General features: G+C 42.9%; 4 protein-coding genes and 3 pseudogenes across 4 annotated transcripts; all 7 read right to left on the minus strand.

Moving 5' to 3' along the window:
• Nucleotides 1-6,540: 6,540 nt before the first annotated feature.
• LOC136489430 (probable calcium-binding protein CML46) lies at nucleotides 6,541-6,912 on the minus strand. The gene has a single exon (XM_066486071.1). It carries the CDS (start codon nucleotides 6,910-6,912, stop codon nucleotides 6,541-6,543), a length of 372 nt encoding a protein of 123 aa, XP_066342168.1.
• An 11,075-nt stretch (nucleotides 6,913-17,987) lies between these two features.
• LOC136489431 (kafirin PSKR2-like) lies at nucleotides 17,988-18,800 on the minus strand (annotated as a pseudogene).
• Nucleotides 18,801-38,536: 19,736 nt separating this feature from the next.
• LOC136485501 (22 kDa alpha-zein 8-like) lies at nucleotides 38,537-39,277 on the minus strand (annotated as a pseudogene).
• Nucleotides 39,278-49,020: 9,743 nt separating this feature from the next.
• On the minus strand, nucleotides 49,021-49,830 carry LOC136485502 (22 kDa alpha-zein 8-like). Its single transcript, XM_066482367.1, has one exon. The coding sequence runs from the start codon at nucleotides 49,828-49,830 to the stop codon at nucleotides 49,021-49,023; it is 810 nt and encodes a 269-aa protein (XP_066338464.1).
• A 12,990-nt stretch (nucleotides 49,831-62,820) lies between these two features.
• LOC136485503 (22 kDa alpha-zein 8-like) lies at nucleotides 62,821-63,630 on the minus strand. The gene has a single exon (XM_066482368.1). The coding sequence runs from the start codon at nucleotides 63,628-63,630 to the stop codon at nucleotides 62,821-62,823; it is 810 nt and encodes a 269-aa protein (XP_066338465.1).
• Nucleotides 63,631-66,353: 2,723 nt separating this feature from the next.
• LOC136485504 (22 kDa alpha-zein 8-like) lies at nucleotides 66,354-67,163 on the minus strand. Its single transcript, XM_066482369.1, has one exon. It carries the CDS (start codon nucleotides 67,161-67,163, stop codon nucleotides 66,354-66,356), a length of 810 nt encoding a protein of 269 aa, XP_066338466.1.
• Nucleotides 67,164-69,883: 2,720 nt separating this feature from the next.
• LOC136485507 (22 kDa alpha-zein 8-like) lies at nucleotides 69,884-70,693 on the minus strand (annotated as a pseudogene).
• Between the last annotated feature and the right edge of the window lie 1,396 nt (nucleotides 70,694-72,089).

Genomic DNA, 72,089 nt, shown 5'->3' on the forward strand with positions numbered 1-72,089 from the left:
ATTCTACGCATCGCTACGAACACACAGTCGCGAGAGGCACGCTAATCGAAGCTACGGTTTAAAAGAAACAGTTACCGAAAAATCTGCTCACAAGAGAAAATATAAAACTATAAGCTTCACGTGTTTTAACTATATAAAAGCTTATATAAATTGAATTAAGTCAAATTTAGATTTGAATTATAAAACTAAAGTAAAACAAATCATATTTTATTTATAAAATCCAGTTGCATTCAAATTAGAGTTTAAACCATGAAATTCTAGAAATAGTAACAAGATAAACATTGTTACTAATGCGTAGATCTCGTTGTAATGAATCTAGCACAACTTGAACGATCAATTCGAAGCTAAAACGTAGAAGATATGAAATAAACAAGATTTCCTTTATTAAAATAATAGATTAAATCTAACCTTGAATTTTAAAAGTTGAAAACATATCTAACAGTAGTATGAATACGTAGACAACATAAATATGAATCTAACACAAGTTGAATAGATCAAATCGGAGTTAAAATAGAGAAAATATGGCCTACTGAAAGTAGTGGAAAATTTGTAAGTAGATGGAACTTAATTTTCAAATTAAAATAAATAAAATCTGAGTTTTAAATCTGGCAAGGACCTCGGGCAGGATAAGGAAGAAAGACAGGGGCTACTTTGGAAGAAACTAAGGACGGCGGGTTCAAAAATCTAAAACCGCAGGGACTCTTTAGCAAAATAGCTGGCGAAGGGGTAAGGGATGATCTGGACCACTGGATTGGAGATGGACGGCTTAGATTAAAAGAGAGGGAGAAAGAGAGAGGAGAGCTGCCGGAATAGGAGCTCGGTGGGGAAGTTGTCGCCGGCACAGATTGATTGCTCGCCGGAGCTATTGGGCAAAGCGCCTAGGGGCTCTAATTCAACTCTGTTTTGGCACAGGGAGATGGATAGGAACATGGCGAACTCGATTATGCGTCTTGCAGCGGCTATTGCTGAGCAGAGACTTCAGGCAGCGGGCTATGGCATCGGTGAAACTTCGGCGCACCGGTACAAGGCGACACAGAGCAAGATAGAGGGCGTGAAGGGGTTCTGTGGGTTCAAGAAGTTCATGCGAAGCTCTGCGAGGTACTTACCGTGACGATGGAGAAAGTAATCAATGTGGAGACGATGGCTTCTCACGGCGGAAACTGGACGGCGACGCTAGGATTCCTGGCGGTGCGACCGGTGGTCCTAGGCCTCAGTGGGGGACGGTAGGGCCATAGGGAGGCTGCTATTTAAGATCCGGGTACTACTAAGGGAGAGGGGCAGCGTGGACGGGGCAGACACGGCATCGTGCGAGTCTAGGTAGGATACGCCGAAGGTAGGAGAAGCACCTGATAGTGGGGTCCCACTAGTCGATGTCGAGAGAAAGAGAGGCCGGACGGTCAGTGAGGGAGAGAGGGCGCGGCGTAGGCTGCTGCCTTTGGCTGAGCGGAACTGGGCCGAGGCCGAGAGAGTGAGAGAGGGCGGAAAGAAAGGGAGGAGAGAGTGATGGGCCGACAGAGAGAAAGGCCGGGCTGGCACCAAGGATAAAAGGGGAAGAGAGGTCTGGACTGAGAGCATTAGGCCCAAGCGGGGGAATGAATCGAGGGAGAGAGCCAAGCAAGGGCAGGCCAGGCCAGCTACTAGGCCAAAAGGCCAATAGAAGAAGAGAGGGGAGAGGATTCGAAATTGGGTTTTCTTTTCTTTTTCTAATTTGACTTTCTAAATTGATTTTCCAATCTATTTCAAATATGATTTAAGCAAATTTAAATATGGTTTGAAATACACTTTGCAATTCATACAAAAATGAGAAATTTTAGAAAGTTTTCCAAAAATAATTTTTACAATTTTTTTAAATTCTTTTATTTTCAAATTCTCTTTTCTTTCTTTTCTTTTACTTCAAAGCCATTTTTAATTTCATTTGCAAAAGAAATTTAAACCATTTTGAATTTTCAATCAAAACCACTCAACCAAATAAATCAAATACAATGGCATGTATGCTCAAACATTGTGGCAGAACCGCTCGAAATAGCATACTTACGGAGGTACTCGTCTTCCACTAGACACTAAGCACCCCGAAAGCAAGCTACAACGGGCGGTATCCGTCGGGCACACCCCAAGGGAGAACCCGAAAGATCCACATTTTTCCCAAGGATCTAATAATGAGAACGGGTTACAATACAAGTCCATTTCATACATCAGGGATTCTTAAAAAATACATTATTACATTACCAAATGTCAGAGTGCGGAATGATAAACAACGGAATTTAAATAAACATCTAGCGATAGGAGCGAGAATTCCGTCTGAGCCCACCAGAAGAATCCTCCATACAAAGGTACTTCTCATGCATCACCTACAATAGGGGTAAATAAACCCTGAGTACACAATGTACTCGCAAGACTTATCCGACTAGTGGGAATAATTTCCCGACTCCAAGGACTATGATAAGCTTTATGGCTTGCTGGTTTCTTTTGGCAGAAAGCAATACTAATAGTGAGTCCTTATTTATTTATTATTATCAGCCGTATTAAGTTATCATCTAGCCAGTCTATATAAGCACCTGTTCTACTTTCAAGCAAGAGTTGAGCAATTAGTTCCATTTCTTCTCCTTTCAACTTTTAGTTCTTACTACGGTGCTAAATCGCAGACAAGCCGTACCGGATTTCCCGACGATTCGCGAATCAATGTGCCTAGCTGGGTGCCCCAAAAACACACGCCCCGCTTGTACCCTAGGCACAAGTAGGACTAACCCATCACTCTCCTATCCTGGGTGTCCAGGTCCCCGTCCAAACTTGGACTCCAAGCCCCCACTCCTGAGTCCCGGACTCAGTGTGGTGAAAGGACCTCCACCATCTCTGCCTCCCATTAGTCGGTCCAGAAAGAGCCGGATCCACGACAAGAGAGCAACAAGTCTTCCCTGCGCCCATACCCAAGTTTGCGCTCGGGACAATAAATCTATGACTTGCCTAGAGTCATATGCAATGATCGGTCCTTAATCAACACAGACAGGGAACAAGTGTCACCGAGCTATGCCCTGTTGGCCGCAGGACACAACCCTTTACACCCACCAATATCCAAACCATATCCCTACCCGGTCACCATTTATCTTTTCACCATTTTATAATGAGTGATCATATTTTATCACCTATTTGCGAGTAACGGCAGGTTACTCACGCTACCGATATCCTGAGCATAGTAGCTACTCGACCTGTACTAGTAGGACTCATGGGCAGATATATTTATGCATGTAGTTTCCATACAATGCCTGTAAATTAAATGCACATCACATATATATATTCAGTGATCATTAAAATAGAGGTTATGCACCGGGGCTTGCCTTGGGCAGGCGATGGCTCAGTAAGGTCAGCACCAACAGGCTTCGGGGCTCCCTCCTGCACGAGGATCTCCGCCTCGTACTCCTCAATCACCTCATCGTACACATGCTCATCGACGGGCACGAAATCTACCAGCTCATGATCTACATGCATGAAATGATGATGTAATGATTAGTAATATAACAACAACAGCTCTTAAAATAAAGGTACATCTGTTTAACCACTAAGATAGTGCTACTGACCATAATATTAAACTATCTATCGTTGCTGATAACAAATTTGACGTATGGTACACAACATTATAACAACTACATGTATTTTTACTTCTAACGCTGATCTACGCTACATACGATAAAGCAGGGGTAATAGCTACTCTACTTATCCATCTTCCCTAGGGCTACAAAATTTACAGCAAGTACCTACCAACCTAGTGAGCCTACTGTAACATTTTTATATTTACAGCTATCACCAATTTTCCACAAATATTCCTACAAATATTAATCTACATAATATTAGCTCTCTAGTTTTGAATTTATGACCCAATCCTTGTCACAGCCAACTGCAATCTAATGGTACTAACAAGTAGATGGTAATTTTGTGAACCTAACAAACTTGGTTTCACTATTTTTGGACATCTACAAAATTTACTACGATTTATCAAAATTCGGCTCATAACTAAATTAAATAAGCATTTCTCCTTTACTGGAAATTGAAGAAACCAATTCCTAACTCGCGGCCCAACTCGTGCAGCTCGGCCCAAAACTGCGCGACGCGCGCGCGTGCAGCGTGGCCCATGCGCGGGCGCGGCCCAGCCAGACGACGGCCCACGGCAGGAAGGATCTGCGCGCGTCGGTAAAATTGCCGAAATGCCCCCGGACTACTCTATATTCCTCGCGAGCTCTAAGGCACTATTCTGCTAGTTTACGGTTTTATAGTTACGCTCTTGGAATATTCTATCTTCACAACAACTACATCCCCGACACCTGCGCGCGCTCTGGCGCGGCGGTGCTGGCACCGGCGGCACACACCGGCCACAGCAGGTCTTCCCCTCCCCAACAACCAAGCCGACCCTTACCTAGGAGCAAACGCGACATGCCGGGCGAAGAAAGCACGAGCAGAGATGTAGTAGCGTGGTCTGACCACGGCGGCGGAGGTCCTGCAATCACGGCGGTGCCATTCCGGAGAATGTCAGCAAGGCCAGGGCAAAATAGGTAGCTAGTGAGCTCCAGTGACTCACCATGGAACCCTTTGAGGCGGTGATTCATTTGGAGATGGCCCGAGCCAAGCTGGCCACGTGCGCGCGGGGTGGTGCGGCGGCGCACGGCGATGGCACAGCCATGTCAGGGAAAGCGGGGTTACGACCGAGGTGCGCAGGGTACTTAGGAGGGGGAGACGAGGCCGGTGGTGCAAGGAATCGTCATGGGGTGCTTTGAATAGGTGGCTTGCCGTCGGCTCGCACCCGTCCGGTCTTAAGGACCCGGCGGAGCGGCGATTCCAAATTGAGGCACTGTGCAGCGGTACAAGCAGCGCGGTGGGGTCGGTTGGGTAGCCAGCTACCTAGCGGAGCTGAGGACACGACCAATTTGAATCACGGTACTGTCACCACGGCGAATCGAAGGAACGGTCCCACCGGCCATGGCGACAGCAGAGACACGGGATTTTTGGCACGGCTTGGCTCGGTCCAGTCGTGGTCGTCAATGCAAAGTACATGTGCCCACAACGATGTGAAACAGCAAGGCGTGCTCTAGGTGGTCGTCCGCACGGCCGAACCCGCAAGCCGACGAAGCTTGGTACAGCGTCACAGCGGACGGCGCCGGACAAGGGAAGTAACAGCTCAACGTGACGCCGAAGTGATGGTGGAGCAGGCGGCCGTCCCACGCGTGTGTAGCCGCGGCGAGTCAACATGAGCAATGCCGGGTGTGGTGATGGATGGCGTGTAGCGCGGCCGGGGTACCGTGCGACGCGATGGCGAGGTAGAGCCGCCAGAGCTCGGGCGCAGTGCGCTTGCGTGCCTGCCTGCGAGTGCTGGGTAGATACGTCCGCCCGCAGCAGCAGCGCGGGACCCGACGCACATCCGGCCAGAGCAGGGTAGGGCACGGGTGGCGTCCTGGACGCAACGCGTCAGCCGCGGTGATGTGAACCGCGCGCCAGCGCATGGCAGCAGCGCCAAGACCATGCGCGCGATGTGCTTGCACAGGGCGGCAGTGAGGATGCGGCCGGCGCTGCGGCGTGCGCTGGGCGAGGGAGCAGTGGCGCCAAGCCGAGCAGCGGCGGTGACCACGGCCAGCGCGGGCTCTGTTTGAAATAGGTGACATGCATGGTTTTTAAAGCTGTCGCAAAACCCTACCCGAAAGTCCAAACGCCAAACCGCTTCTTCTAAACTCCAGTGGGTACGTATAGCTATCAACCTATGCCACGACATCACGCTACTTCTTAAGCCAATCTCTCTACAAAAATTGCCAAACATGGCTTCGTCGACCCATTTTCAAACTTACGCGAAATGACTTAAACTTCGAACGGTTTCGCGTCGAATTCTAGTTCCGACCTACTTGATATACTAGCTAGCGAACCACGTCCTCGACCGCACCTATTTCACCGTCGCCTACGAAGTACGTACTACAACTTTATTAAAGTTCGCATAACGTTCTACATCATTTTTATTCGATAAAAATTCGCTTCGAATACTAAATAATGTAAAGCGACATGAAATGTAACGTTTGTTTCATGTTTCCGACGAATGTTTCAAGTTATGTACATTACTATATTACACACATCCACAGACAAGTATGATGCTCATGCAGTGTTTTAGCAAAAATAGTACAATGTAACACCGAGGGTGTTACAAACATGTTGCTACCTTATGATGAATTTTAATATACAAAAAGTTTTATTTCCTACATTTTCATGAGCACAAAAATTCATAATTAAATTATTTTAGCTCTATTTTCAAAAGAGGCAAATTTTAGGGTGTTACACAATCAAATTGGTCAACTAACATGGAAATTAATAAGGCCTAAATTGCTGCATAGTTCATCCTTCCAGCGAGCCCAAGCTGCCCAACTCATGGGAGGAGGAGTGCACATTAGCAAGAACGAACACCACCACCTCCGAATGCACAATTCTCATCTTCTGCCATGATCAGGTGGAGCCCTTCACCACGAGTGTGCAACCTGCAGAAGTTTCTTTTTAATAAAAGAAAATGGTTTGAGATCAGTTCCTGCGAGGCAGTGGCTCAACAGACAGGCCGTTACAGAGGAACGTGATGAGTTGGGTTAGGTTCATCCTGCCGTCCCAGTTCCCGCGGCCGGCCGCGACGATCATGGCACGGCACACTGTGGCGTCCTGTGGGATGCCGAGCCTCGCCAGCACAACCTGAAGGTCCGCCGCGTCGATGAACCCGTCGCGGTTGACGTCGAACACAGCGAAGGCGCGCCGCGCGTCATCGAGGGTTGGTTCCTCGGTGTTGAACAGACCGGACAGGGACAGCTCAGGCATGCCTGCCGCGATCGCAACATCGAAGACGTGCCGCACCTCCTCGATGGTTGGTTGCTCGGTGTTGAACAGATAGGACAGCTCAGGCATGCGTGCCGCCCATCTGCCTTATAAAATGGATTGGGGGAAGATGGCTTCCACCCATCTACCTTATAAATAGAGCTCATGGGACAAAGGTTAGGGGTTTCCTTCATCACACTCCAAACCCTTGTCTCTTGCATATCCATCTCTCCTGATTGGGCTTAGATCCGACATAGAGTATAATACGTAAATTTATCTTAAATGGACAAAGATTATAGAGTATCTAAATGGGCATTGTCTTAAGAAATGAACAGACAGAGAGTAAAGATAACCAATTTTGATTAGTTGTACCTACTCAGTTACACACAAAAAACTTTAGTCTTATGTAACGTAAGATTGTAGGCCATGCAAGGGTTGATAGGCTAGTTAATACTGCCTCCTTCCTAGAATATAAGGTACTAAAGGTTCAAATTTTGTCCTAAATTATAATGGCAGATATGCTTTCAATTTTGATTAAGAGGGCAAAAGAGGATGGCCAAATTAGAGGAATCATACCTCACCTGGTGGATGATGGATTGTCCATCTTGCAATATGCTGATGATACAATTCTTTTTATAGGGCATGATTTGGAGCAAACTAAGAATATGAAATTGTTGCACGGTGTTTTTGAACAACTATCGGGTCTGAAAATTGATTTCCACAAAAGTGAAATTTTCTATTATGGTGAGGTAAAGCATTAAGAGCAGGATTATGCTCATTTTTGTTTGTTGTGAATTGGGATCATATCTGTTCCAGTACTTAGTCATACCGATGCACCGCCACAAACTCTGCAATGCAGACTAGGGTGTATTGAGGAAAGATTTAGATGTAAACTAAGTATTTGGAAGGTAAAACATGTGTCCTATAGGGGCTACTTGTTTTACTAAATTCAGTCCTTAGTAACCTACCTATGTTCATGATGTCCTTTGAAATACCAAAAGATGTTCCAAATAAATTTGATTTCTATCGATCAAGGTTCTTTTGACAAAGTAACTAGAGAAACCCTTCAGTTGCTCCTAGTCTCCCGTCGCCATGGCTACCCTAGTCCTCCATCGACTCGGGCGCCACCGGGAGAAGGCCTTCAAGATCAGCTTCTGCCATCACCTAGGCGCGGCTATGTCTGCTCGTCCTGGGTGTTAGAGGATGCTTCGTGAAGATAGGGAGGAATGCCTCCATGGTATGGTCCCGCTACTAATTGCAGTCCGCGGTTAGAGCATGCGGAATCAATACCATGGAGGTCCTAGCCAGAGGGCCTAGCCAGAGCCGTCGAAGACCTCATCGGTCTTTGTCGGCGAGTTAGGCAGTCGAAGGGCTTCAGCACAAAATCTTACCATCGACTCTGGCCCCGTGTATCCATTCGGTGACTTGGTCGTCCGTTGGCATGTGTGTTCCTCTCTCCTGTGGTCTATGGAGTAATCGACTGAGGGAATAGATGGCCTCGTGGTTCTGCTTCTCCTCATCCTCCCACTGCTCCCATGGGGATGTTAGAGGAAGTTTCACGAGGCTGTTCCCCATCTCGATTCTCCTATGTCGTCGGGTATGGGTTACCCCCATATGTGTAAGGTCTTTGTTATTGTACATCTTGTAGTATTGTTGAATTTATCAATAAAGAGTTCCTTTAACGACTTTATTGTTGAATGTTTGACTCAGTTCTAGTTTATTTTGTACTTAATCTAATATTTGCCAGTTACAATCGGGTAGAACGGGTGACGGTTTACTTGTGCGCAATTAGATCAGATCACACTGGTTTCAGCAGTATCGAACGGTGATCGGTCTAGGTAAACAACTGTATTAAATGGTGAACATATGTGCAATTAGATCAAAATTAAAATGGCACTGGTTATCGCAGTTAGCTGTGATGTTGGCAATATCGTTTTAAAGTGTCGAACGTGTTTCGTTGTAAGTCGGTATCCCCGGCAAAAACTCTTGTTATGCTTTCAATACAAAGCTAGGAGCAAAGCCTTTGGTCTAAAAAAACAATTGTGCCAGGGAATCGAATTTGCCAGGGAATCAAATGTGCCAGGGAATAAACAAGAGAGGTAGACGCAGGTCTTATGGGGAGCTGTGCGAGCCTAGCGCTAGTGAGTTTGTTTCATGCAATCTCTCTCCTATAAATAATATAAACAATCCTCGCTAGCTATTTAAAACCCCGTTGGGGACGCCCTAACTAACGGTGACTTATTTCAAACATTGGGCGTATCATACGTTTACCTGTGCGAGGGTATTCGCGTAATGGAATCTTCACCAAGCACTTCAACTTCCCATGTACTCATGCGCGTCTCCTTTGGTCTGCCAGATATTGCGCGTCCTGCTATAGATGAGGATGAAATGTGCCAGGGAATCAAATGTGCTAGGGAATAAAATGGATGCCCTGCCTCATCTTCCCCAGTGCGTCGCCCGTGACCCGCATAGGTGATGACCACTCAAGTCACGGAGTTCACTGTTTCCTTCCCTGCTCGCGAGACGTGTGGCTTTTTAAGGCAAGCTAAGGGCAGCCTCTCAAGCTCACTCCAAACCTTCTTCCTCCATTAGCATCAGACAAACTAGAGAAAACCTTGAGTTGCACATATGGTATCACGTCGCCATGGTTGGCTCATCCTCGTTCGACTCTAGCGCCGCTGGGAGAAGGCCTTCAAGACCAGCTTGTGCCAACACCTAGGCGCGGCTATGTCCACTTGTCCTCGGTGTTAGTGGAAGTTTCGCGAAGATAGGGAGGAATGCTTCCATGGTCTGTCACCACTGCTGACCACAGTCTGCGGTCAGAGCTTGCGGGGTCAAAACCATGGAGTGCACCAGCATTGGACCTCAGCGAGTGGGGTATTCTGTAATGGTGTTGCTGTGACAAGTGGTTGTCACGGAACCAAAATGTGCCCTGCTCAGCTTAGCGTATCAATTCGAAGGCTTGGACGTCATTTTGCGTCAGTTGTTCCTCTCTTCTACTTGGTTTTTGGTGCGGGTTGGTCTCCTAATGGCCCCTTCTGCTCCTAGTGGGATGTTAGTGGAAGCTTCACGAGGATGCTCCCCACTGTAGGGCTGAGTTGCGGTCGGGTATGGGGAAATCCCTAACTCGATAGGTCTTTGTTATTGTACATCTCATAATATTCGAATGTGATGCAATTTATTGATATTATTGTGTGATGTTCGGCTCAGTTCGAGTCTATTTCGTACTGAATTGGCTGATCGATTTGGGCTTAGTAATGCACTAAATTGGCTGACTCAAGTTGAGGAATAACCAAGGTGAATGACGAACGCACTAGCCAGCAGCTAAGGCAGTAGCGCATGTCAATACGCGTATCCTTGTACTAATGGTGACTAACTCCCCTCGGCGGTGGAAAATAAAAAACAAAGAGACAGCAAAATGAAATGCAAGATTACATCTAAGCATGACAGTACATAATTCAGCAGTAAACATATATTACAAGTCCTGTGGAATTACTAATTTAGTTGTAGAAATATAAGCAATGTAAACAACATAAGTACGAATAAATATGTGGTGGAAACCACCTACTAGGTGGAAACATGGAAACTTATTTTTGAAAAATTCATACAAATATCAACGTGGTCGCTATGAGCACGTGCATGTAGTATGGCAGGGTGCCTACAGTACTCCATGCCTCCTCTCTAGTTCCTGCCAGCACGTGTTCCTAGAGAAATACAAAGGCTTTCTCTACAGTATGATATGGTGATGAAGTGCTAACTCATCGCAGTATTATTCGGTATGAGCTTCACTCAATTCCCACTGGAGGCCTTGTTTGAATGAACAAATATCAATGTGGAGAATAAGGAGTTCACTCCAAGTTGAATTATACATGCAAGTTGAATTGGTCGTGTCTTGCTGCTCATTACATGACGAACAACAACCATTGTACATTCACATTAATGGACGAATAAAAATCATTGTACACCATGGAATATGTTTTGATCCAAAGATGGTGCAATAAGTTGAATTTGCCAAGATTGTATGCAAAACATCCTCAGAACATTCATCATTGTACTCCCTGTTGTATTCACCATTTCACTTTCCCAGTGTGTATCATCCGGTGATCGTGTCGTCCTGCTTCAGATTGCTTTGACAAAGTGATCCGGTGCTGCTATACAGTGAGAGACATATAATGCAGTTTGTAAACGCACTATACCACTCTGTGTGTGGTACGTTCAATTCAATCTCGATGGTGGAGCCCAAATGGACGCCGCTTGGGTTTCGCAGGCTACACTAGTCGAGGAGGCGGCGGTTGCAGTCCCCGAGGTGCAACGCTTCCCTTCAATGTTCGCCTAATTATTTAATCGTCCACACCACTCTTCCACCACACACCACTGTGAAAACCCCAAACTATCGGTCCACAGGATCCATATATCCTTCAACACACTGTTTGGCTGTGAGATCTCTTACATCAATCCTTCAACGCAACACATTGAACATCAACAAACAGTATGTCCTGAGATTACATCAATCCTTGAGCACAACACAATGAACATCAACAGACAACATGCCTTGATATTACATCAATCATTGAGCACAACAAATTGAACATCAACAAACAGGGTTGAGTTAATTAGCCTAGACCTAGAAATAGTACATTAATTATGAATAAACATGGTTCAGCTAATAAGTTCTACTCCTCTATAACCAGAGATGAAGATCATAGCAAGTACAGATACAACACTATTTGAAAAGATACATTACTGCAACCGCAATAGCAGCACCAACCACTAGTGTGAAAAGCCTAACAATTGTAAGCAAAGATTGCACTACGTTTACCTCAGCAGGCACCAATCTCTGTGTTGTTGAAACTAAAGAAAAAAGGGATGACTGATGTTGGTTTCATGGATCCGAATCGCACATTCAAGGACACGGTTACTCCATATGATAGATGGCGACCTCAAGTGGAGAAGAATCTGTTGAGGTTCTTAGATAACCAACATGACAAGACGATGATACTCTTCCCTTACAACTTCAAGTGAGTGTTAATGTCTTGTCCACATTTTATTTTGCTTATTCCATATTGACTTTAGTTAATGAGTTATGCCTGCGTATAAACATGCAGCTTTCACTAGATATTGCTGGTCATCGATATGCCCAATAGTTGTGTAAAAATCTTTGACTCAATGAGAAAACCCCGAGAAGATTACCAAGATATGATAGATATTCTCCAGTGGTAATTTTGGTCTCGCACACTGTATACTCTCTTATGCCATTTTATTGACATCATGGGGAATAACTCCATTTATTTATTTTCTTGGGCAGTACTTGGGCTACGTTCGCTAAGAAACACCATAATGGTAATTGGATCGTGCCTCTGGATATAGTCCAATACCTAGTAAGTACTAGCTAGGTCATCGCATCTTTATTTAGTTCAATTCATTATTACCATGCTTCATTAGTTGATGATGAATCTTTTTCTCGTAAAGTGGTGTCTGAGGAAGGAAAAGGGGAACAACTTATGTGGATACTACGTATGTGAGTTCCTCATGTAGTACACGATGAAAACAAGTGAAGAGGTCCTCGAAGTACATAAAAAATATACATAATTTATTTATTACCATTGTGTTGATATATATAATCATATATATTCATACTTTTCCTTTCATTCGAATTGAAGATTGAATGGATGCAGCAAAGGGTCTTGCGAACTAACCAGATCAAAGCAATTCAAGTGGCATTGTCAGGATTTCTTATAGATGAGGTCATAGATCCCAAATGCGAGTACTACTATGACAAAAAAGAAATATTACCTAGTAGCCATACGACTGAAGATTTGGGTTGAATGAAATCCCAAGGACATGAGTACAAGCTCTTGAAATATTCCATGAATGTACAACCTCTTGAAATGATATATATAGTTTCATATATTTCACATACGACCAGGATTAGTATCAGTCTTCGACTGAAGCTCAATCACCCTCTCCATGCCGCACTCGTCACAAATAATTAGAGGGAGGCCCATCTCTTCCCCAACATCGTCTTCTTCTGCATACGGTGGCCTCCGAGGATGTATGCTCTGTGACGACAAGCAATCCATCCGATGAGACATGGTGGTGCTAGAAGCAGGGGAATGAAGAGGAGAGGAGTAGGGGGATGAGAGCAGTGGTTGGCATCAGGGGCGACAAACCCTAGCACAAAGGGGGAAGAAAGCCGCGACTATTATAGAATTATGGGCAACGACTGATTTTACCATTATATTGTACCATTGCAAACTGGAAGGACATTTTTGTCTATGCTCATGCCCCAAAGTCAAAACAGATCTAACACCACGTCTATGCCATGGTGTACGCTCTTCCATGTCTACCATATTTGCCGTATCATAGGGTTCTTGATGCAATTATATGTCCACGTTCGGTGGCCATGGAAATGAAGCAACACCGCCGGGCAGTCACAAAATGACGGTGATGATAAAGTATCTATGCCGGCTCCTCTAACGCACCGGTGGTGATATTCAGTAGCTATAAAATAGCGCTAGGAGGGGGAGGAAAATGACTCCCCCAAAATTTCCCTTCCCCGCCCTCCCCTCAGGCGAAATGCTCTCCTCAAGTTCAAGATGCTCCAGTCCCCACTTGCCATCGAGCTGCCCCTGAGGCCATGGGGCATTGACCTCGGCTCTCGCTACGGGTCCTCCCATCTACCGGCGCAAGGGCCTCTGGTGAACGGTGCTGTGAGCACGAGGGATGCTGGAGAGCGGGCAGGGTGGACGGGTAGCTCGACGATGAGTGGTGGATTGGAGCATCTGGAACCTGACAGCGCGGGGTGTTGACCTCTTCTCTCTCTGGGGTCATCCCATCCGTCGGAGGAAGGGCCTCCGGCGAATGATGCTGCAAGCACGAGGGATGGCAGAGAGCGAGCGGGGTGGAGGGGCACCTCGATGGTGAGGGGTGGACAGGAGCATCTGGAACCTAAGGCGATAGGGTGTCGACATCACCTCTCGCTGGAGGTCCTCCCATCCGTCGGCGCGACCTCATGGTGGTCGCATCCAGCTACCCGCCTGCCGTCCCTCACAGTACATCTGAGGTATTCAAAATTAAATATCTTCAGAATTGTAGATTTTATTTTAATTTCCTTTTCAAATGCTGTGGATGTTCTCAAATTGTTGTTAATTTTGGGTTAAAAACTTCAGTACATGTAGGTGGTGTATTCTAAAACTGTATATATGCCATGCCAATGATTTGGCAAGTCAAAGTTAGGTAAAAGGTTGCCATGGATTTGGCAAGCCAAATGTGAGAGGTTGGCAAGTTTTGGTAGCCAACCAAATAATAGCCAAAATCATGGCTTACCATATATTTGGTTTGGAAAATTTTGGAAGCCAACCAATCAGGCTCTTAGCTTGTTCGTCGACAGAGAGAGTTCATACACGGAATACGTTGACCCCGTGCACATTGTTTTTTGTTAGGACTTTTTCTACCAAATTAGGGGATGATGTACACTGCGAATGAAGTAGCAGCGGCTGATACTTTTGCTAGAATCATCACACTCAACCTAGAGTCAAACGACAAGGATGGTAATCCGTGTGCATATTCATAGCAGCTGTTTCTAGGAATAATCTTGTAGCCTGAGTATTGTGTAGGCACCCATGGCTAGTGAACACAATGTTAGACAACCCATGGAGGCAATTGATGTCATGGATCGGGTAGAAGTTGTATCAATTTTACAAAAAAGTTCGCCCTTGGCAGGCATATCAGGTGGTGGATCGACCATTTTAGTTTCGTTAGTATATATAAATGCATTTATGTGAACACCAAGGTGAATGTGTCTAACTACACATTTGATTGTAGTTTTTGATGAATTGACAAAGGGCTTGTTGTTTAACAAGTCAGATATCCTCCATACTTGTAGTCATGCCATGTAAGTTTATTGCAAATGACTCATTTTGTAGTACACATTACATGTTGAGTGGTTCAGCCCAGCTACTTTCCATGGGGACATTGTGAATGCAGGAACCATTATACATGTCCATTTTGACATCATCTTATAGGAATGCACTTTCACTATTTTTGGCAGACCAATTTGGAGATATCTGGGTTGCAAGCTCTTGGCGGTTTCATTATGGAGTGATTTCATGTGTGGGATGAATCTAATGCGCATGTAGCCTCATCTATGATCTCTCCTCCGACTCAGAGGTTGGCCCCTGAAGCCCTTCAATCAATTGACAACCTAGCGACCTACTTAGACTGTGCAACAAAGCTTGTCTTAACTGTGTTTCACCTTTTTTCTTGTGTTGCAAACAGTAGTGTCATCTTTAGTGGAGCTGACTATTTTGGAGATATCTAGGCTGCAAGAAGATCTTGGTGGTTTCATTATGGAGACTATCACCTTATCTAATCAAGGTGCTACAGTTCCTGACCTTGGAATGCTGGTTTCATTTTGGACGTCTATATATTTGCTCTGGTTGGATTTGGATGTTATGTCGCTGTGGTTTAAAACTATGTATGTTGTTGTCGTTTTGTATGGATATTTGTCTCGGTTGTGTTCTGAAAAATATATATATTGCTGGCGATGCGTAAGCCACGAAATTTCTGTATTGTTGGTGCTATAATATATTGTGAACAATAATGATGCACATTGGTAACATCGGTGGTAGTGGACAAAATATTACTGCCGGAACAGACACAATGGCGGCGGTGACGCTGCCCCTCATTACAGCTGGAGGGAGCACCGACCACGTGCTGGCACCTACATCACCGTCGGATGGTACCCCGGACCAGCGTTGATATTCTTCTCATAATAGCCGGATGGTATGACGGACCGACATTGATGTTCTCGTCATCACAGCCGGATGGTACGCCCGTCCAGCATTGATGTTCTTGTCATCACCGCTGGATGGTAGGACGACCTAGAGTTGACAAGTTCATCACCACCACCGATTGGTACACTACCCTAGTGATGATATGTACATTGTCACCGCCGGATGGTACGCCGGGCCAACGTCGATGGTTACATTATCACCGCCGGATCGTATGTCGAACCGACGTCGATGGTTACACCATCACCGCCAGATGGTACACCGAACCAGCGTTAATGGATACAGCATCACCACTGGATCGTATGCCGACCCAGCATCGATGGTTACACCCTCACCGCCGGATCATACCAGGCCGGCAGTGGAAAGACACCGTCACCGCCGCATAGTACGCCAGACCGACGGTGGTAAAATACCGTCTCTAACCACGTCCACATCGGAGAGCAGCACGGGCAACGGCCAATGGACACGGAGGCATGGAGACGTGGAGGCGTCTCCATTCCTTCCACTTCCACCACTCACCACCACCTATAAATATTGCATGGCAGGTGTCCCAATGTTGCCACTGCAGTAGAGAGCAGGAGAGGTCAGCCCACAGCTAGAGCCGAAGCCAGTGCACATGCGTCTTCAACCTACACTACACGGCGTTGGCAGCCGAAGAGACAGGGAGGGTCTATCCTCCATTGAGGGCCACCGAGCGTGGTGAGGGCAAGCAGCTAGCAAAGGATATACATGAACTCCCAAGTCCCATCTGATCCAGCAACTATAAGAGCAGAGCAGCAGCAGGTGAGAGGATGTCGTACCTGCTTCTGGCCAAGCCGGTGTGGTGCGGCCTCCGCCGAACCACCACTGTTAAGTCATCTCGTCTATTAGTAGCATTCTATGTACATGACCTAATGATGACCATGACTGACCAGGGGAATAAACAACGGATGTGCAGAGCTGGGGCGGCTGGGGAAGGAGGTGGGCAAGTGCGAGTACAGCGACGTGCACGTCATGTGGGAGATGCTCAGCAATCCCAGCGGCAGCGGCGTCAGGGATGGACACCACGTCAGCGGCAGCGACAGCGGAGATAAAGGTCATCGATCTCCGCTGACAAACACCAACAGGGCCAAAACCGTTGGTAATGGGGGTTCTGGAGCTGGCGATGATTAGCTTTCTATAGTAGTGACCTGGTATGATTCTGATTGCTCTCAATGTTATGGGTGATGGATTAACTACTGATTTTATTTATATATGTGAGAGCACATGTATATCTGTTTAGATTTTAGCTTTTTGACAAACAACAGATAAGCTGTAGATGACATGGCACCTAGTCTATTGCGACATTTAGTTATCAATTTCGTTGGATTATATCATTTGTGTAGGAAAGACAATTTCCACTACGTACAAGGAAATGTGTCTTTTTCCATTGGAATATTTTTATACATGAGGAATGACATGCATGATCACTTCACCTTTACACATGTTACAACCTTAGTCACATCATAAATGTTTCACTTTATAAACAAGACGAGTATGTAAAGTTATGACTTGCTCATGTGTATCAAAGCCTTTATCAACGAACTTTGTTGTAGTGTTGTACTCATGGTTAAAGCTTGCATAGTGGTTAGGTGAGAATTTATTCAGCAATGAATGAACAAATGCTACAAGATCGACACTAATTGAAATCCCCGTATGTACAGATGCATGCACACACATAGAATGTACAAAATTAGAATGCATATAGCGAAACATGGCAATTGCCACACAGTCCCCATGTTCTTGATTACAATTTACTTTAGTATTGTCTAAACCCAATATTGTATCACTTTGACAAAATTTTAAATCAACATTGACGACAAAATAACACTGTCAAGATATCTATCATAAATAATTCACTGAAACAAACTTGATGTTCAAAATTTTGGATAGATTTTTTAGGAAGTTTGTCAAAGTTAGGGAAATGTCAAAGTTAACTTGTTTCCATATAGAATGGAGAATGACAAATTTTATGCAACTTTTGTTCCTTGCTCTAGCTACAGTATGAGTCTAACCTTTAATATATAGATGAAGAGGAGCATGGCCAACCTCCTAGCTATCTAAAACATAAGTTTGGTCTCAAAGGCATATATCTGTTCACAAAGAAAGACAACATGATTACTAATGTAAACCTTACTCAGCAATGCTGCAAAAACTCAAGAAAAAAGAGACAAAGTTGGGGCTTAGCATTGATTTTTCTATCAAAAAAGTACAACTCATTTGTAAAAAATTGTATATACAAAGAACACAGTTAAGAAATAGACTCAGATAAATCTCAAACAATATATTGATTATTTCTGGGAAGTTGCACACGCCGGTATGAGAGCTTTGTTATAAGTACAACTCATATGTAATCTAGAAGATGGCACCTCCAACTATGGGTTGCTGCCACGACAAGGCATGGTTCATCAAAGATATCTGGTTAAATGGTGACAATTGTTGCTGCTGCAGGAAAGCGGTAGCCAATGGGTTAGCAATTGCCAGTGGGTTAACTGGAAGGAGCTGTTGTTGTTGCAGGTATGCGGCGGTGTTCGTCGCAGCCAGCTGGTTGAATGGAAGAAGCTGTTGCTGTTGCAAGTAGGCGGCAGGGTTCACCACGATTAGTTGACTGAGCGCTGGTAGGATTTGTTGTAGCTACCGTTGTTGCAGGTATGCAGCAGCGTTGGCTGCAGCCAGTGGGCTAGATGCAAGCAGTTGTTGTTGTTGTAGGTAGGCGATAGGGTTTGCCATGTCTAGTTGACTGACCACTGATAGGACATGTTACAGTTGTTGTTGTTGCTGGTATGCAGCAACGTTCGCCAGAGCTAGTGGGTTGGATGCAAGCAGCTGTTGTTGCCAGTAGGTGGTAGGGTTTGCCATGGCTAGTTGACTGAGTGCTAGCAGGAACTGTTGCTGTTGTTGCTACGCTGCGATGGTCGGTACGGTTAGATGGGCTGTGGATTGCTGTTGCAATTGCGCAATTGGTTGTTGTAAGATGCTCGCCAAAAGCACCTGTTGTAGCCTATAGGCCTGCGTAGCTGGGTTTTCAAACCCCCTAGGAGTAATTGGTGAGAGGAACTATGGAATAATAGCATTAGGAGCAAGTGAGCACTACGGAATAATGACCGCAGTTGTAGCGCTCACTCAGAGAGCAAGGAGTGCAAGGAGGGCAAATATCTTGGTAGCCATTGTTGCGAGGACGTTGCTAGTTTGTTTCACTTGGTATGTTTCTGATTTCTCTCAATGTTATGGGTGATGGATTGACTACTGATTTGGGGCCTATTTATACAAGTGAGAGCTCATGTATATCTGTTTAGATTTTGGCTTTTCGCAAACAACAGATAAGCTATAGATGACATGGCACCTAGTTGATTTTGACATTTAGTTATCAATTTGATTGGATTATATGGTCTATGTAGGAAAGACAATTTCCACTACGTACAAGGAAAATGTGTCTTTTTCTATTGGAATATTTTTTATACATGAGGAATGACATGCATGATCACTTCACCTTTACACATGTTACAACCTTAGCCACATCATAAATGTTTTACTTTATAAACAAGACGAGTATGTAAAGTTATGACTTGCTCATGTGTATCAAAGCCTTTATCAACAAACTTTATTGTAGTGTTGTACTCATGGTTAAAGCTTGCATAGTGGTTAGGTGAGAATTTATTCAGCAATGAATGAACAAATGCTACAAGATCGACACTAATTGAAATCCCCGTATGTACAGATGCATGCACACACATAGAATGTACAAAATTAGAATGCGTATAGCTAAACATGGCAATTTCCACGATGTCCCTTTGTTATTGATTACAATTTACTTTAGTGTAACACCCTAAAATTTGCTCTTTTTGAAATAGAGTTAAAGTGATTTAATTTTGTATTTATGTGTTCATGAAAATATAGGAAAACAAATCTTTTCATTAAATTAAAATTGATTATAAGGTTTAGCAATTTGTTTGTGCATACATGTTGGTGCATTGGATTTATTCGATTGTGTGACTTTGTCGAAAATTTAAAATGATTTGAATTGCTTTTGAAAATGACTTTGGAAAATGCTTGGGAAAAACAGACAAAAGAGGAAGCTTTTCCTTTCTCAGCTTCAAGCCCAAGCGGCCCAGCCCTTTTTCCCCACGCAGCGTGCTTCCTCTCTCCTCCGCAGCCTAGTGCACCTGCCGGCCTTTTCCTTTTCCCCGTAGCCCACCCCAAGCCGAGGCCCACGCGGTGTTCCCCTCTCTCCCCCACGGCCGCTTCAGCTCTCCTCTTCGCACAGCCCATCTACTTCCTCATGCTCTGGTCATGGGCCGGCCCAGCACCGCGTCGCTTTCGCTCTCCTCTCTTCCACTTGGTGTCGCTGACAGACGGGCCCATGTGTCAGCGCGACGTCGTCTTCCACCTTTAGTCGTTTCCTTCCCGGACTCTCTCCGCCATGTCGGAATCCGCGTCCGTCCCGCCTCTGCATTGTGCCATGCGCCCCACATCTCCCTGGCCTTAAATACTGAGCCCGCACCACGCCGCTTTCCCCTCATAACCCTCAGCGCCGCCGTAGCCCCGTCAGAGCTCGCAGCATCGCCAAGGAACCCTAGCCGCTGTGCTTGTGGACCGCCTATCAGGCATTGCGGCTCTTTTGTGCCTCGAACACCGATGATAACCCCCTAGGTGAGCTCACCTTCACTTCCTCTTTCTTTCGGTGCCCTTGCTTCGCGCTGTCATGGCCCATAGGCTCTTCTCCAAGAACGTCGATGAGCTCTACGGTCGCTGGCCATGGCTCCATCGCGCTAGCCCTACTATTCTAGCGGTTGTTTCCTTACTCATCTCCTCCCATCTAATCTCTACCACCCATCCTTGATCCAACGACCGATATTGGTCAGTACCCCTTTGACTGGTAACTTTGCTAAAGAGCCCCTGAAATTTTCTATGTTTAAACCTGTGATCCAAAGCGTATTCCACAGAATACGTTTTCTGTTTTTAAAATGTAGTTTCCTTCGGATTAGTTACAAAATACATTTTCTCTTTCAGAAAGCATAGAATTTCTCTGTTAGATCCAAAATACGTTTTCATCTATTTATAGTTTTGCCACTATTTTCTTTAGGCCATAACTTCTCCGTTTTAACTCTGATTTGACCTGTTCAAGTTGCGTTAGATTCATAATTGGGTAATCTACATGTTCATCCTACTATTGAACATGTTTCAAATTTTGAAATTTGAGATTAGATTTAATCTATTATTTTATTAAAGGAAATCTTGTTTAATTCATAACTTCTTCGTTATAGCTCCAATTATAGTGCTTTTCGCTTCTGTGTGTTCGTAGTGACATGTAGAACATCTTTAAAACCTTTTTACTTGTTGTTTCATATGTTTGGTGTACTGTTCTAATTTAGTTCTATTGTTTGCTTCGTGTATGATTGCATGGATGCTTGTGTGGTGCTTTATGATCATGTCCAGTCGATGAACTTTACGTGTTGATCAAGAAGGAGTTCCATTGAAGGTTTGGACTAGAAGAAGGATATAAGTTTAAGGCAAGTATAGCATGGGATCATCTTTGTTTCCTATCAACTTTAATACATTTAATTCATATTGCAAGTGTCAGCTTGATAGGGATTCCCTAGAATTGAACTTATACCTTGTCTCCTATGGGATATGCATTGGGTAGCTTTGCTAGTGCTCAACTAAACAATGATCTTGTAACTTGACTAATGGTATATGCAATAAATATTAAAACATTACTTTTTTGCAACATGGAACAAGGGAGCTAGAGCATTGGGCTGTTTTCATGGTGCTCCAGATTCCTCTCCTGTTTACACCAGAATTTGGAAGAAGGATCTTAGAAGCTTGAGCGCTCCCAAGATCATGTCAGCAAGGGATCAATTGCATGCAGATCGAAACCAGCTGATTCAGATGCAGCACTAGGATCAGCTTTCTTCAGATAGCGCCAACAGATAACGACAGAGGCTATGATTGACGCTGGGACGAGACAAGCTGGGCTCTACAAAAAGGGAAAGATTAGAGTCCAAGTTATCTTAAATTAGGAATGTTTTCATTATGCCAAAGATTGTATTGAGTCGTACTCGAGTAAGGTTCATTTTAGACTCCGGGTATAAATACCAAACCCCGGCTATTGTAAAAGATAATCAATCAATCAAATATAAGTCAATTTACTTTTTTGGCTTAGGCCACCCCTTAGGAGTAGGAGTAGAGTATATCTCGGCGAGTTCTTCAGCGAGTATGGCTGCATCGATCCGGTCGACCTCCACTGCTTGTCTATAAGTACCGTCATGGTTTATACCTCTGTTCGTATGGCTGCATCGATCCGGTCGACCCCCACTATGACTCTGGTATAGGCTAGTTATCGACTCTTGTCTAATTCAAGTATGGCAGGTGTGATTCTGCCTCACACCCCACTGCTTGAATTAGATCAAGGTCAAGTTATCGGCTCTACCTTAGGTCTTTGGTAGATTCATTAAGTTACCGATATTGCTTATTGCTTTCATTGTTTATCTAATTAAAACAATATCACTCTGCCCGATTGAGATTGATCTGGATCGGCCTTAGATCATATTTAACCCATCGTTTGCTAATCTAAAACTGATTTAATCTACACCTTAAACAATGAGTTATGTTTTATCGGCTATTTTATATCAATCTTAATCGTGCATAGCGTGCTGTTAAGGCATGTTCGATCTTGAGTAGATCTATTGGTTAGCGAGAACCGTTTCATGGCCCGTTATCATGGCCTGTGGGATTCTGCCTCTCACCCCACTATTAGCACCATGGAGCGGGGATTATTGGTTGATAGATCTATTCCTGAGAAGGCATGACCTTAATTGTGCGCTATGCCTGAATCGGCTGTTTAGCCGATATCGAGTGCTTTCACGAACAGTTCACATTACGAGCCCGTTGAAGTAGAGATAAGTTGAAAGATATGTTAGCCCCATGATCTTGTTATTGTAGTACGGCCTGCATGATTCTGCCTCATGCCCCACTGATATTAGTAATGAGTTAGGGTCGTCGAGTCTATTGTTGTTTCTATGGTCTACATGATTCTACCTCATGCCCCACTGGTCATGGCGATAGATAAGATCTAACATGTTCATTAGATTTATCTTTATCAAATGGTTAAGTGATGTTGAATTGTTTCTTTATATAAAGAGGGGTTCGGTTGCTTGTAATCATTGGCTCAGTTTAAACCGATCATCATTGATATCTTATTGCCATTGATTAATTTTTGCTCGAATTATATTTATCCTAGATGATAACCAATTCTTCTAACACAACCCCATGAGCTTTAACCGATTTATTCTTATGTATATGCTGGAATCGACTATTTAGTTGATCTCCTCTCATATCGGCTCTTAGAGCCACACATTCGGGACTGTCTGGCAACACCGGCCCGTTTCACCCTTAATTACTGATAAGCTTTCTCTCTTTGTCAATTGCAGGATCAAATTAACTGACACGTCTCAGGAGGATTGCGTAGGATCGACCACCCTTGCGCTGAAGCTAGGCGAATCTGCTCCATCGAGCGGACCCTTCCGGCTTGCTGCGTGTGTCCTTGGCACGGAGACGAAAATTCTGTGTCGACACACGTTTCTGTCATGCTCGGTGGGACCCCACAATCATCATGGCGGTTCACAACAACGACAACATCCTTATGGTACATTATGAGGACCTACCTGATGAAGATAAGGATACCATCAACAAAGCTACAGAAGAATTTCAGAAGAAGTATTTGTTGTCCTATACCAAAACACGTGACAACACAATTATTCAGAAATTTCCACTACCAAGAGTTCTACTACACGGACAGACAGATACAGTTGAAGCTGAAGACATGTGTTTCTTTGCAGAAGCCATAGACAAATCTGTTCGTGATGCCCTATCAAGCCGCAATGAATCTTTCATTGACGCATTTCACAACGCCATAAAGAGAGGCGATTCATGGAATTATAGTTAGTCAGGTTGGATCGACTTGTTACAACATTCCAGATCCATTGACCTAAGGGACTAATCAAGTCGGCACCAGCCATCAAGAAGCAGCACTAGCTGGTAATGGTGACATCCATGCACTTCAAGGTTCATTTGAACAAACTCTAGGTACTACTATGAATCAGATACGGTACAATCCTAGACCGTCAATACAGCATGTGCAACAGCCGGCGGGGCAGAGTTAGAACCAAATGATCAATTTCGGCACATCAGGCCACATACCGTCGTCGGCTCAAAAAATAGCACCATTGATTCAGAGGATCCGTAGAGATATAGATCCTTATGTCTACAATCAGAGACTTCAAGCAGCAAGCCAGCAGAAGAACTAGCAGATTGAGATTCCACAAGGGTATCACTATGGCACAGATTATAACACTCTCCACATGATGCCAAATCCAGGATATCAGGGCACGTGGGATTTCAATCCACAGATGGGTCAGCAAGTACCAAGAAATCCAAATCCGCAAGCTGACGAGTTGCTGCTGAAGGTGACCGAGATGATGAAGAATTAGTTTGGCCTGAAGCCAAATGGGCTGACCTTTTTGTACAAACACCCATATCTAGAGTCGTATGATTTGGTCGCTCTTCCTACAAATTACAGGCTCCCAGAGTTTGCCAAGTTCACTAGTCAAGGTAGTACAAGCACTATAGAGCATGTCAGTCGGTATCTTACACAATTGGGTGAAGCATCACTTGAGGATGTCCATCGAGTTCGTTTCTTCTCCTTATCCCTATCAGGGCCAGCCTTCACTTGGTTTTCGTCACTACCAATCAACTCCATTGCCAATTGGGCTGACCTAGAGAAGAAGTTTCATACATATTTCTACACTAGGATTGGGGAAAAGAAGATAACCAATTTGACAACCATGAGACAGAGGACTAACGAATCCGGTACTGAGTTTATTTAGAGATTTCGAGAGACTAGGAACTTGTGCTTCTCATTGAGCTTGGCCGATGATCAGCTAGCTACTTTAGCTGTCCAGGGAATGCTGCCAATGTGGAAAGAAAAGCTGCTAGGACAAGAATTTGACAACTTGGGTCAATTGGTTCAGCGAGTAGCAGCGCTCAATAGCCAATTCTAGAGTATACGCAGAGATACCCGATTCCAGAAGAGTACCACCGTAGCCGAAGCTTATGATCCATACTCAGTCGATGACAGCTATGAGGATGAAGAAGAAGAGGTTGTTGCAGCTGAATGGAATTGGGGCAAGAAGACAGTGATTATGCCAAATCCTTGGGGAAGAGGAATCGAGGAGAGCTATGACTTTGATGTCACAAAATCGGATAAGCTCTTTGACTTTTTACTTGAGAAGGGCCAGATCAAATTGCCGGACTATCATGTTATGTTGCCCCCTGAACAATTGAAGAATAAGAAGTTCTACAAGTTTCATAATGCTACTTCTCATTCCACCAATGAATGCAGAATTTTCCGACAGCATATACAGAGAGCTATTCAGCAAGGGAGGCTCAAGATCGATACGCCTCGAAAGATGAAAGTTGATGATAATCCTTTCCTAGGAGATCAAAATATGGTTGATGTTGGGCTATTCAAAGGAAAAACTAAGGTTCTAACATCAGCCAAATCAAGAGAAGCTGGAACAGTTGATCCCAAGATGCAAATATCGACTGATGAATATAGAGAGATTAGAAAACGTCGTGATCAGCAAAAGAGCTGATATAAATAGGGGAAGCGTCAAAGGATGGGATGACAAAGCCATGAGTTACATCTCAGATCCTGTTGAATAAGTGGCAGCGGTAGAAGGAAAAGGATTATCAGTGATGGTTAGAGGATCAAGAATACCAGCGTCAACTAGAAGAAGAGAGGTATGAAAGGAGGCAAGCCGAATCGCACTGGAATTGTCCTTTCTTCAGATACTGCTGGAATGAAGATTTGAAGTTGCCTATCAGACATGACTGTCTAGAATGCAACAATCAATATTGGGGATTTAGGCAATCTCAAATCAATCACCGGTCTATCCATGTCTAGGACTCATGTCATCATAATAATATGGATCGACGCTTAAAAAATAAAAGTATTCATGATCATGAAGAAGGAAGCAACCAGAGAGAACACGTTTGGCAGGAAGGCCAATGGTGCCCCGAAGGTTTAACAAGGAGCCAGAAGAGAAGAGTGCAATGCTTAAGGAATAAGGAAATAGAACAAGCTTAGCCATCCGGTAAAACTCAAGTACGGCGTGCAAGGCAAACAGCCGATAGAGGGCAACCATCGGCTAATATCCAAATGGCTTTTCTGTTGCCATCGAAATTTAGAGCTCCAACAGATCAAGAGATTTATTCAGATTCTGATGAATTGGAGTATGAGGAAATAGTTGCCAAGTTGACGGTTGTACAACAAGCAATATTTGATAAGCCAGTCAAACATCGGCACTTGAAGGCTTTATACAAGAAAGGTTTTGTTGATGGGAAGCCGATGAACAGGATGTTGGTGGACGGAGGTGCTTCTGTCAACCTTATGCCATACACCACTTTTCGTGAGCTTAGCAAGGGACCAGGAGATTTTCTTGAAACCGACATGATGCTTAGAGACTTCGAAGGAAATACATCTAAGACCCGGGGGGCAATAAACATTGAGCTAACAATCGGGAGTAAAACTCTGCTCACCATATTCTTTGTCATTGATGGAAAAGGGTCATATAGTTTGCTCCTTGGTCATGATTGGATCCATGCAAACTACTGCATACCATCGACCATGCATCAGTGTTTGATTCAATGGCATGGAGATGATGTCGAATTGGTTCGCGCTGATGAATCCGTAAGCATCGCAACAGCCGATCCAGTCTTTTGGGAACTAGGAGATTTCGAGTGTTTTTCTGGCAAGACATGGGAAGGAGGCTTCATTAAAATCAGCAATGAAAGCCAACAGCCGATGCAAGCGATCGGCTCTGAGAGTTTGTTTTAGTAGAAAAGTCACAACTGTTACGTCGGCCATTGGATCAAAGGAAAATGAGTATTAAGTCTTGGAGATGGGTTTAGGCCGACGTATGTGAAGGCTAAGTTAAAGTTTAAGTGTGACTCAGAGTTAATGGATTTCTTAAGAGAAGTTTTGTTTCGCTTAGTAGGACGCTTTACCTGGGTTGATTACTTGTCTGAACTTTTATATGGAAAGTTCTACGGGACGTTATCCTAGCGTCTGATCAACACTTGGTAGCCGATTCATTCTCGGCTCTAATAGCCGGTACCAGGAGGGTATCGCCTCTAGTTCATAAAGTAAACATCTTCAAAGATAGTAAGAGCCGATACGATATGTATCGTCTATAGAGCGAAAAACAAAAGAGCAAGAAACATTCACAATCATACACAAGAGCATTGCACTAAGGCACATTCATGAAAGAACAGGAGTCTTTGTTCATCAGATTACCCTAAGTACAGACTAATCGAAGATCTTGTTCACCACATCCTGAGTGGATGTGATATCTACTACGGTCTCCGTTGCAATAGTGAATTCTTCAAGCAGGTCCTTGTGCTCCTTAGGGCCGTCGCCCATCAGGAAACCTATTTCCATGGCGTGAGGCTCGTACCCCGTTTGGACTTGTGCCGCGGTTAGCGGCACCGTCGCACCATGATGAACGCCATGGAGGGTGATCTCCCAAACATGGACCGGGATGTCTTGGAGACGAGCATCGATGGAGGAACCCCGGGCATTGATAGCGTCTACGGCCACGTTCGCCGCTAGTTGGAGAGATTCCAACTATGCTGTCAAGGCTGACAATCACGAGAACAAGAAGACGGTCAAGATGAACATAATGGAAGTCAGAGCAAAAGCCTTCATGGGATTCATCTTACCTGCCACCATGGCATCGGATTCGGCCAGCCGCGCTCGGACGGCGCTAGCCTCCTCCTCAGCCACGTGAAGGGCGTCCAAGGAAACCCCGAGGCAAATCTCCAGTTGGCTGTTCTCCCAAGTCACCTCGGAGTAACGGTTTTGAGCCATCCTCCACTCATGAAGATAGCGTCAGGCGTCTTCGCCGTTGTAGGAATCAGAAGAATCCAACGATGAGGCTGGCACAGAAGAAGCAGCGTCAGAAGGCCCGCTGGCCCTAGGAAGGGGACGGAGACTGTCATTCACAACAAACCTATAGGTGAATCAGAACTGTTCATCATCATAAACAAGAAATGTCGATCTCACCTCATGCGCCGAAGACGCTGATTCATCGACATATTCTCTTCTAGGATTTCCTCCACCGCGTGCTTGCCTCGGTTATCTTTGCCGGCCATGAAGAATGATTGGATCTATGAAAGGCAGAAGGAAAGACCACTATAGGGTTTCGACAGGCGAAGAAGAGCAAAGAAATAGTTTCGGATGGAGATGTGTTCGAGGCGAAAGACATCGGCTGGTATTTGAAGACATGAAGTGAAGGGACGGACGCCTCGGGACGCACAAAAGGCAACCACAATTAATAGGCGGTGAAGCGCCACTTCACCAATGTCGAAGAGAATACAACACCAAATGACTGAGGATAGAAGATCGAGGGGCTCTCTTAATAAAAGCCATGTTTCTAGACTTAATTAAATTAAGATTAGGAGTCTGGGATCGGCTGTATCGAATTAGCTCTTTGGCCGAAACAAAAATGCAATTGAACAATAGGGAATACGATCGATTCTACACAAGCTAATGATCTCAAGGCTAATTCAGATTGCTCAACATGTTCTGACCTTAACCAGCAATTCCCGCTTCTCTTGTTGGATGACATCAGGTGTCTTAGCCAAACTAGACTTGTGACAATCAATGGCAGTAGGATTCTGGAAAAGGCCTGGCATGGACTACTTTCGGGAGCCAAGAATAGAGGAGCCGAACGATCTACCAAGCGAAGACTACGAGAATTTTGTAATGAACAACTTAGAAGATTTGAGTTGCTTTCGGTTGCGTGCTCTTGAAAACTTTGAAGCCGATAGACTAAGGATTGAGGGTCAAAGTTAAGCAATTTTCTGAGGGAAACTTAGTCTAGAAAATGAAATCGCTGATCGAGTCAGGGGGCAGCAAATTCGGTGAAAAGTCACCCAACTGGGAAGGACCTTACCGGATCAGATGTTATGCACCTGATAATACTTGTATTCTGAAGACACTGAGAAGGGAAAGGAAATTTGGCAGAGCAATCAAATGGGAAATATTTGAAGGAATATTACACTAGCATTTGGATTGACACTTAACAACCGATTTGCTCGGCCGTCAGTTTTAATAGCTGATACGAGAAGGGTATCGTTGCTAGTGAGAGGGTAAACTCGAAGGGGTGAAAGCCGGTATGATGTGTATCGATTATGCCAACAGAATGATGCGTACAAAATGAAACATGAAACAGAGGGAAATCACTCAAGGCAAGAAAGTTGTTTGCTAAACGCCACCTATTACAAGCTACGGGCTAGAAAATACTTTGCCTACTATATCATCGGCCAGGGTATTGAAAGCTACAGAGTTGGCGGTGCTCATAAAATCCTCAACCAAGCGGTCGTGCTCCCCAGGGTACGTTGCGTCTGGAAAACCATGGGGAAGAAGCTGAAGAGTATGACCCAAACGGGCTTGTGCAGCAGCCAACGCCATGGCGGCTCCATGGAGAACTCCTTGAAGGGCGACCTCCCTAACACAATTTGGGATGTCGTGCAAGAGAACCACTAGAACGGCGCCCCTGGCATTGATGAATCCCACTGCATGATCCGTGGCTGATCGAAGACTCTCCAACTGAGCAGTTAAATCTAAAATATTCAAGGAAAGAGTGATCAGAAGTCTTGAGGACAAAATCAAGGAAAAATAACGGCAGACATCTCACCCATGATTCTAGCTTCAGCCCTGGCCAACCTTTCTCTCATAAGGCTGATCTCGGGGGGTGATCGGTCTTCAATCATGGCCAGAGCCGATTCTGGTAGGGAAAGGTAGTTGGCTAGATGCTGGTCGGTCTGATCAATGGAGGCTAGCAGATCGTTGTTACTGATCTGTCGCCTCGAATGATGGGGAAATTGGTGGCAGATTGATGCCAAAGAAGACCGCGAGGGTTGGGCAGCGCTCGCCCTTCGATCCGGAGCAATGGGAGCGCCGCAAGATGCGTCCTCTTGACGACGAGGGCATTGACGTGATGATGTAGATCTGTTGAGGGCTTCTTCAATAGACCTCTTGTTGTTCTCCATAACCTCAAACCCACGGAAAGGCAGGAAATATGCTAAAGACGAAGAAGGTTTGAGACGAAGAGGGTTGTTTTTCGACTCACAGCCATAGCCCGAATATATAGCCCGGGAGAGCGAAAAGATAGGTTTCAATGGAGATGTGAAATTGGAAGCAGAAACAGAAATAGATCAGCACTCCGGGAATTTAGGGGATAGATAACGAAGAGATAACGGACTTGAATTTATTACTTCTCCAGATTACAAAATATCATGGGGTGAATACATTGACCAGAGATTAACTCACTAGAACTTCTTTGGATTGAAGGGAGTCCAAATTTCCACAAGGCCGAAACTCATTGTGAACCAAGTCGCATCGGCCCATCAATAAAGTTATATCTGAGAGAAAGAATCTTGTCCCCCGCCTAACATATGCTCAACGGATTTCTCAATAAATTGAGGAATTATGGGAAATAAGCCTGAGGCTTTCTCGGTGGGTGTTTGGAGGAGTAACAAGGGGAAGGTGATTACACATTCTAGCCCTCGCAAACACTAAGAACAGCTTTGTGAGCATGAAGAGAAGACTCAGGTGGTATCACAAGAATTCTTCTAACCACAATGACTGGTCTTCTTGCTCAACGAGGCGCTAGTATAAGTAACACAATCACCCTATGCACAAGAATTCTTCTAGCCGCTCAAAGATCTTCATAACAAAAAGGCAGACCATGGAGGGTCTGGCGGAGCTAGAGGCACTCGAGAAAGTAGAGGGAAACAAGGCATGGCTAAATTGTTGAGTTGCTCTCGCCAGAGTCGGATGGGCATTTTATAGCCAGCCCGGGAAGATGAATCCAAGTGCCCATGAAACATTGATGCTCTTGTAAGAAGTTTTGAGGCATGGGCTCGTGAATGGACGCAAGCGGTGATAAACAGTGGGCCCTAGGTCAAGGTTCTCTACCCGTGACTGTGGACCAACCAGGGATGCAGACATGATAATTTCGGAATAAAATTACTTTTATCCCTAAATTGGGCGGCATGTGTTTACACTAGAATTTGAAAGAAGGATCTCAGAAGCTCGAGCGCTCCCAAGATCATGTTAGCACGGGATCAATTGCGTGCAGATTGAAACCTGCTGATTCGGATGCAGCACTAGGATCGGCTTTCTTTAGATAGCGCCAGCAGATAACGACAGAGGCTATGATCGGTGCTAGGACGAGACATGTTGGGCTCTACAAAAACAGAAAGATTAGAGTCCAAGTTATCTTAAATTAGGAATGTTTTTATTATGCCAAAGATTGTATTGAGTCATACTCGAGTAAGGTTCGTTTTAGACTCTGGGTATAAATACCAAACCCCGGCTATTGTAAAAGATAATCAATCAATCAAATACAAGTCAATTTACTTTTTTGGCTCAGGCCACCCCTTAGGAGTAGGAGTAGAGTAGATCTCAGCAAGTTCTTCAGCGAGTACGGCTGCATCGATCCGGTCGACCTCCACTGCTTGTCTGTAAGTACCGTCATGGTTTATACCTCTGTTCGTATGGCTGCATCGATCCGGTCGACCCCCATTGCGACTCTGGTATAGGCTAGTTATCGACTCTTGTCTAATTCAAGTATGGCCTATGTGATTCTACCTCACACCCCACTGCTTGAATTAGATCAAGGTCAAGTTATTGGCTCTACCTTAGAATGGCAGTCTTTGGTAGATTCATTAAGTTACCAATATTATTTATTGCTTTCATTGTTTATCTAATTACAGCAATATCACTCTGCCCGATTGAGATTGATCTGGATCAGCCTTATATCTTATTTAACCCATCATTTGCTAATCTAAAACTGATTTAATCTACACCTTGAACGATGAGTTATGTTTTATCGGTTGTTTTATATCAATCTTAATCATGCATAGCGTGCGGTTAAGGCATGTTCTATCTTGAGTAGATCTATTGGTTAGCGAGAACCGTTTCATGGCCCGTTATCATGGCCTGTGGGATTCTGCCTCTCACCCCTCTGTTAGCACCGTGGAGCGGGGATCATTGGTTGATAGATCTATTCCTGAGAAGGCATGACCTTAACTGTGCGCTATGCCTGAATCAGTTGTTTAGCCGATATCGAGTGCTTTCACGAACAGTTCACATTACGAGACCGTTGAAATAGAGATAAGTTGAAAGATATGTTAGCCCCATAATCTTGTTATTGTATTACAACTTGCATGATTCTGCCTCATGCCCCACTGATATTAGTAATGAGTTAGGGTCGTCAAGTCTATTGTTGTTTCTACGGCCTGCATGATTCTGCCTCATGCCCCACTGGTCATGGCGATAGATAAGATTTAACATGTTCACTAGATTTATCTTTATCAAATGGTTAAGTGATGTTGAATTGTTTCTTTATATAAAGAGGGGTTCGGTTGCTTGTAATCATTGGCTCAGTTTAAACCGATCATCATTGATATCTTATTGCCATTGATTAATTTTTGCTCGAATTATATTTATCCTAGATGATAACCGATTCTTCTTACACAACCCCACGAGCTTTAACCAATTTATTCTTATGTATATGCTGGAATCGACTATTTAGTTGATCTCCTCTCATATCGGCTCTCAGAGCCGCACATTCGGGACTGTCTGGCAACACCGGCACATTCTGCCCTTAATTACTGATAAGTTTTTCTCTCCTTGTCAATTGCAGGGTCAAATTGACTGGCACGTCTTGGGAGGATTGCGCAGGATCGACCACCATTGTGCTGAAGCTAGGCGGATCTGCTCCATCGGGCGAACCCTTCTGGCTTGCTGCGTGTGTCCTCGGCACGGAGACAAAAATTTTGGGTCGACATCTCCCTAAGGACTTATCTGTAAGCAAACATCTAGGACTTACAGTACAGCTGTGAGGGCTGCATGGCTCTGGTTTTAGCTCAGTATGATGACCTTTTTTAGATTGTTAGTGGTTACCTTTATTGGCACAAGAATGGCTTGACAAATCGGGTATAGTGTGGCCTCTATCCCCTTGTGTATAGGCTGCACATCATTGTGCCATCGAGAAGGGGGGCTCTATATATGTGCATATGTTTTTAACTAGAACCCAAATTGTGCATGCCACCACAATACTGTAGACATATAAGGTATCTTTGCAGCCCATGAACTTAACAACACCAAGGTCATTAAATCAGCTGGACCCTATCAGTAACAATTTTGATGTTGGTAGCAACAAAGTACAAAACTTCTTGGCCAAAAATAATTTATGACGAATATGAAGTTTAAATTATTATCCCATGAATAAATTAATGAAAATTTTGCGGAGGGACACCAAACTTGTGTGGAATTTGCAGCTCAACACACTAGCTCACTTTTCAGCTAGGTAGCATTACCAAAGATGGGATGCTTGCTAATGGGCACCACACCCGCTAAAATAATATTTTGATTTGGGCTATCTAAATCAAAAAGTAAAGCCCTAAGATTGAAGTACCAACCGGCCACCGTCATCCTACAATTTTGTAGAGAGAACCCACATGGAGTGTGCCATTCTGACTCCTAGCTTAGTACAATGGATTGCAATTTCCTTCTGTGTTTAGCTTGTGACAAAGGGCATGCTCTTAAATGTTAAATGTAAAAAATTAAGAAGTTCATTACTAACATGATGGTTTACTAGGCGTAGCTCAAAACACTAGAACCAACATAGCCTGCACTCACATGTCAAATAAAAATAGAAGGAATATCTTATCACATCTATATGAGCACCCATGACACAAATTATACAGACTCATGCAATTCCATCATAAATAAAAAAGGAACAGTAAAAGAAGCCATCATCAATAGTTGTTCCCCTCATTTTGATTTGGTGTCAACTGAAGTTATTCTTTTTAAATATTTTTAGCCATATTTGATTTCCATAGCCCAAAATGGGTGCCCAGTCCTAAGGAGAAGCTTCGTCGGCCTGCCCCTAAACTGCTCCGTCCCTTGTCGCCGTGTGGGCTGTTGTGATCTTCACAACTTCTGATCCGGCCATTGTCGTTTCCATTGGATCTGTTGCCTCTTAACTGTCGCTCGTCGCCTGAGATGAGCAAGTCCACGCCACTGGCGCTGCAGGCTCTTCAGAAGTCGGACAACTCCACGAGCAGTTCACCGTTGTCCATCATCACCGGCCACCATCTGCAGCTACTGCATATTCGCTGTCCTGGCTCTCAAAGTTGTGCGTGCTCCCTGTTACACGATGGAAAGGTCAACCTCCATTGCAACGTATATATTTTATTCATTAAATTAACATGCTAATGACGTCATGCTTATCTCATCCATATGCAATAATTGATCCTTTCTGTTTACTCTGAATTGTATAATACTAGCTCACGTATGTGATCATTTAATCTCTGTCGTTTCCTCGTTTTAATTGTGTTTTGCTTCGTTCAAGTTGCGTTAGATTTATAGCGACGAGATCTATGTGTTAGTAACAATGTTTACCATGTCACTATTTCTAGAATTTCATGGTTTAAACTCTAATTTGAATAATAATTATGCAACAGGATTTTATAGATAAAATATGATTTGTTTTACTTTAGTTTTATAATTTGAATCTAAATTTGACTTAAATTATATTATCTATAAAATATCTTATATATGTTTTTATATAATTAAAACACATGAAACTAACAGTTTTATATTTTCTCCTATGAGCAAATCTTTCGGTAGATGTATTATTTTCACCGTAGCTCCGATTAGCGTGCTTTTTGCGTCTGTGTGTTCGTAGCGAGACGTAGATCCGCTTTACAAACTTTTCATCTTGATTTTATGTTTGGTGTATTGTTCTAATTTAGATTTATTGTTTGCTTCGTGTATGATTATATGGATGCTTGTGTGGTGCTTTATGATTTCGTTCAGTCATTGAGATATACGTGGTGATCAAAAAGAAGAAGAAGAACGTTGAAGATTAAAGCTTACCGAAGGATCGGTGTTTCAGGCAAGTATATCATGGGATCTTCCTTGTTGTCCTATATACCTTTAATCATTTAATTCATATTGCATGTGTCTACCTTGACTGCCGCTAAGGATTTTCTAATGCTTTGTTACCTTGTGCCTTGACTCCTATGGGATATGCATTGGGTAGTATGATGCTAGTGCTCAATTAAAGACCATGATCTTGTAACTTGACTAATGGTATATGCAATAAACATTAAAAGATGCTTTTTAGCAACATGGAACAAGGGGGCTAGAGCATTGGGCTATTTTATGGTGCTCTAGATTCCTCTCCCTAAGGACTTATCTGTAAGTGATCATTCGGGACTTACAGTACAACTGTGAGGGCTATATGGCTCTGGCTTTAGCTCAGTGTGGGGACCTTTTCTAGTTTGTTAGAGGTTACCTTTATTGCGCAAGAGGGGCTCTGGTTTGTATGATTTCGGCCTGCCAAGAGGGTGCACTTTGGTTTCTTGGTATTTTGTTAGTCACTCCTTGGAGGGGGGCTCATGCTTATTGATGGGGAAACCTTAGCGGCCCTAACTTGTTAGACGAACCTTTGAAAGGCTTCATAGTGAACCCTGCCAACCTTCCTTGGAAGTGGGTCAAGAGATTAGCTACCTCGGGCGAAAGGGTAAATCATGACTCACAGTGAAAGTGTACAACCTCTGCAGAGTGTGAAACTGGTATATCAGCCATGCTCACGGTCACGAGTGGCCTTGGAACCTTTACGGAATAGATGATAAACACCGATGATACTAAAGATAAAGATGCTCACTAATGATTACTGTTTATGCTATTAATTATTCATGTTTACCTAATCATGTGTTTATATGGGCTTGTGAATAAACTTGTTGCCACCCAATTGCTAAAAGATGAGTCATTAAAAGCTAATCGCAGTTAAACCAGTGTCAGCCTTTTGAGCCTCATGAACCCCATGTTATATTTGTTGAGTGCGATATGTACTTACGCTTGCTTTACTTTTTCAATACTTCAGGAAAATTCTAGATGGGTACCAGATTGGTAGAGTTTGGAGGAATTAGGCTTGTGATCAACCAGTCAGTTGTCCCTGTGGAATTGGAGTCTTTACCCGAAGATCAGAGTTGTCTTTCCATTATTTGCTGTCTAAGGTTATATCCTTTATACTAAGTACATTATATATTGAGCATTGTCTTTCAATATTACCCTTATTTGTAGCTATATGTGAGATTTGACTTCCTGGGCTCACATATGGTGTGTATCTGGTTTTGTTCTCAAACCGGGTGCTACAAAGTGGTATCAAAGCAATGATGACTATAGGATGCAAGCCTAGTAGAAACTAGTCATTCTAAGGTTTAGAAGTTGCTACAAAAACCCTTGCTCTATGAACCTTGATATTTTCTTCTCTACTATATCTCTACTGTTGCTATTCATCTCTGCCTTGGTGCTTATTTTAAAGTCTTTGTTCTCATCTTCACTCCTTGATTTGATATGCTTTTAGAACTGTTCCTCACAACCTTCTTGTGTAATCTAAAGTTGAGTTTTAGGAGTGTTGCCCCTAGTACAATGAGGACGATAGTATCGCAAGTTGAGTCAATGATTGAATTGTGCACCACTAGTGCTTTGTTGAATTGTCATTATGCTTCTGCTTGTTTTGAATCTTTCTAATGATTGCAATGATCTTATTGGGTGTTCCCACAATTTCATTTAGTTTATAGGCCTAAGGTATAAGGATTAATGAAATAAATAATCGGGTTTTGGTTATCTCCTATTTTCTCTATCCTGCCTTTCGGAGCAACCGGGTGCTACATTTAGTATTGTGTAAACCCCATATTGTATCACTTTGACAAAGTTTTAAATCAACTTTGATGACAAAAAAGCACTATGAAGACATCTATCATAAATAATTCAACGAAACAAACTTGATGTTCAAAATTTTGGATAGATTTTCTAGGAAGTTTGTCAAAGTTAGGGAAAACTAACTTTGGGAAAAGATAGAGCGTGCAATAAACTAGAGTGAATGGAGTATATGTTGAACTCTAGCTCTTGATTCAAATAGGTGTACATCTAGCTTCTACAAATGTCAAAGTTAACATGTTTCCGTATAGAATGGAGAATGGCAAATTTTATGCAATTTTTGTTCCTTGCACTAGCTACAATATGAGTCTAACCTTTAAAATACAGACGAAGAGGACCATGGCCAACCTCCTTGATATCTGAAACATAAGTTAGGGCTCAAAGGCATAGATCCATTCATGAACAAAGACAACATGATGACTAATGTAAACCTTACTCAGCAATCCGACAAACACTCAAGAAAAAAGAGACTAAGATGGGGCTCAGCATTGATTTTTCTATCGAAAAACTACAACATCCAAATTCAAAGTTCCATACAAGACACTCCTTCGTATTCTTTTATGCTAGAACAATGTGCCATGGGTGCACATATTTAATTCCTTAGAGTCTACGTAAAGAGATTTTGGTTTTGCTTACACACGAGTTGAATCTTGTTCCAAAGAATCGAAGATAGAGAACATTGGGCTAGTAAGCTTAATCACTAGGACTGGGCACCCATTTTGGGCTATGGAAATCAAATATGGCTAAAAATATTTATAAAGAATAACTTCAGTTGACACCTAATCGAAATGAGGGGAAAACTCTTGATGATGGCTTCCTTTACTGTTCCTTTTTTTGTTTACGACGGAATTGCACGAGTCTGTATAATTTCTGTCATGGGTACTCATATAGATGTGATAAGATATTCCTTTTGTTTTAAATGACATGTGAGTGCAGGCTACGTTGGTTCTAGTGTTTTGACCTATGCCTAGTAAACCATCATGTTAGTAATGAACTTCTTAATTTTTTACATTTAACATTTCAGAGCATGCCCTTTGTCACAAGCTAAACATAGAAGGAAATTGCAATCCATTGGACTAAGCTAGGAGTTAGAATGGCACACTCCTTGTGGGTTCTCTCTACAAAACTGTAGGATGGCGGTGGCCGGTTGGTACTTCAATCTTAGGGCTTTACTTTTGGATTTAGATAGCCCAAATCAAAATATTATTTTAGTGCGTGTGGTGTCCATTAGCAAGCATCCCATCTTTGGTAATGCTACCTAGGTGAAAAGTGAGCTAGTGTGTTGAGCTGCAAATTCCACACAAGTTTGGTGTCCCTCCGCAAAATTTTCATTAATTTATTCATGGGATAATAATTTAAACTTCATATTCGTCATAAATTATTTTTGGCCAAGAAGTTTTGTACTTTGTTGCTACCAACATCAAAATTGTTACTAATAGGGTCCATCTGATTTAATGACCTTGGTGTTGTTAAGTTCATGGGCTGCAAAGATACCTTATATGTCTACAGTTTTATGGTGGCATGCACAATTTGGGTTCTAGTTAAAAACATATGCACCGAATATTTACTAAAGACAATAATTAAGTGGTAAGACTTTGCGTGAACAACTTTAGAGGCACATATAGGTTTGCTCATGAACTTATATTGTGTTTTCCTTAGTATACGTGCACCAGATTTGAACGGCCATGGTCAAAGCATATGTGCCCATCACTTTCTCAAAAGAACATATCACAAATGCAAGTACTCAGCTGCAAGCGCGTACAGTCGCATCTATCATATAAATACACACGCACACACCTGAATGAGAACATTCAAGAGGTCAGGCTGGCACATCTTTGGATTGATGAAGTAATGCCATATTGTCTACGTATTAACCAAGCATGTGTCTTTAATTATGATTTGATGGTTTCAATTGTATATACGAAGAATACAGTTAAGAAATAGACTCAGATAAATCTCATTCAATATATTGATTATTTCTGGGAAGTTACACACACTGATATGAGAGCTTTTGTATCAAGTACAACTCATATGTAATCTAGAAGATGGCACCTCCAACTATGGGTTGCTTCCATGACAAGGCAGGGTTCATTGAAGATATCTGGTTGAATGGCAACAATTGTTGCTGCTGCAGGAAGGCGGCAGCCAATGGGTTAGCAACTGCTAGTGGGTTAACTGGAAGCAGTTGTTGTTGTTGCAAGTAGGCGGCTGAGTTCACCATGACTAGCTGGCCGAGCATTGGTAGGATTTGTTGCAGCTGCTGTTGTTGCAGGTATGTAGTGGTGTTGGCCGCAGCCAGTGGGTTGGATGCAAGCAGCTGTTGTTGTTGCCGGTAGGCGGCAGGGTTCACCATGGCTAGTTGACAGACCACTGATAGGACCTATTGCAGTTGTTGTTGTTGCTAGTATGTAGCAGCGTTTGCCAGAGCTAGTGGGTTGGGTGCAAGCAGCTGTTGTTGCAAGCAGGCAGCAGGGTTTGCCACGACTAGCTGATTGGGTGCTAGAAGGAACTGTTGCTGCTGCTGTGCTGTGATGGTCTATATAGTTAGATGGTCCAAGGATTGTTGTTGCAATTGGGCAATTGGTTGTTGTAAGATGCTCGCCGCAAGCACCTACTGTTGCCTATAGGCCTGCATAGCTGATTGTTCGAACCCCATAGGACTAATTGGTGGGAGGAACTGTGGATTAATAGCATTAGGAGCAAGTGAGCACTGCGAAATAATGACTGCAGTTGTAGCGCTCACTGAAAGAGCAAGGAGCGCAAATATCTTGGTAGCCATTGTTGCAAGGACGTTGCTAGTTTGTTTCACTTGGTATGTTTCTGAATGCTCTCAATGTTATGGGTGATGGATTATGGATTAACTACTGATTTGGGGCCTATTTATACAAGTGAGAGCTCATGTATATCTGTTTAGATTTTGGCTTTTCGCCAAACAACAGATAAGCTATAGATGACATGGCACCTAGTCGATTTTGACATTTAATTATCAATTTCATTGGATTATATGGTCTGTGTAGGAAAGACAATTTCCACTACGTACAAGGAAAATGTGACTTTTTCTGTTGGAATATTTTTTATACATGAGGAATGACATGCATGATCACTTCACCTTTACACATGTAACAGCCTTAGCCACATAATAAATGATTCACTTTATAAACAAGACGAGTATGTAAAGTTATGACTTGCTCACATGTATCAAAGCCTTTATCAACGGACTTTATTGTAGTGTTGTACTCATGGTTAAAGGTTGCACAGAGGTTAGGTGAGAATTTATTCAGCAATGAATGAACAAATGCTACAAGATCAACACTAATTGAAATCCCGGTATGTAAAGATGCATGCACACACATAGAATGTACAAAATTTGAATGATTATAGCAAAACATGGCAATTGCCACACAGTCCCTGTTTTCTTGATTACAATTTACTTTAGTATTGCCTAAACCTCATATTGTATCACTTTGACAAAGTTTTAAATCAACTTTGATGACAAAAAAGCACTGTCAAGACATCTATCATAAATAATTCACCGAAACAAACTTGATGTTCAAAATTTTGGATAGATTTTGTAGGAAGTTTGTCAAAGTTATAGAAAACTAACTTTGGGAAAAGCTAGGGTGTCCGGAAACTAGCCCAAAATGCCTAGGGGATGGAGAGACTGGTTTCGTAGGGTATCCGGGAAAAACGCTAGAGATTGGGATATTTATGACTTGAATCAATGCTTGACACTCTCGTTGTCTGGAATGGAGATGAATGATTCACTCCTGATTTCTGCATTTTATTTCTAGTCTAACACCCTAAATGCTTTTGTTTTTTGTCATGGCCCAATGACCATCACTTTGGCCAATGTTTATATGTTGACTGGCCTTAGAATAATTGGATCAGTGCAGCCTTATGACTACTTAAGTGCAGGTTCCAAGAAATTAGCCAAAATATCAGACTGCACAGGATGGGCAAGCTACATTCTGAACCATATTGGAGACGGATCAACTGTTAGCGAAAGAGAATATTTGGCTTTTTCTGAATATGTGGCTAGAAAGATTCATCTTCTGTGGGTCATCTTGTGGTCCAACTTACAATCATAAACTCATGGCAGAGCATCTAGTAGTAGGCGTTGAGATTCCTCTTAGCAAATATCTGTTAGGGTCAGCTTACCATTTGATGCACTAGGAGGCCGCTCAGTTGCTGAAGAATGAAGCGTTGCACACCATTAGTGGCCCTTGGTGGCTAATACAAATGTGGTTAAACTTGTATATGCATAAGATTGTAAGGCCAAATCTCCAGAATTTGAGCTTTCCCTCCTCCAACTTTGATGAGGAATACAGAGGCGAAGAAGGAAGGACCTGTCAGTGCATGAACTATGGTGAAGCCGCATCGGCCATAACAATTGCTGTCGATGTTGGCCATCTCTTCAAGAAGTTTTATAGAGGGTTTGATGCAGATATCCTGACTTAGCTACCCTATGATGAGGATGAGAACAATGAGTTGGTCTTCCCATTCAAATTTTTATTTGAATCAGGCTGCTCAGACGAAACGGCGGCTGCAATCTTCATTTCCTTCATCAAACCTTGTGTTCTTCCAGCCAAATTTTGTCATGGCCGCGACAAAATGTCTATAGGTTCCTTCCTTCCAGGCAACCTTCCAACCTATGAGTTTTACAACCCTTCTTTTGTAGTCCATCAGTTTGGTCTTAGTCATCCTCAACTATTCTTTAAGAATATACTGAAGCCAAGAGAAGGTATTAGGGAAGAAATGGAAGCCTCCAGAGTCTTTCAACTAGGATAAGATCTTTGTTTTGCTTGCATGGCTGGACAAGAGTCAACTTCTCTTCCAACCTTTTTGACTTCTGGTGGCAAGAATGGCACTCCCATCTCTTTTGTGGGTCAATCCATCCTAGATGCATAGCTTTGGATGGAGAGTTTGCTTCTGATAGTGAGGTAACTTACCATTCTCTTTTCAGAAAAATTATTCGATGAATCCTCCTACCAACTATTGTAACAGACCTTTTTAGGACACCGAATTCAATCCCCCAAGCTTGGACAGGAAAAGGCACCCTATAGATTATCAGCCACCATGTCTAGCCTCAGGAATAGGATCAACTGCACCTCCACTGAAGAAGCTAATGAAAACTCATGCTGCCTCAACAATTGTAACGTATCAATCTTCAAAACGCAAGGCGGTCCAAGGGACAACCCTTAAAACCGTTACTCGGAAAAGACTTTGCAGAATGAGACCATCAACTGCCCAGGTAAAATCATTCCTCCTCTTCTCAAAATGATATTCAACTTCTAATCCCATTCCTTTCTTCATAGTTATCAACCATTACATCCCAATCTGCTCTTGGTACTGAACTACTATCCAAACCATTTAAATCAGCACCAACCAAACTTTCATCGGCTGATCCTCAAAAGGAGCCGATTTCGGTTGAAACAACCGATGCTTCCAAGACAACAGAAGATGTGAGTCCTTCCATTTCACCCCTGACGCTGCCAAGGTATTTTCTCAAAATTCTTGATTTTTATTCAGTTTTCACCCTTCTCTAATCATTTACCATGCTAGACACTCCCTGAGGAAACATTCAAGCAAGGGCAGGAGTCTGGTAGTCTATCCATTGAAGGTGATCCTGTTGATGTTGTCACCCAGACTATCGAATCTCCAGTCTAGTAAACAATTGATGGTAAGAAAGCCATATGCTTAGTTTATCTTTCTACAACAAATATGAACTAAAAATCTTCCTTGATGTATGCAGATACCAATGTTGAGAGTTTAGAGCAGATTCAACCAGACACCATTGGTGCATCATCAGCTTTTCCTTCTCCTCAAATAGAGACTACCACAAAAAAGGTACTGTATTCACTTCACCATTTATCTTATTATAAACTAATTCAATCCTCCAAACAAGATTCTTTTGTTTATAGATACTTAATGCCCTAGCTCTGAGCCACTCTTTTAATCTTGAAGAGTGTATAGATGAAGATGAAATCAGCTCATCAGCCACCTCTTCTAAAGAAGCTTTATCAGAAGAGACCAGAAATCGACTAAGGGACATATTGCCAATGCTTGAGAAGAATATAGCCGACTTGGTCCAAGATGCAGATTCAATGCAAAGAGTCTTCTTAGCCATTACGGATAATTTATCCCTAGATCTTATCAAAGTCTTATCACCATTATCCATCATTGAAGATCAAGCCCCAAAGGTGAAAAAGGCTTAGAGGAATCTGTCTAATTGTGAAGCTTTATTGGCCAAAAAGAATTCCAACAGACGAGAGGCCAAAGAGCTGGCACAGCTGATCGATAATTTGAAGAACTCCCCCCTTAGGATCGAGCTAGAGCTGAACCAATTAGAAACCAAGCGTGCAGAACTTTAGAAGGAGCTAGAGAATGTGAAGGCTGCCATTGATCGCCACAAGTCCAATCTGGCCCAAATACCCAATGCCATTAAGCAGAAGAAACAGGAACTGCTAACCAAGGTCAGAGAAGGCAAGGCCATTTGCAGCAGCATTGAGAATATTCCTGGATCAGTCGAAGAAGACAAGCAACAAATCGCAGAACTTGATGCTATCCGGCTAGAAGCGTTGAGATCAATCCAAGATATTCTAAACTTGTAATCTACACACCAATATGTATTTTGTGTGGAACCAATGACAACCATGTTTTCTATTAATCTATTGTCTTTCTTGTCTCGGCTAAAGAGCCGATTTGAAAATAGCCAATTCCAGACCTCTGTCCTTAATCCAATTAAGTTTGAAAATACGGCCTTCATTAAGAAAACTCCTCAATCTTTTGTCCTCAATTATCAACGCTGCATTCTCTTCGACATTAGTGGGGTGGTGCTTCACCTTCTATTAATTGCGGTTGCCTTTTGCACGTCCCAAGATATCTCCCACCTTTCTTCGTGGCTACAAATACCAGCTGATGGCTCCGGCCTCGAACACATCTATACTCGCAACTCCTCCTATTCCTTTGCACTTCTCCGCCCTCACAAACTCTATAGCGGTTTTCTTCCCCCTTTTCGTAGATCCAATTGACCTTATGGCTGGCGAGGACAACAGGGGCAAGAGCACAGTAGAGGAGGTTCTGGAGGAGAACCTGTCGATGAGCCAGCGCCTCCGTCGTATGAGGTGAGATCGATATCTTCTGCTCATGGCAATGGAGTTCTCTAACTTGTTTATAGGTTCGTCTTGAATGACAACCTTTGTCCACTTCCTCCTAGGGCCAACGAGCCCTCCAATGCTGCATCCGATGCCGCCTCCGCACCGGATTTGTCGTTGGATTCCTCTGACTCCTACAACGGCGACGATGACTGGCATTTCCTCTGGGAGTGGAGGGCAGGCTAGGACCGTTATTCTGAGGCAACTTTGGAAAATGGTTAGCTTAAGATCCACCTCAGGGCCTCTCAAGCCACCCTTCACACCACGGAAGAAGAGGCCAAAGCTGCTCGGGCACAGCTTGAGATGGATTTTAAGAACACCTTTACTTTGATTTCCACTGTCTTTGCCTTGATATCTTCTTTGTTTCTGTGATCGCCTGCCTTGACATTGCAGTTGGAGTCCCTCCGACTAGTGGCGAATGTGGCTATGGCAGCTGTCAATGCCTAGGGCCCCCTCATCAACGCCCTCCTCCATGACGTCCCAGCCCATGTCTAGGAGATTGCCCTCCATGGCGTTCGTCATGGCGCATCGGTGGCTCTAGCCATGGTGTAGGTCCAGACCGGGTACCAGCTCCATACCATGGAGACCGGTTTCCCGATGGGTGATGGCCTCAAGGAGCAAGGAGTTGATCAAGGAATTCACCGATGCAACGGAGGCCATTGTGGACATCACATCCGCTTAGGATGTGATAAACAATGTCTTTGATTAGTTTGTATTTAGGGCAAACTAATTAATGAATAAAATCTTCTATTTTTTTTGTGATCGCATCTCAGCGTACTTCTGCAATGTCTTTGTATACATCATGATTGTTTCTGTCTTTGTTTTTGCTCTATAGGCGATACATCTCGTATCGACTTTTCCTCTTTTTGGGTTAATTTTGAGCTAAAGGCGATACCCTTCTGGTACTAGCTACTAGAGCCGATGACTGAACAAATTGGCTGTCAAGTATTGATCCAAATGCTAGGATAATATTCCTTCAAACATTTTCCATCGATCGCTTCTTGATAGGTTGCACCAGAACTCTTTAGACCAAAGATTAAACAATTGACAGATCTAGGCCAGGCACCTCATTAAGCAAAACAATCTTTAAATTTCCTTTAATAAATCCATCAACTCTGGCTTGTACTCAAGATTTGACTTAGCGCTCATATACGTTGGCCTAGGCCTATCTCCAGGACCAATGTCTATCTCCTTTAATTCACCGACCGACGTGAAGCCATGCCCTAGCTTACCACCTATACCATCTATTGGATTATCCATTAAAACAAACTCTCAGAGCTGATTGCTTGGATCGGCTGTTGGCTTTCATCATTGATCTTAATGAGGCCTCCTTCCCATAGCTTGCTAGAAAAACACTCAAAGTCTTCTAGCTCCCAATACATTGGATCAGCTGTTGCGATACTTACAGAATCATCAGCATGAACCAGCTCAACATCGTCTCCATGCCACTGAATCAAGCATTGATGCATGGTCGATGGTACACAATGGTTTGCATGAATCCAATCACGACCAAGGAGTAAACTGTATGACCCTTTTTCATCAATGACGATGAATGTGGTGAGCAAAGTTTTACTTTCAATTATCAATTCGACGTTCATTGCCCCTTGGTCTTAGATGCATTACCCCCAAAATCCTTAAGCATCATGTCAGTCTCAATCAAATCTCCTGGTCCCTTGTCAAGTTTATGAAAAGTGGTGAAAGGCATAAGATTGACAGAAGCACCTCCATTGTAGCGCCCAGTTTTAATAACAAAACAAGATACGCACCATATGTGAGCCCAGGAAGTCAAATCTCACATATAGCTACAAATAAGGGTAATATCAATAGACAATGCTTAAATACATAGCGTATTAGTATAAAGATCATAACCTCAGAGTATAGATAGTGGAAAGACAACTCCGATCTTCAGGCGAAGACTCCAAATCCACAGGGACAACTGACTGGTTAATCACAAGCCTAAATTCCTCCAAACTCAGGCAATCTTGTACCCATCCAGGATTTTTATCCAAATATTTGAAAAGTACAGCAAGCGTAAGTACATGTCACACTCAACAAATATAACATGGGGTTCATGAGGCTCAAAAGGCTGACACTGGTTTAACTGCAATTAGCTTTTAATGAGTCATCTTTTAGCAATTGAGTAGCAACAAGTTTATCCACAAGCCCGTATAAACACATGATTAGGTAAACATGAATAATGAATAGCATAAACAGTAATCATTAGTGAGCATCTTTATCGTCAGTATCATCAGTGTTTATCATCTATTCCGTAAGGGTTCCAAGGCCGCTCGTGACTGTGAGCACGACTGATATACCAGTTTTACACTCTGCAGAGGTTGTACACTTTCACTGTGAGTCATGATTTACCCTTTCGCCCGAGGTAGCTAATCTCTTGACCCACTTCCAAGGAAGGTTGGCAAGGTTCACTATGAATCCTTTCAAAGGTTCGTCTAACAAGTTAGGGCCGCTAAGGTTTCCCCATCAATAAGCATGAGCCCCCCTCCAAGGAGTGACTAACAAAATACCAAGAAACCAAAGTGCAGCCTCTTGGCAGGCCGAAATCATACAAACCAGAGCCCCTCTTGCGCCATAAAGGTAACCTCTAACAAACTAGAAAAGGTCCCCATACTGAGCTAAAGCCAGAGCCATATAGCCCTCACAGTTGTACTGTAAGTTCCGAATGATCACTTACAGATAAGTCCTTAGGGAGAGGAATCTAGAGAACCATAAAACAGCCCAATGCTCTAGCCCCTTGTTCCATGTTGCTAAAAAGCATCTTGTAATGTTTATTGCATATACCATTAGTCAAGTTACAAGATCATGGTCTTTAATTGAGCACTAGCATCATACTACCCAATGCATATCCCATAGGAGTCAAGGCACAAGGTAACAAAGCATTAGAAAATCCTTAGCGGCAGTCAAGGTAGACACATGCAATATGAATTAAATGATTACAGGTATATAGGACAACAAGGAAGATCCCATGATATACTTGCCTTAAACACCGATCCTTCGGTAAGCTTTAATCTTCAACGTTCTTCTTCTTCTTTTTGATCACCACGTATATCTCAATGACTGAACGAAATCATAAAGCACCACACAAGCATCCATACAATCATACATGAAGCAAACAATAAATCTAAATTAGAACAATACACCAAACATAAAATCAAGATGAAAAGTTTGTAAAGCGGATCTACGTCTCGCTACGAACACATAGACGCAAAAAGCACGCTAATCGGAGCTACGGTGAAAATAATACATCTACCGAAAGATTTGCTCATAGGAGAAAATATAAAACTGTTAGTTTCATGTGTTTTAATTATATAAAAACATATATAAGATATTTTATAGATAATATAATTTAAGTCAAATTTAGATTCAAATTATAAAACTAAAGTAAAACAAATCATATTTTATCTATAAAATCCTGTTGCATAATTATTATTCAAATTAGAGTTTAAACCATGAAATTCTAGAAATAGGGACATGGTAAACATTGTTATTAACACGTAGATCTCGTCGCTATAAATCTAACGCAACTTGAACGAAGCAAAACACAATTAAAACGAGGAAACGACAGAGATTAAATGATCACATACGTGAGCTAGTATTATACAATTCAGAGTAAACAGAAAGGATCAATTATTGCATATGGATGAAATAAGCATGACGTCATTAGCATGTTAATTTAATGAATAAAATATATACGTTGCAATGGAGGTTGACCTTTCCATCGTGTAACAGGGAGCACACACAACTTTGAGAGCCAGGACAGCGAATATGCAGCAGCTGCAGATGGTGGCCGGTGATGATGGACAACGGTGAACTGCTTGTGGAGTTGTCCGGCTTCTGAAGAGCCTGCAGTACCAGTGGCGTGGACTTGCTCATCTCAGGCGACGGGCGACAGTTAAGAGGCAACAGATCCAATGGAAACGACAATGGCCGGATCAGAAGTTGTGAAGATCACAGCAGCCCACACGGCGACAAGGGACGGAGCAGTTTAGGGGCAGGTCGACAAAGCTTCTCCATAGGACTGGGCACCAATTTTGGGCTATGGAAATCAAATATGGCTAAAAATATTTAAAAAGAATAACTTCAGTTGACACCTAATAAAATGAGGGGAACAACTATTGATGATGGCTTCTTTTACTGTTCCTTTTTTTATTTACGATGGAATTGCATGAGTCTGTATAATTTGTGTCATGGGTGCTCATATAGATGTAATAAGATATTCCTTCTGTTTTTATTTGACATGTGAGTGCAGGCTATGTTGGTTCTAGTGTTTTGAGCTACGCCTAGTAAACCATCATGTTAGTAATGAACTTCTTAATTTTTTACATTTAACATTTCAGAGCATGCCCTTTGTCACAAGGTAAACACAGAAGGAAATTGCAATCCATTGTACTAAGCTAGGAGTCAGAATGGCACACTCCATGTGGGTTCTCTCTACAAAATTGTAGGATGGCGGTGGCCGGTTGGTACTTCAATCTTAGGGCTTTACTTTTTGATTTAGATAGCCCAAATCAAAATATTATTTTAGCGGGTGTGGTGCCCATTAGCAAGCATCCCATCTTTGGTAATGCTACCTAGCTGAAAAGTGAGCTAGTGTGTTGAGCTACAAATTCCACACAAGTTTAGTGTCCCTCCGCAAAATTTTCATTAATTTATTCATGGGATAATAATTTAAACTTCATATTCGTCATAAATTATTTTTGGCCAAGAAGTTTTGTACTTTGTTGCTACCAACATCAAAATTGTTACTGATAGGGTCCAGCTGATTTAATGACCTTGGTGTTGTTAAGTTCATGGGCTGCAAAGATACCTTATATGTCTACAGTATTGTGGTGGCATGCACAATTTGGGTTCTAGTTAAAAACATATGCACCGAATATTTACTAAAGACAATAATTCAGCAGTAAGACTTTGCGTGAACAACTACAGAGGCACATATAGGTTTGCTCATGAACTTATATTGTGTTTTCCTTAGTATACGTGCACCAGATTTGAATGGCCATGGTCAAAGCATATGTGCCCACCATTTTCTCAAAAGAACATATCACAAATGCAAGTACTCAGCTGCAAGTGCGTACAGTCGCATCAATCATATAAACACACATGCACACACCCGAACGAGAACATTCAAGAGGTCGGGCTGGCACATCTTTGGATTGATGAAGTAATGTCGTATTGTCTACGTGTTAACCAAGCATGTGTCTTTAATTATGATTTGATGGTTTCAATTGTATATATGAAGAACACAGTTAAGAAATAGACTCAGATAAATCTCAAACAATATATTGATTATTTCTGGAAGTTGCACACGCCGGTACGAGAGCTTTGTTATCAAGTACAACTCATATGTAATCTAGAAGATGGCACCTCCAACTATGGGTTGCTGCCACGACAAGGCAGGGTTCATCAAAGATATCTGGTTGAATGGCGACAATTGTTGCTGCTGTAGGAAGGCGGCAGCCCATGGGTTAGCAACTGCCAGTGGGTTAACTGGAAGCAGCTGATGTTGTTGCAGGTATGCAGCGGTGTTTGCCGCAGCCAGCTGGTTGAATGGAAGAAGCTGTTGCTGTTGCAAGTAGGCGGCAGGGTTCACCACGGCTGGTTGACTGAGCGCTGGTAGGATTTGTTGCAGCTGTTGTTGTTGCAGGTATGCAGCGGCATTGGCCGCAGCCAGTGGGTTGGATGCAAGCAGTTGTTGTTGTTGCAGGTAGGCGGCAGGGTTTGCCACGTCTAGTTGACTGACCGCTAATAGGACCTGTTGCAGTTGTTGTTGTTGCAGGTATGCTGCGGCGTTCGCTGGAGCCAGTGGGTTGGATGCAAGCAGCTGTTGTTGCCAGTAGGCGGCAGGGTTTGCCACGGCTAGTTGACTGAGTGCTGGCAGGAACTGTTGCTGCTGCTGCGCTGTGATGGTCTGTACGATTAGATGGGCTAAGGATTGCTGTTGCAATTGGGCAATTGGTTGTTGTAAGATGCTCGCTGCAAGTGCCTGCTGTAGCCTATAGGCCTGCACAGCTGATTGTTCGAACCCCATAGGAGTAATTGGTGGGAGGAATTGTGGATTAATAGCATTAGGAGCAAGTGAGCACTGTGGAATAATGACCGCGGTTGTAGCGCTCACTGAAAGAGCAAGGAGCGCAAGGAGGGCAAGTATCTTGGTAGCCATTGTTGCGAGGGCGTTGCTAGTTTGTTTCACTTGGTATGTTTCTGATTGCTCTCAATGTTATGGGTGATGGATTAACTACTGATTTGGGGCCTATTTATACAAGTGAGAGCTCATGTATATCTATTTAGATTTTGGCTTTTCGCCAAACAACAGATAAGCTATAGATGACATGGCACCTAGTCAATTTTGACATTTAATTACCAATTTCATTGGATTATATGGTCTGTGTAGGAAAGACAATTTCCACTACGTACAAGGAAAATGTGTCTTTTTCTATTGGAATATTTTTTATACATGAGGAATGACATGCATGATCACTTCACCTTTACACATGTTACAGCCTTAGCCACATCATAAATGTTTCTCTTTATAAACAAGACGAGTATGTAAAGTGAGGACTTGCTCACGCGTATCAAAGCCTTTATCAACGGACTTTATTGTAGTGTTGTACTCATGGTTAAAGTTTGCACAGTGGTTAGGTGAGAATTTATTCAGCAATGAATGAACAAATGCTACAAGATCGACACTAATTGAAATCCTAGTATGTACAGATGCATGCACACACATAGAATGTACAAAATTAGAATGCTTATAGCTAAACATGGCAATTGCCACACGGTCCCTGTGTTCTTGATTACAATTTACTTTAGTATTGTCTAAACCCCATATTGTATCACTTTGACAAAGTTTTAAATCAACTTTGATGACAAAAAAGCACTATCAAGACATCTATCATAAATAATTCACCGAAACAAACTTGATGTTCAAAATTTTGGATAGATTTTCTAGGAAGTTTGTCAAAGTTAGAGAAAATTAACTTTGGGGAAGGCCAGAGCGTGTAATAAGCCAGAGTGGATGGACTATATGTTGAACTCTAGCTCTTGATTCAAATAGGTGTACATCTAGCTTTTACAAATGTCAAAGTTAACTTGTTTCCATTTAGAATGGAGAATGAAAAAAATTATGCAACTTTTGTTCCTTGCACTAGCTACAATATGAGTCTAACCTTTCATATAGAGACGAAGAGGAAACCATGGCCAACCTCCTAGCTATCTAAAACATAAGTTAGGGCTCAAAGGCATAGATCCATTCATGAACAAAGACAACATGATGACTAACGTAAACCTTACTCAGCAATCCTGCAAAAACTAAATATAGGGCTATAGGAAAACCCGTTTTAATCATAACCTTCGCATTTTAGCTCCGTTTTTCGTGAACTTCGCGTTGACGTGATCGTAGCGAAACGTAGATTAGTTTTACAAACATTTATCATGATTTCAATACTATTGGTGTACTGTTCTAATGATAGGAATGTTTGCTTTGCATGAATGCTTTTGGAATGTTGTATGTTGCCGTGTTGGTCGCGTTCAGACGGTGAGGAAAACGTTGGAGACCAAGAACTCTTCGACGACCAGCAGGAATAGCACGAGTTTGTGAACCAAGGCAAGTATAACATGGGCCTTCCTTGATGTCCTATTTCACTCTAATCAATTATTCATTTGCATGTGTCTAATTTTGATACCCGTAAGGACATCCTAGTGATTGTTATCCTGTTCCTTGTCTCCTATGGGTTAAATGCATATGGGTAGATTGCTAGTGCTCTAACTGAACTCGATATGCATGTTGATGAATAATACTATGGAACAAAGTGAGTGACATGATTTATAACAACTGTTCCATAGAGCGAAAGAGCAAATGACCTTTGTCCATGTTGCTCCTGGCCCTCCATAAGGACTTATCTGTCGGCAAAAGCTGGGACTGACAGTGCAACCGGGAGAGTCATATGGCTCTGACTTTAGCTCAGTAATAGGACCTTTCCTAGCTGGTTAGAGGTTACCTTTTTGGCGCAAATGGGGCTTGCCACTTTGGGTATAGGGCTGCCTCTGTTCCTATGAGTATAGCCGCGATGGATTTGTGCCATAGGAAAGGGGGGTCCCTACATCTGCCTGCCAAGGAAACCTAGCGGCCCTAACTTGTTAGGGAAACCTATGAAATGGCTTCATAGTGTACCCTGCCCGCTCACCTTGGAAGTGACATGGGAGTAATTAACCCGGGCATATGGGGATCACGACTCGCAGTGAATGTGCACCACCTCTGCAGAGGGTAACAAACTGTTATAACAGCCGTGCTCACGGTTACGAGCGGCCCGGAAAACTCACAGAATAACTGGATACTTGATGATGATCAATTAAGTTGTTCTATGATGAAATATGGTAAACTTGACCCCGATATATATAGTCTTATGGGAATTAAATGGGAGCTTAAGCATAACTTGATAAAACTTGAGAATAAAAGTTTGACCTATTAAAAATGCTTACTGCAGTAAACCAGAGTCTATCCTTTTTGAGCTTCATAACCCCATGTTAGCTTGCTAAGTACGGAATGTACTTACACTTGTTTATTTTCTTTACTTGGATAAAAATCCCAGATAGGTAACAGATGACAACGGGTATGAGGATTTCCTGGAGGATTATTAGGCTTGTGGTCAACCAGTTGACCTTCCCTGTGACGATGGCCACGAGAGTTTATTATCTTTTTATTATTCCGCTGTGATGTATAAGACTAAGTTTTACTATAACTCTGATGTATGAGACACCGTGATGATACTATATGTAATTTGTCAGCTTGTGTGTGTTATTGATTCCTGGGCACACATGAGTTTTGTGCATTCAATTTTATCCTTAAAATTGGGTGTGACAAATTGGTATCAGAGCCAGGTTGACTGTAGGACGCAAGCCTAGTTAGAAAATGGTCGTTTTAGCAGCTTTGCTCCTCTGGTTTCTTGCTTACTGACTTATTCTTGTTATTTTATTAAAACATTTATGCTTTTCATACCTTAATCTATTATTTAAAATTGTTGATTCTAATTTCTATCTCACTTTAAATCTATAGATGTCTCATAATCCGAAGACTGCTCGACTCAGCACCGCCGGCTATCGTGCCATGTTCACCCCGCGTGCCCCATCGGCGGAGAGGGAGATTGTGATCATCTCCGACGACGAGGAGATGGCTACACTGACGCCTACACCTGCTCCTACACCAGTCGCCGTGCCCGTCTACCCTGTGGTAGCTACACCTGAGGAGTCGACGGCTACTTCCCCTACACCTGCACCCTCCCCAGCTGCCCCCGTGGAGGACGAGGAGATTGGCTGGAAGTGCAAGTACTACTTCAAGCCAGCTCCAGAGACAGCCTACTACCACACTCTCCTCACCCATGTGCTGGACGACTACTTCCCCGACTTGCACGCCTCCATCAGCTACCACTGCGCCGAGTACAAGCACCCACTGGAGGCTACCTTCTGGAAGGTAGAGCTGGTGGTCACCGCATGGAATGATATCATCAATGGACATGAGGTGGAGACTATCCACAGTGCCCCTGCCAGGAGAGCCCATGCTTTGGATGGCATGGAGGATGCAGCATAGAATTCCTACATCCACTACCATGGTCGTCGCTTCGAGGCCATGAGGGAGGATCGCTTCAGGTTCCTTCCTCGAAATGATCATGAGGGTGTTTGGCAGGTTTTGGCTCCACCAGAGAATGACCCAACACTGGAGGCAACGGTGCAGCATGTCCACGCTATGCAGGGAGTGGATGATGAGGTCAAAGTAGAACTGCGTGCATCTCAGAGAGCGTAGAGACGTCTTCAGAAACAAGTGGATGAACTTCGTGCACAGTTGGGACAGCCTTCCATCTACAAGAAGAAGCGCCGTTCCTTCACCATGATTGACACCGCTCCATAGGTGTTAGGTGCCTTGATCTAGATTATCACGTTGTTAGTTCGTGTTCTTATTTAGTTTTGTTGGTCTCGTGAACTTGGTTGATTAGATGTTTGATTTGTGAACTTGGTTGATTTGGTATTTCGCTTGATTGCTGAAAGTTTGTGGGCATGTCCACAACTTCCTTAGATTGGAACTTTAAATTTAGAATGAAATCTTAATGCAGAAGTATCATTTTATCTTATCTCTGCTGTGTTGATTTCTGGAGCAGCCTGTGTTCTTTATCTGGTAACTCAAAATCTGGGGTGATAAAAATTCTGAAATTTTTGTGGAGATAACTAGACCTCTGTATATTTCTAGTGTCTTTGGAATCACGTCAATAGCTGTTCAGGTTTGGGAGATCTAGCTGACACAAGTTGATGTTCCAGCGCTGTCTGGAACTCAGAACAGTTTCGGTTTAGCTCTATTTTTGGCTATGTGCGAGTCCGAATCTGTAAAAGTGGTCTAAATGAAAGTTGTAGCTGATGTCCTAAGCTTTCTAACGAATCTTGGTGCACCTCTGTTGGATCTCTGAAACTCGAGTTATAACAGTTTTACTGAACTGCTGAATTTGAATCTTGCCCAGAAAATTTTCAGCGTTGTTCTTATCTCTTGCAAGCTCTCTATAATTGGAAAAATCTCTAAATTTTGCACATTTGTTGGAAAACAGATGGCCGCAAGAGGAGGAAGAGGCAGAGGCCGTGGTCGTGGGCGTGATGCTCTTATGAATCCACCACCGCCACCTGTGACCATGGAGCAGATATTGGGAATGCAAGCGCAGCTGATGCAAGCTATGATGCAGCGCTTGGACAATGAACCTGCAAGAGGTCCACAGCCTATCCAGGTTAGAGATAAGCGTGGAGAGTTTATGAAAGGTCGTCCACCGGTGTTCACACATGCCTCAGACCCTATGGAGGCCGATGATTGGATGCGTGCTGTGGAGAAACAACTGAACATAGCACAATGCAACGACCTAGAGAAGGTGTTGTATGCTTCCGGGCAACTCCAAGGAGCTGCTCAGGATTGGTGGGAATCATTCCAGTTTGGACGTCCCAACAATGCTCCTGATATCACTTGGCAGGAATTTAAGGACAGTTTCTGGTCATACCATATTCCTGATGGACTAGTGGAACTGAAGTAGGAAGAATTCAGATCTCTCAAGCAAGGATCAATGACTGTGGCGGAATATCGGGACAAGTTCGCACAACTATCACGCTACGCTCCTAATGATGTAGCGAATGACAAAGATAAGCAACGTCGTTTCCTCAAGGGACTCTATGATGGACTGCAGCTCCAGCTGATGTCTAATACTTATCCTAACTTCCAGTCTTTGGTGAATCACGCAATCGTGATTGATGATAAGCGCAAGGAAATGGAAGCTAAGAAGAGAAGGCTCCAAGGGCAAGCTTCTGGAAGCAACACTCGCCCACGTGCATATCCCCAGCAAGGTTTCCAGCAGAGGAATCAAGGACCAACTCATCAGGGAAACCGTGGTCAGTATCCTCAGTGGAACCAGTTCCACCAACGCCCTCAGTATCAGCAACAGTTTGGAAATCAGCGTCCCCCGCAACAGACTAGCAATCCTGCAACACGCCAGGGAGTGCCTAACAATGCTCCTGTGAAGAGTGGTGTGCCCAACAATCCCAATGCCTGTTACCGATGTGGAGAAGTAGGTCACTATGCTCATTAGTGTCCTAAGAAGCAGAACCAGCAAGCACCTCAGAACCAGGCCAACAATCAGAAGTTCAACGCCCGACCACCTCTCATAGCGAAGGTGAACTATGTGTCATCTGATGCAGCTCAGGAGACGCCTGAGGTCATGTTGGGTACGTTCAGTGTCAACTCTATTTCTGCTACCGTACTTTTTGATTCTGGTGCTTCGCATTCTTTTATCTCCCAAGCTTTTGTTAGAATGCATAGCGTACCTTTGTGTGCCATGAAAAACCCAATACTAGTGAATTCCCTAGGAGGTAGTATGCCTGCTTCTTATTGGAGCCCCTCAACTAGCATTTCCTTAAGGGGGGTAGACTTCAAGGTGAAGCCTATTGTGTTGAGAACAGCGGGAATTGACCTTATCCTGGGAATGGATTGGATGAAACAACACCGGGCAGTGATACAGTGTCAGGAGAAATATGTGGTTGTGACATCACTCAATGGGGATAGAATCTGTGTAGAAGTAGTAGTGCAAGCTCCGCCTACAGCCACAGTGAATCAGCTAGATGATGAAATCAATGAACAAGATCATGTCGTGGAGGAATTTCCGGATGTCTTCCCCGATGACTTGCCAGGTATGCCACCTGACCGAGACATTGAATTCATTATTGAATTATTACCTGGAACTGCACCAATAGCTAAACGTCCATATAGAATGGGAGTTAATGAATTAGAAGAGCTTAAGAAACAACTAAAAGAGTTGCAAGAAAAAGGTTTCATACGCCCCAGTTCTTCCCCGTGGGGGGCACCTGTGATCTTTGTGGATAAGAAGGATGGTAGTCAACGGATGTGTGTGGATTACCGCTCACTTAATGAGGTTACCATCAAGAATAAATACCCTTTGCCTAGGATAGATGATTTGTTTGATCAGTTGAGAGGAGCTCATGTGTTCTCCAAGATTGATCTCCGATCTGGTTATCATCAGCTTAAGATTCAGAACTCGGATATACCCAAGACAGCATTCACTACACGGTATGGATTATATGAGTATACCGTTATGTCTTTTGGATTGACCAATGCACCTGCATACTTCATGTATTTGATGAACAAGGTGTTCATGGAGTTTCTGGATAAATTTGTGGTGGTATTCATAGATGACATACTAATATTCTCCAAGACTGAAGAAGAACATGCGGAACACATAAGGATGGTCTTGCAAAAGCTTAGAGAGCATAAGTTGTACGCTAAGCGGAGCAAGTGTGAGTTTTGGTTAAAGGAAGTCTCTTTTCTGGGTCATGTTGTCTCCAATGGTGGGATAGCAGTGGATCCAGGCAAAGTGCAAGATGTACTGAATTGGAAACCACCAACTACTGTAAGTGAGATTCGTAGCTTTTTGGGATTGGCTGGTTATTACCGAAGGTTCATTGAAGGCTTTTCCAAGCTAGCCAAGCCTATGACAGCTTTGTTGGAAAAGAATGCTAAGTATGTATGGTCGGATAAATGCCAGGCAAACTTTGAAGAGCTAAAGAAGAGATTGACTACAGCTCCAGTATTAATTTTGCCCAATTTAAACAAGAACTTCTCTATATATTGTGATGCATCCCGTTTGGGTCTTGGATGTGTGCTTATGCAAGAAGGAAGAGTGGTTGCATATGCATCCAGACAACTAAGGAAGCATGAGTTGAATTATCCTACTCATGACTTGGAATTGGCAGCTGTGGTTCATGCTTTGAAGATCTGGAGACATTATCTGATTGGACATAAGAGTGATATCTATACTGATCATAAGAGTTTGAAGTATATCTTTACCCAATCAGATCTGAATTTAAGACAACATCGTTGGTTGGAATTGATCAAAGACTATGATTTGGAAGTGCATTATCACCCGGGAAAGGCAAACGTTGTAGCTGATGCGCTTAGCAGAAAGGGGTATGCCAATGGAATTCAGACAACATCTATGTCAGCAGAGTTGTGTGCTGAAATGGAGTATCTCAACTTGAGCCTGGTCACTAATGCAATGGAGTTGGTGATAGAGCCTACATTGGAGCAGGAGATACGCAAAGGTCAATTGGAGGACGAAAAACTTAAAGAGATAGCAGAGAATGTAGTGCTTGGAAAGGCATCCGGATTCAGAATGGATGAGAATGGTACCCTTTGGTTCAGAAAACGGATATGTGTACCAGAAGTGAAAGCTATCCGAGATGCAATTCTGCAAGAGGCCCATGAGTCTGCTTATTCTATACATCCCGGAAGTACCAAGATGTACTTGGATCTCAAAGAAAAGTATTGGTGGTATGGTTTGAAGAGAGATGTGGCAGAATATGTGGCTTTGTGTGACACTTGTCAAAGAGTGAAAGCTGAGCATCAAAGACCTGCAGGGTTACTACAACCAATGAAGATCCCTGAATGGAAATGGGAAGAAGTTGGCATGGATTTTATTGTAGGATTACCCCGCACTCAAAGAGGTTATGATTCAATATGGGTAATAGTGGATCGACTCACCAAGGTCGCTCACTTTTTACCAGTCAAGATTACTTATAATGGTGCAAGGTTAGCAGAGTTATACATGGAACGAATAGTGTGCTTGCATGGTGTTCCCAAGAAAATTGTGTCGGATAGAGGCACCCAATTTACATCGCAATTCTGGCATAAAGTACATAGATCTTTGGGAACAAAGTTGAATTTCAGTTCTGCTTACCACCCGCAAACTGATGGATAGACTGAAAGGATCAACCAGATTTTGGAAGATATGTTGAGAGCCTGTGCACTTCAGTATGGTGATAGTTGGGATAAGAGTCTGCCTTACACAGAGTTCTCATACAACAACAGTTATCAAAAGAGCCTCAAGATGGCACCTTTCGAGGCGTTGTATAGACGTAGGTGTAGAACGCCCTTGTTCTGGAATCAGACTGGAGAAACCCAAGTGTTTGGTCCTGATGTCCTTAGAGACGTGGAAGAACAAGTAAGAATGATTAGAGACAATTTGAGAGTGGCTCAGTCTCGACAGAAGAGTTACGCTGATAACCGCAGAAGAGAGCTAACTTTCGAGATTGGTGATTATGTGTACCTGAAAGTGTCACCAATGAGAAGTGTGAGAAGATTCAATATGAAGGGAAAGTTAGCCCCAAGGTATATAGGACCTTTTAAGATCCTAGAGAGACGTGGAGAAGTAGCTTATCAGTTGGAATTGCCTGAGAGCTTGTCCGGTGTGCACGACGTGTTCCATGTCTCCCAGTTGAAAAAGTGTCTGAGGGTACCAGAAGAACAAATCCCTTTGGAAGAACTTGTTGTCAAGGAAGACCTTACTTATGAAGAGTATCCGATAAAGATCTTGGAAATTGCCGAAAGAGTTACGAGAAGCCGAACAGTAAAGATGTGCAAGGTACAGTGGAATCGTTATACGGAGGATGAGGATACTTGGGAAAGAGAAGAGGATCTGAGAAAAACTTATCCCCAACTGTTTGGGTAAGCAATCACCCGAATCTCGAGGACGAGATTCATCTTAAGGGGGGTAGAATTGTAACACCCTAAAATTTGAATTCTTTTTAAAATAGTAAATTTGATTTAAATATGCAATTATATGTGCATTTCAAATTTAGGAAATAATATTTATTTTATGAAATTAAAAGAAAATACAAGAATAGAAACATGTTGATGTATTCATGCTATTGCATATTTATTTCTGTGACGGGTGGTTTTGTTCAAATGCTAAAAGATTTTAAAAACCTTTTGAAAATGAGTTTGAAAATTTTATTTATAAAAAGAAAAAAGGAAATTTCCTTCCATCTCCTCCCCTTCCTCACATTCGGCCCGCTGGCCCCTCTCTTTTTTTTCCGCGGCCCAGCACCAGCCCCAGCCCAGCTCGCCTCCCTTTTTTCCCACCCGGCCCAGCTTCGCGCAGCCCAGCAACAGCCACGCCCAGCCCAGCAGCTGCGCCTGCGCCCGCACCAGGCAACCGCCGGCCCAGCACCGTGCGCCTGCTTCCCGCGCCCAGCCGCTGACAGCCCGCCCCCGCCCGTCAGCGCGTCCCCACCTCTGCCCCGCGCCCTCGGAACCGCTCGGCCATGTCGCGAGGCCACAACCGCCGCCCTGGCGTCGTGGGAGCGCCCCCCCGCGCGCCCCGGCCTCTTTTTAAGCGAAGCCGCGCCCCCCCCCCCCCCCCCCCCGCGTGTCTCTCTCTCGCTCCCTGCTCCATTTTCACCTCGCCCCGGCCGCAACTGCCGCACGGAGGAGCTCCGAGGACTGCCGTCCGCCGTCCGCGTCACCGTCTTCCCCAAGCCACCATCGACTCCATCCTTCCCCGCTGTGAGCTTCGCCTTGTTCCCCTCTCTCTCCTAGTGCAACTTATTTCCCGTTTCGTTGGCCGTAGACCTTGTTTTGGGTGCGTCCGCGAGCTCTCGGCCGCCGGCCATGGCGCCGCCGCCCCGGCCTTCCCCTCCGGCCGTCTTCTCGACCTGAGCGCGACCCCCTCCTCCCCCCGAGCTCTCGGGTGCCCTCGGTTCCCCGTTTGGCAGACCCTAGGCCCCCTAACCGAGCTCGCCGGCGTGCTCTTTGCCGCCGGCCATGGCTAGCCTCGCCGGAGTCACTATTCCGGCCGGCCACCCCTTTCTTCTCTCTCCCCGGATCGATTTCTGGCCGTTCATTTCAAATCCGACGGCTCACGTTAGAAGATACCCCTTCACGGGTAGATTTGCTAAAGAGCCCTCCTAGTTTCACCGAATTGAACCCACAGTCCAAGGCGTATTTCCTTGAGTACGCATTCTCGTTTTGAAAGCGTAAAGTTCACTGTTTAAGTCAAAAGTACGCTTTCAGTATTTACAGAAATGCCATTCGAACTGTTTCGCTTATAAAATTGTTGTTTTAGCTCCGAATTGATCCATTCAAATCGCGTTAGCTTCGTAATTTCATAAGATACATGTTGGAGCTACTGTTAGTCAAGTTTGGAACTTTTTAATTTCATGATTAGATTAAATTAAATATATGGCTATAGGAAAACCCGTTTTAATCATAACCTTCGCATTTTAGCTCCGTTTTTCGTGAACTTCGCGTTGACGTGATCGTAGCGAAACGTAGATTAGTTTTACAAACATTTATCATGATTTCAATACTATTGGTGTACTATTCTAATGATAGGAATGTTTGCTTTGTGTGAATGCTTTTGGAATGTTGTATGTTGCCGTGTTGGTCGCGTTCAGACGGTGAGGAAAACGTTGGAGACCAAGAACTCTTCGACGACCAGCAGGAATAGCACGAGTTTGTGAACCAAGGCAAGTATAACATGGGCCTTCCTTGATGTCCTATTTCACTCTAATCAATTATTCATTTGCATGTGTCTAATTTTGATACCCGTAAGGACATCCTAGTGATTGTTATCCTGTTCCTTGTCTCCTATGGGTTAAATGCATATGGGTAGATTGCTAGTGCTCTAACTGAACTTGATATGCATGTTGATGAATAATACTATGGAACAAAGTGAGTGACATGATTTATAACAACTGTTCCATAGAGCGAAAGAGCAAATGACCTTTGTCCATGTTGCTCCCGGCCCTCCATAAGGACTTATCTGTCGGCAAAAGCTGGGACTGACAGTGCAACCGGGAGAGTCATATGGCTCTGACTTTAGCTCAGTAATAGGACCTTTCCTAGCTGGTTAGAGGTTACCTTTTTGGCGCAAATGGGGCTTGCCACTTTGGGTATAGGGCTGCCTCTGTTCCTATGAGTATAGCCGCGATGGATTTGTGCCATAGGAAAGGGGGGTCCCTACATCTGCCTGCCAAGGAAACCTAGCGGCCCTAACTTGTTAGGGAAACCTATGAAATGGCTTCATAGTGTACCCTGCCCGCTCACCTTGGAAGTGACATGGGAGTAATTAACCCAGGCATATGGGGATCACGACTCGCGGTGAATGTGCACCACCTCTGCAGAGGGTAACAAACTGTTATAACAGCCGTGCTCACGGTTACGAGCAGCCTGGAAAACTCACAGAATAACTGGATACTTGATGATGATCAATTAAGTTGTTCTATGATGAAATATGGTAAACTTGACCCCGATATATATAGTCTTATGGGAATTAAATGGGAGCTTAAGCATAACTTGATAATACTTGAGAATAAAAGTTTGACCTATTAAAAATGCTTACTGCAGTAAACCAGAGTCTATCCTTTTTGAGCTTCATAACCCCATGTTAGCTTGCTAAGTACGGAATGTACTTACACTTGTTTATTTTCTTTACTTGGATAAAAATCCCGGATGGGTAACAGATGACAACGGGTATGAGGATTTCCCAGAGGATTATTAGGCTTGTGGTCAACTAGTTGACCTTCCCTGTGATGATGGCCACGAGAGTTTATTATCTTTTTATTATTCCGCTGTGATGTATAAGACTAAGTTTTACTATAACTCTGATGTATGAGACACCGTGATGATACTATATGTAATTTGTCAGCTTGTGTGTGTTATTGATTCCTGGGCACACATGAGTTTTGTGCATTCAATTTTATCCTTAAAATTGGGTGTGACAATGTTAGTAATGAACTCCTTAATTTTTTACATTTAACATTTTAGAGCATGCCCCTTGTCACAAGCTAAACACATAAGGAAATTGCAATCCACTGGACTAAGCTAGGAGTCAGAATGGCACACTCCATGTGGGTTCTCTCTACAAAATTGTAGGATGGCGATGGCCGGTTGGTACTTCAATCTTAGGGCTTTACTTTTGGATTTAGATAGCCCAAATCAAAATATTATTTTCGGGGGTGTGGTGCCCATTAGCAAGCATCCCATCTTTGGTAATGCTACCTAGCTGAAAAGTGAGCTAGTGTGTTGAGCTGCAAATTCCACACAAGTTTGGTGTCCCTCCGCAAAATTTTCATTAATTTATTCGTGGGATAATAATTTCAACTTCATATTCGTCATAAATTATTTTTGGCCAAGAAGTTTTGTACTGTGTTGTTACCAACATCAAAATTGTTACTGATAGGGTCCAGCTAATTTAATGACCTTGGTGTTGTTAAGTTCTTGGGCTGCAAAGATACCTTATATGTCTACAGTATTATTTTGGCATGCACAATTTGGGTTCTAGTTAAAAACATATGCACTGAATATTTACTAAAGACAATAATTAAGCGGTAAGACTTTGCGTGAACAACTTCAGAGGCACATATAGGTTTGCTCACGAACTTATATTGTGTTTTCCTTAGTATACGTGCACCAGATTTGAACGGCCATGGTCAAAGCATATGTGCCCATCACTTTCTCAAAAGAACATATCACAAATGCAAGTACCCAGCTGCAAGCGCGTACAGTCGCATCAATCATATAAACACACACGCACACACCCGAACGAGAACATTCAAGAGGTCGGGCTGGCACATCTTTGGATTGATGAAGTAATGTTGTATTGTCTACGTGTTAACCAAGCATGTGTCTTTAATTATGATTTGATGGTTTCAATTGTATATATGAAGAACACAGTGAAGAAATAGACTCAGATAAATCTCAAACAATATATTGATTATTTCTGGGAAGTTGCACACGCCGGTATGAGAGCTTTGTTATCAAGTACAACTCATATGTAGTCTAGAAGATTGCACCTCCAACTATGGGTTGCTGCCATGACAAGGTAGGGTTCGTCAAAGATATCTGGTTGAATGGCGACAATTGTTGCTGCTGCAGGAAGGCGGCAGCCCATGGGTTAGCAACTGCCAGTGGGTTAACTGGAAGCAGCTGATGTTGTTGCAGGTATGCAGCGGTGTTCGCCGCAGCCAGCTGGTTGAATGGAAGAAGCTGTTGCTGTTGCAAGTAGGCGGCAGGGTTCACCACGGCTGGTTGACTGAGCGCTGGTAGGATTTGTTGCAGCTGTTGTTGTTGCAGGTATGCAGCGGCATTGGCCGCAGCCAGTGGGATGGATGCAAGCAGCTGTTGTTGTTGTAGGTAGGTGGCAGGGTTTGCCACGTCTAGTTGACTGACCGCTGATAGGACCTGTTGCAGTTGTTGTTGTTGCTGGTATGCAGCGACGTTCGCTGGAGCCAGTGGGTTGGATGCAAGCAGCTGTTGTTGCCAGTAGGCGGCAGGGTTCGCCACGGCTAGTTGACTGAGTGCTGGCAGGAACTTTTGCTGCTGCTGCGCTATGATGGTCTGTATGATTAGATGGGCTAAGGATTGCTGTTGCGCTTGGGCAATTGGTTGTTGTAAGATGCTCGCTGCAAGTGCCTGCAGTAGCCTATAGGCCTGCACAGCTGATTGTTCGAACCCCATAGGAGTAATTGGTGGGAGGAATTGTGGATTAATAGCATTAGGAGCAAGTGAGCACTGTGGAATAATGACCGCGGTTGTAGCGCTCACTGAAAGAGCAAGGAGCGCAAGGAGGGCAAGTATCTTGGTAGCCATTGTTGCGAGGGCGTTGCTAGTTTGTTTCACTTGGTATGTTTCTGATTGCTCTCAGTGTTGTGGGTGATGGATTAACTACTGATTTGGGGCCTATTTATACAAGTGAGAGCTCATGTATATCTGTTTAGATTTTGGCTTTTCGCCAAACAACAGATAAGCTATAGATGACATGGCACCTAGTCAATTTTGACATTTAATTATTAGTTTCATTGGATTATATGGTCTGTGTAGGAAAGACAATATCCACTACGTACAAGGAAAATGTGTCTTTTTCTATTGGAATATTTTTTATACAGGAGGAATGACATGCATGATCACTTCACCTTTACACATGTTACAGCCTTAGCCACATCATAAATGTTTCTCTTTATAAACAAGACGAGTATGTAAAGTGAGGACTTGCTCACGCGTATCAAAGCCTTTATCAACGGACTTTATTGTAGTGTTGTACTCATGGTTAAAGTTTGCACAGTGGTTAGGTGAGAATTTATTCAGCAATGAATGAACAAATGCTACAAGATCGACACTAATTGAAATCCTAGTATGTACAGATGCATGCACACACATAGAATGTACAAAATTAGAATGCTTATAGCTAAACATGGCAATTGCCACACGGTCCCTGTGTTCTTGATTACAATTTACTTTAGTATTGTCTAAACCCCATATTGTATCACTTTGACAAAGTTTTAAATCAACTCTGATGACAAAAAAGCACTGTCAAGACATCTATCATAAATAATTCACCGAAACAAACTTGATGTTCAAAATTTTGGATAGATTTTCTAGGAAGTTTGTCAAAGTTAGAGAAAATTAACTTTGGGGAAGGCCAGAGCGTGTAATAAGCCAGAGTGGATGGACTATATGTTGAACTCTAGCTCTTGATTCAAATAGGTGTACTTCTAGCTTTTACAAATGTCAAAGTTAACTTGTTTCCATTTAGAATGGAGAATGAAAAAAATTATGCAACTTTTGTTCCTTGCACTAGCTACAATATGAGTCTAACCTTTCATATAGAGACGAAGAGGACACCATGGCCAACCTCCTAGCTATCTAAAACATAAGTTAGGGCTCAAAGGCATAGATCCATTCATGAACAAAGACAACATGATGACTAACGTAAACCTTACTCAGCAATCCTGCAAAAACTCAAGAAAAAAGAGACTAAGATGGGGCTCAGCATTGATTTTTCTATCGAAAAACTACAACATCCAAATTCAAAGTTCCATACAAGACACTCCTTATTCTTTTATGCTAGAACAATGTGCCCTGGGTACACATATTTAATTCGTTAGAGTCTACGTAAAGAGATTTTGACTTTGCTTACACACGAGTTTAATCTAGTCCGAAAGATCGAGAACATTGGGCTAGTAAGCTTAATCGCTAGGACTGGGCACCCATTTTGGGATATGGAAATCAAATATGGCTAAAAATATATAAAAAGAATAACTTCAGTTGACACCTAATCGAAATGAGTGGAACAACTCTTGATGATGGCTTCCTTTACTGTTCCTTTTTTTATTTACGATGGAATTGCATGAGTCTGTATAATTTGTGTCATGGGTGTTCATATAGATGTGATAAGATATTCCTTATGTTTTTATTTGACATGTGAGTGCAGGCTACGTCGATTCTAGTGTTTTGAGCTACGCCTATTAAACCATCATGTTAGTAATGAACTCCTTAATTTTTTACATTTAACATTTCAGAGCATGCCCCTTGTCACAAGCTAAACACAGAAGGAAATTGCAATCCATTGGACTAAGCTAGGAGTCAGAATGGCACACTCCATGTGGGTTCTCTCTACAAAATTGTAGGATGGCGGTGGCCGGTTGGTACTTCAATCTTAGGGCTTTACTTTTGGATTTAGATAGCCCAAATCAAAATATTATTTTAGTGGGTGTGGTGCCCATTAGCAAGCATCCCATCTTTGGTAATGCTACCTAGCTGAAAAGTGAGCTAGTGTGTTGAGCTGTAAATTCCACACAAGTTTGGTGTCCCTCCGCAAAATTTTCATTAATTTATTCGTGGGATAATAATTTAAACTTCATATTCGTCATAAATTATTTTTGGCCAAGAAGTTTTGTACTGTGTTGTTACCAACATCAAAATTGTTACTGACAGGGTCCAGCTGATTTAATGACCTTGGTGTTGTTAAGTTCATGGGCTACAAAGATACCTTATATGTCTACAGTATTATGGTGGCATGCACAATTTGGGTTCTAGTTAAAAACATATGCACCGAATATTTACTAAAGACAATAACTAAGCGGTAAGACTTTGCGTGAACAACTTCAGAGGCACATATAGGTTTGCTCACGAACTTATATTGTGTTTTCCTTAGTATATGTGCACCAGATTTGAATGGCCATGGTCAAAGCATATGTGCCCATCACTTTCTCAAAAGAACATATCACAAATGCAAGTACTCAGCTACAAGCGCGTACAGTCGTATCAATCATATAAACACACACGCACACACCCGAACGAGAACATTCAAGAGGTCGGGCTGGCACATCTTTGGATTGATGAAGTAATGTTGTATTGTCTACGTGTTAACCAAGCATGTGTCTTTAATTATGATTTGATGGTTTCAATTGTATATATGAAGAACACAGTTAAGAAATAGACTCAGATAAATCTCAAACAATATATTGATTATTTCTGGGAAGTTGCACACACCGGTATGAGAGCTTTGTTATCAAGTACAACTCATATGTAATCTAGAAGATGGCACCTCCAACTATGGGTTGCTGCCACGACAAGGCAGGGTTCGTCAAAGATATCTGGTTGAATGGCGACAATTGTTGCTGCTGCAGGAAGGCGGCAGCCCATGGGTTAGCAACTGCCAGTGGGTTAACTGGAAGCAGCTGATGTTGTTGCAGGTATGCAGCAGTGTTCGCCGCAGCCAGCTGGTTGAATGGAAGAAGCTGTTGCTGTTGCAAGTAGGCGGCAGGGTTCACCACGGCTGGTTGACTGAGCGCTGGTAGGATTTGTTGCAGCTGTTGTTGTTGCAGGTATGCAACGGCATTGGCCGTAGCCAGTGGGTTGGATGCAAGCAGCTGTTGTTGTTGCTGGTAGGCGGCAGGGTTTGCCACGTCTAGTTGACTGACCGCTGATAGGACCTGTTGCAGTTGTTGTTGTTGCTGGTATGCAGCGGCGTTCGCTGGAGCCAGTGGGTTGCATGTAAGCAGCTGTTGTTGCCAGTAGGCGGCAGGGTTCGCCACGGCTAGTTGACTGAGTGCTGGCAGGAACCGTTGCTGCTGCTGCGCTGTGATGGTCTGTATGATTAGATGGGCTAAGGATTGCTCTTGCAATTGGGCAATTGGTTGTTGTAAGATGCTCGCTGCATGCGCCTGCTGTAGCCTATAGGCCTGCACAGCTGATTGTTCGAACCCCATAGGAGTAATTGGTGGGAGGAATTGTGGATTAATAGCATTAGGAGCAAGTGAGCACTGTGGAATAATGACCGCGGTTGTAGCGCTCACTGAAAGAGCAAGGAGCGCAAGGAGGGCAAGTATCTTGGTAGCCATTGTTGCGAGGGCGTTGCTAGTTTGTTTCACTTGGTATGTTTCTGATTGCTCTCAGTGTTATGGGTGATGGATTAACTACTGATTTGGGGCCTATTTATACAAGTGAGAGCTCATGTATATCTATTTAGATTTTGGCTTTTCGCCAAACAACAGATAAGCTATAGATGACATGGCACCTAGTCAATTTTGACATTTAATTATCAGTTTCATTGGATTATATGGTCTGTGTAGGAAAGACAATTTCCACTACGTACAAGAAAAATGTGTCTTTTTCTATTGGAATATTTTTTATACATGAGGAATGACATGCATGATCACTTCACCTTTACACATGTTACAGCCTTAGCCACATCATAAATGTTTCACTTTATAAACAAGACGAGTATGTAAAGTGAGGACTTGCTCACGCGTATCAAAGCCTTTATCAACGGACTTTATTGTAGTGTTGTACTCATGGTTAAAGTTTGCACAGTGGTTAGGTGAGAATTTATTCAGCAATGAATGAACAAATGCTACAAGATCGACACTAATTGAAATCCTAGTATGTACAGATGCATGCACACACATAGAATGTACAAAATTAGAATGCTTATAGCTAAACCTGGCAATTGCCACACGGTCCCTGTGTTCTTGATTACAATTTACTTTAGTATTGTCTAAACCCCATATTGTATCACTTTGACAAAGTTTTAAATCAACTCTGATGACAAAAAAGCACTGTGAAGACATCTATCATAAATAATTCACCGAAACAAACTTGATGTTCAAAATTTTGGATAGATTTTCTAGGAAGTTTGTCAAAGTTAGAGAAAATTAACTTTGGGGAAGGCCAGAGCGTGTAATAAGCCAGAGTGGATGGACTATATGTTGAACTCTAGCTCTTGATTCAAATAGGTGTACATCTAGCTTTTACAAATGTCAAAGTTAACTTGTTTCCGTTTAGAATGGAGAATGAAAATAATTATGCAACTTTTGTTCCTTGCACTAGCTACAATATGAGTCTAACCTTTCATATAGAGACGAAGAGGACACCATGGCCAACCTCCTAGCTATCTAAAACATAAGTTAGGGCTCAAAGGCATAGATCCATTCATGAACAAAGACAACATGATGACTAACGTAAACCTTACTCAGCAATCCTGCAAAAACTCAAGAAAAAAGAGACTAAGATGGGGCTCAGCATTGATTTTTCTATCGAAAAACTACAACATCCAAATTCAAAGTTCCATACAAGACACTCCTTATTCTTTTATGCTAGAACAATGTGCCCTCGGTACACATTTAATTCGTTACAGTCTATGTAAAGAGATTTTGACTTTGCTTACACACGAGTTGAATCTAGTCCGAAAGATCGAGAACATTGGGCTGGTAAGCTTAATCGCTAGGACTGGGCACCCATTTTGGGATATGGAAATCAAATATGGCTAAAAATATTTAAAAAGAATAACTTCAGTTGACACCTAATCGAAATGAGTGGAACAACTCTTGATGATGGCTTCCTTTACTGTTCCTTTTTTTATTTACGATGGAATTGCATGAGTCTGTATAATTTGTGTCATGGGTGCTCATATAGATGTGATAAGATATTCCTTCTGTTTTTATTTGACATGTGAGTGCAGGCTACGTCGATTCTAGTGTTTTGAGCTATCCTATTAAACCATCATGTTAGTAATGAACTCCTTAATTTTTTACATTTAACATTTCAGAGCATGCCCCTTGTCACAAGCTAAACACAGAAGGAAATTGCAATCCATTGGACTAAGCTAGGAGTCATAATGGCACACTCCATGTGGGTTCTCTCTACAAAATTGTAGGATGGCGGTGGCCGGTTGGTACTTCAATCTTAGGGCTTTACTTTTGGATTTAGATAGCCCAAATCAAAATATTATTTTAGTGGGTGTGGTGCCCATTAGCAAGCATCCCATCTTTGGTAATGCTACCTAGCTGAAAAGTGAGCTAGTGTGTTGAGCTGCAAATTCCACACAAGTTTGGTGACCCTCCGCAAAATTTGCATTAATTTATTTGAGGGATAATAATTTAAACTTCATATTCGTCATAAATTATTTTTGGCCAAGAAGTTTTGTACTGTGTTGTTACCAACATCAAAATTGTTACTGATAGGGTCCAGCTGATTTAATGACCTTGGTGTTGTTAAGTTCATGGGCTGCAAAGATACCTTATATGTCTACAGTATTATGGTGGCATGCACAATTTGGGTTCTAGTTAAAAACATATGCACCGAATATTTACTAAAGACAATAATTAAGCGGTAAGACTTTGCGTGAACAACTTTAGAGGCACATATAGGTTTGCTCACGAACTTATATTGTGTTTTCCATAGTATACGTGCACCAGATTTGAACGGCCATGGTCAAAGCATATGTGCCCATCACTTTCTCAAAAGAACATATCACAAATGCAAGTACTCAGCTGCAAGCGTGTACAGTCGCATCAATCATATAAACACACACGCACACACCCGAATGAGAACATTCAAGAGGTCGGGCTAGCACATCTTTGGATTGATGAAGTAATGTTGTATTGTCTACGTGTTAACCAAGCATGTGTCTTTAATTATGATTTGATGGTTTCAATTGTATATATGAAGAACATAGTTAAGAAATAGACTCAGATAAATCTCAAACAATATATTGATTATTTCTAGGAAGTTGCACACGCCGGTATGAGAGCTTTGTTATCAAGTACAACTCATATGTAATCTAGAAGATGGCACCTCCAACTATGGGTTGCTGCCACGACAAGGCAGGGTTCGTCAAAGATATCTGGTTGAATGGCGACAATTGTTGCTGCTGCAGGAAGGCGGCAGCCCATGGGTTAGCAACTGCCAGTGGGTTAACTGGAAGCAGCTAATGTTGTTGCAGGTATGCAGCGGTGTTCGCCGCAGCTAGCTGGTTGAATGGAAGAAGTTGTTGCTGTTGCAAGTAGGCGGCAGGGTTCACCACGGCTGGTTGACTGAGCGCTGGTAGGATTTGTTACAGTTGTTGTTGTTGCAGGTATGCAGCGGCATTGGCCGTAGCCAGTGGGTTGGATGCAAGCAGCTGTTGTTGTTGCAGGTAGGCGGCAGGGTTTGCCATGTCTAGTTGACTGACCGCTGATAGGACCTGTTGCAGTTGTTGTTGTTGCTGGTATGCAGCGGCGTTCGCTGGAGCCAGTGGGTTGGATATAAGCAGCTATTGTTGCCAGTAGGCGGCAGGGTTCGCCACGGCTAGTTGACTGAGTGCTGGCAGGAACTGTTGTTGCTGCTACGCTGTGATGGTCTGTACGATTAGATGGGCTAAGGATTGTTGTTGCAATTGGGCAATTGGTTGTTGTAAGATGCTCGCTGCATGCGCCTGCTGTAGCCTATAGGCCTGCACAGCTGATTGTTCGAACCCCATAGGAGTAATTGGTGGGAGGAATTGTGGATTAATAGCATTAGGAGCAAGTGAGCACTGTGGAATAATAACCGCGGTTGTAGCGCTCACTGAAAGAGCAAGGAGCGCAAGGAGGGCAAGTATCTTGGTAGCCATTGTTGCGAGGGCGTTGCTAGTCTGTTTCACTTGGTATGTTTCTGATTGCTCTTAGTGTTATGGGTGATGGATTAACTACTGATTTGGGGCCTATTTATACAAGTGAGAGCTCATGTATATCTATTTAGATTTTGGCTTTTCGCCAAACAACAGATAAGCTATAGATGACATGGCACCTAGTCAATTTTGACATTTAATTATCAATTTCATTGGATTATATGGTCTGTGTAGGAAAGACAATTTCCACTACGTACAAGAAAAATGTGTCTTTTTCTATTGGAATATTTTTTATACATGAGGAATGACATGCATGATCACTTCACCTTTACACATGTTACAGCCTTAGCCATATCATAAATGTTTCACTTTATAAACAAGACGAGTATGTAAAGTGAGGACTTGCTCACGCGTATCAAAGCCTTTATCAACGGACTTTATTGTAGTGTTGTACTCATGGTTAAAGTTTGCACAGTGGTTAGGTGAGAATTTATTCAGCAATGAATGAACAAATGCTACAAGATCGACACTAATTGAAATCCTAGTATGTACAGATGCATGCACACACATAGAATGTACAAAATTAGAATGCTTATAGCTAAACATGGCAATTGCCACACGGTCCCTGTGTTCTTGATTACAATTTACTTTAGTATTGTCTAAACCCCATATTGTATCACTTTGACAAAGTTTTAAATCAACTCTGATGACAAAAAAGCACTGTCAAGACATCTATCATAAATAATTCACCGAAACAAACTTGATGTTCAAAATTTTGGATAGATTTTCTAGGAAGTTTGTCAAAGTTAGAGAAAATTAACTTTGGGGAAGGCCAGAGCGTGTAATAAGCCAGAGTGGATGGACTATATGTTGAACTCTAGCTCTTGATTCAAATAGGTGTACATCTAGCTTTTACAAATGTCAAAGTTAACTTGTTTCCATTTAGAATGGAGAATGAAAAAATTATGCAACTTTTGTTCCTTGCACTAGCTACAATATGAGTCTAACCTTTCATATAGAGACGAAGAGGACACCATGGCCAACCTCCTAGCTATCTAAAACATAAGTTAGGGCTCAAAGGCATAGATCCATTCATGAACAAAGACAACATGATGACTAACGTAAATCTTACTCAGCAATCCTGCAAAAACTCAAGAAAAAAGAGACTAAGATGGGGCTCAGCATTGATTTTTCTATCGAAAAACTACAACATCCAAATTCAAAGTTCCATACAAGACACTCCTTATTCTTTTATGCTAGAACAATGTGCCCTGGGTACACATATTTAATTTGTTAGAGTCTACGTAAAGAGATTTTGACTTTGCTTACACACGAGTTGAATCTAGTCCGAAAGATCGAGAACATTGGGCTAGTAAGCTTAATCGCTAGGACTGGGCAC

Source organism: Miscanthus floridulus, chromosome 10 (genome assembly GCF_019320115.1).
Source record: "Miscanthus floridulus cultivar M001 chromosome 10, ASM1932011v1, whole genome shotgun sequence".
Lineage (NCBI taxonomy): Eukaryota > Viridiplantae > Streptophyta > Magnoliopsida > Poales > Poaceae > Miscanthus > Miscanthus floridulus.

Bases quoted from the DNA above. Each gene is read 5' to 3' on its own strand.
- LOC136489430 (XM_066486071.1), bottom strand. From the start codon at position 6,912: ATGCCTGAGCTGTCCTATCTGTTCAACACCGAGCAACCAACCATCGAG.
- LOC136485502 (XM_066482367.1), bottom strand. From the start codon at position 49,830: ATGGCTACCAAGATACTTGCCCTCCTTGCGCTCCTTGCTCTTTCAGTG.
- LOC136485503 (XM_066482368.1), bottom strand. From the start codon at position 63,630: ATGGCTACCAAGATACTTGCCCTCCTTGCGCTCCTTGCTCTTTCAGTG.
- LOC136485504 (XM_066482369.1), bottom strand. From the start codon at position 67,163: ATGGCTACCAAGATACTTGCCCTCCTTGCGCTCCTTGCTCTTTCAGTG.